The following is a 56718-nucleotide window of genomic DNA, read 5'->3' on the forward strand; positions in this document are numbered from 1 at the left end:
ACAGTAAACACACACATATACACACATATACACACATATACACACATGTGCACACACTCACATGCTTACACATAAGTTTCAACCAATAAAGATAATGCAATTAATCAGTAGCAAATAAAAAAAAACAACAGCTACAGTTGTATATTAACTGAAATAGAACTTAATGTATGAAAGAATAAATAATTACGTATAAGACTGAGAAATTTCCCCCCAAACTGGATTTACTACATCTCCTTCAGTGCTCTTTATTTTAAAAGAATTTCAGCTGAAAGTGTTACTTCCTCTAACTTACCAGCCTATCACCCTTTGTCAAACATGTGGCTTAATGCACATAAACCATTACAATTTGCACATTATTGTCCAGTTCTTATATTTATTTTGCTTTATAAAATATTCTGAAAACTTTTGAAGGGATTTCTTTAACCCAACTCCCCTCTTCAAAGCAGAGTGTTGACTTGAACATATCCCCCCTATAGATACGAGCTCTTTGGAACCAGAAAACAAGTATTTTTATCTTTGTATTCTCAGCACCTACCACCATGTAGATCACATAGAAGACAGCTGTATTGATGTTGGCTGCTACAATAAGATTTGGATGGGCTTGTTTAAAATTATCAGCACAGAAATAGAAAAGAAAACTGATCACAAGCAAGTCAAAGAATCAATGAGCAGTGTGTTAATTAATTATGTTTGAGGCTACACTTAGATTTTCCCCCTAGGATTTCTATATGAACTGTAGAAATATAAAATCATCACAGGAAGCTTTCTATGAAGAAAAAAGTTAAATTATTTAAATTGCTAATTCTCATTTGTGTTTTGTTTTGCTTTATTTGAACTGTTTTTAAAATAAATTTATTTTAATTGGAAGCTAATTACTTTACAATATTGTGGTGGTTTTTCCCATACATCTAAATGAATCAGTCATGGGAGCACATGTGTTCCACCATCCAAAACTCTCCTCCCACCTGCCTCTCTGCCCCATCCCTCTGGGTTGTTGCAGAGCACCAGCTTTGAGTGCCCTGCTTCATGCATCAAACTTGCACTGGTCATCTATTTTACATATGGTAATATACATGTTTCAATGTTAGTCTCTCATATTGTCTCACCCTCGCCTTCTCCCACAGAGTCCAAAAGTCTGTACTTTACATCTGTGTCTTTTTTACTGTCTTGCATGTCGGGTCATTGTTACCATTTTTCTAAATTCCATATGTATGCATTAATATACTGTACTGGTGTTTCTCTTTCTGGCTGCCTTCACTCTGTATGATAGGCTCCAGTTTCATCCATCTCATTAGAACTGACTCAAATGTGTTCTTTTTTGTACCTGAGTAATATTCCATCGTGTATATGCACCACAACTTCCTTATCCATTCATCTGCCAATGGACATCTAGGTTGCTTCCATGTCCTAGCTATTGTAAACAGTGCTGTGATGAACATTGGGGTACACATGTCTCTTTCAGTTCTGGTTTCCTCAGTGTGTACGCCCTGCAGTGGGATTGCTGGGTCGTATGGCAGTTCCAGAGAAGACTCTTGAGAGTCACTTGGACTGCAAGGAGATCCAACCAGTCCATCCAAAAGGAGACCAATCCTGGGTATTCACTGGAAGGACTGATGCTGAGGCTGAAACTCCAATACTTTGGCCACCTCACACGAAGAGTTGACTCATTGGAAAAGCCCCTGATGCTGGGAGGGATTGGGGCAGGAGGAGAAGGGGATGACAGAGGATGAGGTGGCTGGATGGCATCACCAACTTGATACACATGAGTTTGAGTGAACTCTGGGAATTGGTGATGGACAGGGAGGCCTGTCCATCGCGTGCTGCATTCATGGGGTCGCAAAGAGTCAGACACGACTGAGTGACTGAACTGAACTGAACTGATAGCAGTTCTATTTCCAGTTTTTTAAGGAATCTCCATACTGGTCTCCACAGTGGCTGTACTAGTTTGCATTCCCTCTACCAACAGTGTAGAGGGTTCCCTTTTCTCCACACCCTCTCCAGCATTTATTATTTGTAGACTTTTTGATGGCAGCCATTCTAACCAGTGTGAGATGGTACATCATTGTGGTTTTGATTTGCATTTCTCTGATAATGAGTGATGTTGAGCAATTTTTTAATGTGTATATTAGCCATCTGTATGTCTTCTTTGGAGAAATGTCTATTTAGTTCTTTGGTCCATTTTTTGATTGGGTCATTTATTTTTTCTGGAATTGAGCTACATGAGCTGTTTGCATACTTTTAAGATTAGTTGTTTGTCAGTTGCTTCATTTGCTATTATTTTCTTCCATTCTGAAGGCTGCCTTTTTACCTTGCTTATAGTTTCCTTTGTTGTGCAAAAACTTTTAAGTTTAATTAGGTCCCATTTGTTTATTTTTGTTTTTATTTCCATTACTCTGGGAAGTGGGTCATCATGGTCTTCCTGTGATTTATGTCAGATAGTTTCTGCCTATATTTTCCTCTAGGAGTTTTATAGTTTCTGGTCTTACATTTAGATCTTTAATCCATTTTGAGTTTATTTTTGTGTATGGTGTTAGAAAGTATTCTAGTTTCATTCTTTTACAAGTGGTTGACCAGTTTTCCCAGCACCACTTTTTAACTATGATCTTTTTTTCAAGATAAGCAGTAGACAGACTTGATATGTTGTCAAGTAACTGTAGTGTTGGTTATACTTTAGGCTTGATGCCCCCTATATCAATATCCTCTCAGTCTTCCCAAAGTAAATCTGTGTCCCAGATGAAACTGAGTATGGAAAGAGAAGCTAGTATTAGTACCTCCCCAGTGCCAAGTTAGAAAAGACAGATATAGGTAGGTAAAGAGGGATGCAAGTTCTGAAAATTCAAGAAATTATTCAAATAAAATTAAACAGTGACACTACATGGACATAACTAGCTCCTATGGATTTTCACTTCTTATTAGTTTCCACAGAGTCAAGGATAAAGACCTCAAAGCCTGCAGATTTAGGTTAAAATGATAGCTTTGGAAATGATAGCTAAAATGATAAATGATGTGACCTTGGGAAAGAAAATCTCTCATAGTATTAGTTCTTACATACCAGTGTTGATATGAGCACACAGTGATATATTTAAAATTATATTAAGTCATATAGTACTTTAAGCTTAGCATGAAATTTACTTGCTTCTCAAGAAAATTCTTAATGGAGTTTGAGGACCTGAACGCTTGGATCACTTAGCAGTCCAAACTACCTTTATTTTGTGATGTTACCATTTAAAAGATAGTTTCCAGGTCTTATGGATTGTAATTACTTCTCTCTGGGAGTGACACACATGACTTTCTTTTCAGTCCATTTGGCCAGCACTTCTTCCATAATTTCACTTCACTATAAGAGAAAAGAAGTAAAAATCACAGGGGCATGTGGATATTTAGTGAAGAGTTAACATCTCTAACACTGCTACTTGCTTTTTAAATTTTTGTTATTTTATTTACTTATTTGGCTGCATCCAGTCCTACTTGCAGCAAGTGGAATCTTCATTGCATCATGCGAACTTTCATTGCAGCTCACAGACTACTTGTAGCACATGGGTTTAGTTGCCTCATGGCTTATGGGAATCTTACTTCCTTAGCCAGGGATGGAACCTGTGTCGCCTGCATTGCAAGGCAGATTTTTAACCACTAGACCACCCAAGGAAGTCCTGCTACTTGTTTTTGTATGACCTACTTATTTGCTTATCTGCCATCTGAGATGAATTAAAGACTGGGACAAGTAAGGTATTAATGTGTACTCCTGGAGGCAAGCCAGGACAAAGTGAAACCAGAGCAGTCCTCCATGAGTACACATTAATACGAAGGTGAAAGAGGAGAGTGAAAAGCTGGCTTAAAACTCAACATTCAAAAAACTAAAAACACTGCATCTGGTCCTATCACTTCATGGCAAATAGATGGGAAAACAATGGAAACAACGAGAAACTTTATTTTCTTGGGCTCCAGAATCACTGCAGATGATGACTGCAACCATGAAATCAAAAGACGCTTTCTCCTTGGAAGAAAATCTATGACAAACCTAGACAGAATATTAAAGAGCAGAGACATTACTTTGCCAACAAAGGTCCATCTAGTCAAAGATATGGTTTTTCCAGTAGTCATGTATGGATGTGAAAGTTGGGCTATAAAGAAAGCTGAGGGCCGAAGAACTGATGCTTTTGAACTGTGGTGTTGGAGAAAACTCTTGAGAGCCCCTTGGACTGCAAGGAGATCCAACCAGTCCATCCAAAAGGAAACCAGTCCTGGGTATTCATTGGAAGGACTGATGCTGAGGCTGAAACTCCAATACTTTGGCCACCTCATGGGGCAGGAGGAGAAAGCGATAACAGAGGATGATATGGTTGGATGGCAGCACCAACTCAATGGACTTAAGTTTGAGCAAGCTCTGGGAGATGGTGAAGGACAGGGAAGCCTGGCCTGCTGCAGTCCATGGGGTCACAAAGAGATGGACACGACTGAGTGACTGAACAACAACAATGATGTTAAGATTTGTTTTAGTACATTGCCTGGGATACAGAGTAAATTCTCAAAAACTGTTAGCTATCTCCTTGATTTTATAATCAAGGAAAAAAAAAAAAACAAAGCCAGAACACAGACCTTTGTAAGAAGAACCTTCTCTGTGTTCTAATTTTGCTTGTTCAGTCATGTCCGACTCTTTGCAACCCCATGGACTATAGCCTGCCAGGCTCTTCTATCCATGGAATTTTCCAAGCCAGAATATTGGAGTGGGTAGCTGTTCCCTTCTCCATGGGATCTTCCCAAACAGGGATTGAACCCAGGTCTCTCATATTGCAGACTGATTCTTTACTGTCTGAACCACCAGCAAAGCCCCTAATTTTGCTAAAAGATCTCAAATCCAGGGGATTGCATGCTGAATGAATAAATGTAAACAGAAAACTGCAAAACTTGTATGAAGATTTAAAGTGCTGAAAATATTTTTCCTTTTTCCTTTCCTTTTTAAAAAAAATCTGAATTGTGCCCTATGCTGAAGTTGTTTGAATATAAGGTTTTATGTTGCATTGGAAAAAATTGTATAACTTTAACCTATTTAGCATTTTTCACTAATAATTTTATTTGTATCAAGACAGTAAAAGTAATATAAGATACAAGTGACCATATCTATCATACTTGGTAAAAGCTCTCAATAGTTTAAACATATTTTTTCTCCCCCACTCTGAGATTTGTTATTTGAAGCATACACTGAGTTTCTTATATTTCCTGTGGCCTTTTCTCTAATGGTTAAAGTACTCCCCAACAAGTAATTGAGCAACAAATGTTTGTTTACTGACTGCCTAGCAATATTATAAGGCTGTTGTACTTGGCAGAACCTGCAGATAATATGAGTATGGATTTCACAGAGTTCTTTGTACTTTTTCTGAGTTAATTATTTCCCAGCAGCTTGCAGAATGACAATTGGACCAATGGAATTTGTGTCTAAGAAGTAAGATAACACTTTTTGATAAATCCAAAAACTGTTATGAAATTTCAACATTCAAATATTTCAGAAGTGTATTTGCTTTGCTGCCAAGTAGAATGTGCAGTTGGAAAACATGATGGGAAGAAAGACAATTTTGCTTCTGATCGTGGGGGTCCTTGGGGCATATTATGTTTACACACCTCTCCCGGGTAATATTGAGGAGTTGTGGAAATTAATGTGGGTAACAACGTGTTTGAAAACTATGACACATTTGGTAAGTATAAACTTTTATTGACTCTGAATGTTTAGAAGTTTAATCAGGAGAAAATAATTATCTTTATTATTTTTTTAAATAATTTCTGCTGTTTTGGAAATTTTACTCAAAGTTTGCTTGCTGGTTTTAAGACCTTTTTAATATTTTATCTATTGCTTAATGCAGAGCCCGAACAGAATGAATATGGAGGGAGTAGTCAAGGAGTTTCCATTTTAAATACTAGAAGACAAAATAGACTGGCTAAGAAAGACAAAAAGTCTTATTGTGAGTTTCATGGCATGAGTGCTGCCAGAATGAAGTGTTTTGAACTTCAGAAATGGTAGAATTGAGCAACACTGATTAGTTACAGAATTCGATACAGTAACCTTGTATTCAGATGTGCAAATCCTTTCTTACTGAAATACCTGTGAACAAGTCAGCTGATATAAACCCAGGGGAAACAAGGAACATGGTTTCCAGTTGAAGGGTTTAGTTGCTGAGTGATAGGATCCCGCATGGCTGGCTCACTACCTCCTGTTCATGGGTGGTCCTCAAAGACTTGAGGTTCTTTTCTAATGAGTCTAATTACTTGGAAATAAAGCCATATAATTCGCTCCTTTGACTTTGTTGTGAATTGCCTCCCTGCAGCAAAAACAAAACAAAAATAATTCATAGACAGTCTGGGTATTAAACCCTTGGCTCAACATCTCTTGCATATATTTTTTTAGTTTCAGCACTTTTCTGGAGTTTAATGTAGCTCTGAATAAGTGTGATGCTTGTCTTATTTTTATTTTCTTATTAGTGATTTGGCCATTTTTAGTAATTTTATAGTACACGTTATTGGGTTTGGATCAGTTTTGGTGGAATATAGCTTCAAGTCATTTTTTAAAGTTATTCTTGGTTGATTTTGATTTACTGTTTTGATTTCTTTTATTATTTGGATTAATTATGTGTGTGTGTGAATACATTTATGTACACATGTAGTCCTTGTTTGCCTTTGGAAAAAATGTCATTTTCTCTATAGCACTTAATCTTCTCCAATTTTTTTTTTGTTTACTTAAGGAAGTAAAATCATATCTCATGTACAAAAAATAAGTTTTTAAAAGTCACAGTAACAATTATTGCTTACCTAGGAATAGCTGTGTGTGTGTACTCAGTCACCTCCGACTCTGCGATTTCATGGACTGTAGCCCACCAGGATACTCTGTCCATGGAATTCTACAGGCAAGAATACTGAAGTGGGCTGCCATTTCCTATTTGAGAGGATCTTTTTGACCCAGGAGTCAAATCTGTGTCTCTTGCATCTCCTGCATTGCAAGCTAATTCTTTACCACTCTGCCGGGAAGCCTTAACCAGTTTAACTGCATTGATATATATAACTAGTGCAATTTTAAAGAAATACATAAAATTGAATGTAATAAAATATAGGTTGATGGTTACTGGAGAGGAAGAAGGGTGTGCAAGAGCATGGTGAATTCCCTGACCCTTAAACATATTTATTACATTTCACATTTCTGCCTTATATAGTTGTATATAAGGAATGGCACCCCACTCCAGTACTTTTGCCTGGAGAATCCCATGGGCAGAGGAACCTGGTAGGCTGCAGTCCATGGGGTCGCAAAGAGTCAGACACAACTGAGTGACTTCACTTTCACTTTTCACTTTCATGCATTGGAGAAGGAAATGGCAACCCACTCCAGTGTTCTTGCCTGGAGAATCCCAGGGATGGGGGAACCTGGTGGGCTGCCATCTATGGGTTCGCACAGAGTCGGACACGACTGAAGCGGCTTAGCAGCAGCATATGTGTTATATTTAATTATAAAATTATAAAGTATAATGTTTTAAACAGAAATAGATTCACAGATGAAGAAAACAGACTTATGGTTACCAGGGAGAAGAAAGGGGAGGAATAAATTGGGAGATTGAGATTGGTATAGAATACTACATATGAGATAGATAACTAATGAGGACCTACTATACAGCTCAGGGCATCCTACTTAATACTCTGAAAATGGCCTATATGGGAAAAGAGTCTAAAAAAGAGTGGAGATTATATATATTTATAACTGATTCACTTTGCTGTACAGCAGAAACAAAAACAATATTGTAAATCAACCATACTTCATTAAAATTTTTAAATAAAATATAGGTTTATTATTTTTTTAAATCTACAGGTCACGATTTTGGCTATCTGTAAAGTTTTCATTAATTGGTCAAGTATAAAATATTTTTGTATGTCTTCTCAGTTCAGTTCAGTTCAGTCACTCAGTCATGTCCGACTCCTTGTGACCCCATGAATTGCAGCATGCCAGGCCTCCCTGTCCATCACCAACTCCTGGAGTTCACTTGAACTCATGTCCATCGAGTCGGTGATGCCATCCAGCCATCTCATCTTCTGTCGTCCCCTTCTCCTCCTGTCCCCAATCCCAGCATCAGAGTCTTTTCCAATTGGTCAACTCTTCGCATGAGGTGGCCAAAGTATTGGAGTTTCAGCTTTAGCATCAGTCCTTCCAATGAACACCCAGGACTGATCTCCTTTAGAATGGACTAGTTGGATCTCCTTGCTGCTGCTGCTGCTGCTAGGTTGCTTCAGTCATGTCTGACTCTGTGCAACCCCATAGATGGCAGCCCACCAGGCTCCCCCATCCCTGGGATTCTCCAGGCAAAAACACTGGAATGGGTTGCCATTGGATCTCCTTAACTCACTCTAAATCAGTCACCTGTGAGCTACCTATTTAATAATTGTGCGTGTTTAGTCACTCAGTCACGTCTAACTCTTTGTGATCCCATTGACTGTAACCCGCCAGGCTCTCTCCATGGGATTTTCCAGGCAAGAATACTGGAGCAGGTTGCCATTTCCAACACCAAAGGATATTCATGACCGAGGGATGGAACCCATGTTCTCTTGTGTCTCTTGCATTGGCAGGCAGATTCTTTACTACTGCACCACCAGGGAAGCCATTTAATAATTATCACTCCTTTAACAATCTAACAGCATTCTTCATACTAGGTACCAAGATAAACGGAATGTGGTAATTTTACATGAAATAAAACACTGAACTGGTTATTTAAATTCAGAAATTATTTTTACATAAAATAATCTAGTAATGAACTTTTAAATATTTTATTCTACTAACTAGTTCTAATTCCTTTGATCTAAATAAAATAAAATAAACATTGTTGCCATTTGCTTTTGCAGGCCTGTGTGTGTGTGTGTGTGTGTGTACACTCACATATGCCTGTGTGTGTGTAAAATGTCATATTTATATCAAAGGAAAGAATGTCAGGGTCCTGTGATGTCTTCAACTCTATATCAAGTTTTCAGAAACGAACTTCATCTAGCCATTATACTTTGAGCATCACCAGAGTACATATGGTTTCAATAATTACTGTTTATGACCTACACCAGTGGAGCTCAAATATTTCCTTGCATCAGAATCACCCGAAAGATGACAAAACACACATTGCTGGTTCCTCCCAACTTAATTTAGTGAGTCTGGGCTAGGATTAAGAATTTTCATTTCTAACAAATCCCTGGGTCATTTGAGTACTAGGCATCTAGGGACCACAGTTAGAGAAGCTAATCTATGAGACATTCTGGGCCATTTCAATGTGGGAACCATATAAATGTACATAGAAACATCTCCTAAAATGCAATGCTTAATATTGTGTGTGTGCTTGCTGAATCACTTCGGTTGTGTCTGCCTCTGTGCAGCCTTATAAACTACAGCCTGCCAGGCTCCTCTCTTAATGGGATTCTCCAGGCAAGAATTCTGGAGTGGATTGCCATGCCCTCCTACAGGGGATCTTCCCACCCCAGGGATCAAACCTGGGTCTCCTGCCCTGCAGTTAGGTTCTTTACCATCTAAGCCATCAGGTAAGCCCCATGCTCAGTATTCAGTTCAGTTCATTTCAGCCGCTCAGTCATGTCTGACTCTTTGTGACCACATGAATCACAGCACGCCAGGCCTCCCTGTCCATCACCAACTCCCGGAGTTCATTCAGATTCAAGTCCATCGAGTCGGTGATGCAATCCAGCCATCTCATCCTCAGTTGTTCCCTTTTCCTCCTGCCCCCAATCCCTCCCAGCATCAGAGTCTTTTCCAATGAGTCAACTCTTTGCACAAGGTGGCCAAAGTATTGGAGTTTCAGCTTTAGCATCATTCCTTCCAAAGAAATCCCAGGGCTGATCTCCTTCAGAATGGACTGGTTGGATGTCCTTGCAGTCCAAGGGACTCTCAAGAGTCTTCTCCAACACCACACTTCAAAAGCATCAATTCTTCGGTGTTCAGCCTTCTTCACAGTCCAACTCTCACATCCATACATGACCACAGGAAAAAACATAGCCTTGACTAGATGGACCTTTGTTGGCAAAGTAATGTCTCTGCTTTTGAATATGCTATCTACATTGGTCATACCTTTCCTTCCAAGGAGTAAGCGTCTTTTAATTTCATGGCTGCAGTCACCATCTGCAGTGATTTGGGAGCCCCCAAAAATAAAGTCTGACACTGTTTCCCCATGTATTTCCCATGAAGTGATGGGACCAGATGCCATGATCTTCATTTTCTGAATGTTGAGCTTTAAGCCAACTTTTGCATTCTCCTCTTTCACTTTCATCAGGAGGCTCTTTAGTTTCTCTTCATTTTCTGCCATAAGGGTGGTGTCATCTGCTCAGTATTACTGGTTCCCAAATATTTTGGGTTATACATCCTATTGATGGAAAAATTTTAGTACACCCCAAATATATGCATATTAATTTATAGATACATTTGTCTTAATGCACTAATCTGAATATTTGAAACACTTAAACATTAAAATCAATTAGACTTTTACCTAGGATTTAGTTGTTTAGTGTCAGCATTGAATTAGAATTCCTAATGACATGATCTTCTCCTTAAATGTTACTGCCTGTTGATATCAGTTCAGTTCAGTCACTCAGTCTTGTCCGACTCTTTGTGACCCCATGGACTGCAGCCCACCAGGCTTCCCTGTCCATCACTAACTCCCAGAGCTTACTCAAACTCATGTCCATCGAGTCAGTGATTCCATCCAACCATCTCATCCTCTGTCATCCCCTTCTCTTCCTGCCTTCCTCTCCTCCCAGCATCAGGGTCTTTTCCAATGAGTCAGTTCTTTGCATCAGGTGGCCAAAGTATTGGAGTTTCAGTTTCAGCATCAGTCCTTCCAATGAATATTCAGGACTGATTTCATTTAGGATGGACTGGTTGGAGCTCCTTGCAGTCCAAGGGACTCTCTGTTAATGTAATAACATGTATATAAAAATTTTATTTAAAATATATCAATTTCCTCTGGTTGCCATTCTTAGCAGTAAGAGTATATATTTTGCTTTTTAATCACAGATTAGATGGCCTTTTTACCCATCCATAAGGAAAGTAGTGGGCTTCCCTGTTGGCTCAGATGGTACCACCTGCGATGCAGGAGACCTGGGTTCTATCACTGTTTATGTTCATAGTATTTAAGTAATACACCTAGTCTTAGATATAATTGAAAATTGGAATGTTCTTTGAGATATATTTCTTGTTTCCGATTATCTTTTTGAGATTCTGAATTTAACTCATACCAGTTATTGTTTTTAAATTTAAAATATATTTTTAAATGAAATTACTATTTAATCAACTTTAAATTATTTTCAGCTCATAGATGACCCAGATGTCAAGATCAAACTCAAGACCCAGTCTTTAATTTATCCTGCCCTTCAGTCTCTTGATCTGGATTTACCATCATATCGGGAAAACTCAAATTTTCTTGGTCTGACCAAATCATTCGTGGTCAGATTGTGGAGTGGATACTTTACCACGGACAGATCACTTGAAAAAGCCATGTTCTTCAATCAACATGTACCAGTGGAATCAAGCAATCTGTTCAAATTTGTTAATTGGAGTTCTTTGCTCCCTGAGAAGTTTAAGAAAGGGCATTTTTATAACAGTCCAACTTATGGTAATTCTAAGCTGGCAAAAGTATCCAGGGTTTCTAGATGTGAGGGCGGCTCCCTTGTTGGCTGATGACAACAAATTGCGTAATCTGCCCCTGACCTATGTCATCACCTGTCAGTATGATATATTAAGAGATGATGGAATCATGTACGTCACTAGACTCCAGAATGCGGGAGTTAGGGTGACCCATAACCACACTGAGGATGGATTCCATGGAGCACTTATTTATTGTGGGTTTAAAATCAGATATAGAATAGAAAATCAGTATATGAGTTGGTTAAGTGAAAATTTATAGTAAAATATCTGAACAGTGGTTCATAAAAATATATAAACCTTAGAGTAGGAAACAAATTAGTGAGAAAAGGTTGTGTTTGCATTGATATTTGATTATCTGTGACCTTTCCAAGGTTCTCATAACCATTGTATTTTGTTTGTCTTTTTAACTCAGCAGATTCTTCTCTACCCCTTATTCTAAATGTTGTTTACTCATCTCTGTACCTTAACTAATATTTATATTCTATATTTTTTCTTGCTGCTGTTAGTCATTTCTTATAACTCTAATTTATAGCCCTAGTTTTTTGTCTAATAGTATTACTATTGAGAAGAAAGCTTAAAGGAATACATCTGGTTTGTGAAATGCTAGAGCTTCAGTTGGCATGGATTTGGAGTCCTGAAATGCCGCCTTATAGGCAATCATATTTTCTTGCCAATTATTTTTTCAGTGTTAGCCTCAATACAACATCATGTGTTTATCACTGCAAAATTCACTTCTTAATGCAAACTTCTTCCTGTGCTCAGATACCAGAATCAGTGCCAATGATCTCATAGGCATTTTAGGAAAAAGCAGCTCTATTCTTTTGACAAATAAGGGGCATTTAAGTGGGAGGCAGTAACTCTACATGTAGCAATGATGAGTGAAGCCCAGGACATAGAGGAAATCACAAAACCAAACTAAAAATTTTGAGCTCTAAAGTTCTTGTGTCTATATGAAGTTAGTAGAGTGACAAACAAAATTGCTATGTTATTGGACTGTCTTAGTCAACTTGGGCTGCTGTAACAATAGAGTTGGTGGCTTACAAAACAATAGAAATTTATTGCTTACAGTTTGGGAGGTTCAGAGTGTCAATATGGTCAGATTCTGGTGAGAGCCCTCTTCTGCATTGCACACTGTGATTTCCGTGACAGAGAACAAAGAGAGGAAGCAGGCTTTTCTATGACTCTTATAAGGGCACTCATTTCATTCATGAGGACTCCACTCTCATGAACTCATCTAATCCTAATTACTTTTCAAAGTCTTCACTTCACTTCCTAATACAATCACAGAGAAGGCAGGGTTTCAACATAAGAAACTTGGGGGACACATTCAGTCTATAGCATAGACTATAGCGAATAAACAGTAATGACCATATATTATGTAATGTTTGATAATTTTGGAGAAATACTGAGGGAGGCAGCTCAGGACTAGTATGGCATCTCCTCCCAACCATCAGAAGTCAAGGCTTCTTTCCATTCCTCCTCAGCTATTATCAGGCAGAAAGAGGTGCGGGTTAGGGGAATGGGAGAATCAGAAACTTTCATTTCTGTTTTTATCAAGAAAAACAATAGCATTTCTACAAGTCCTACCCAACATATGTCTCATTTTATGTTTCATTTTACAGAACTGTATTTCACGTGGACACACATAACTGTCAAGGTTGCTTAAGGAATAATATCTTTTTTAACCTGGGCACAATGTCCTGAACAAAATTAGTATTTGTTTTTTTACGTAAATCCATGAGAGAGAATTGAGTAAACAACTGGTAGTTAGGTCACAAATTCTGTAGGAATAAATGGTTTAAATTACTTTTGGAAAATGCACAGAAATATTGTTGTAATGTATTACATGAGACAGAAATATAAATGAACCATACTTATGGTTCCAAATGGAGCACCATTGGGATACTTGTGTACTGTAATATTTGTGTCTCAGTTGAAGAGGACTTTTTTACTTGTATCTGTATGTCCCACTCTTTTACCTCCTTCAAACCACCTACCCATAAATCAAAACAATGTATGTTAATTACCAGGTAGGGATATAGTCTTAATTTGGAATATAAAGATATATTTAAATATGGACATAACATATGACACAAAGTACTTTTTTAAAGCTATATAAATAATAATGATGCAACAAATTGATGTCAGTTGCATGTGTCTCAGATTTCCAGCCTAAAGTTATAGCAGACGGAGGGATCAATAACTAACAAAGCAACAGCAACAAAAGAATGATCTATTCTCAGCTTAAGTTTCTATTACAAAAGTCCATCTAGATCCCCACTTTTGGTTTTTACCAAGTACAATAGGATGAATAAGAGAATTGGTGTCCTGATGATGTCTTGGGCTTCGCTGATAGCTCAGTTGGTAAAGAACCTTCCTGCAATGCAGGAGACCCTGGTTCAATTCCTGGGTTGGGAAGATCACAGGGGAAGGGGTAACTGGCTATCATTAATTGATCTTTACCCCTCTCTACATCTGTCCTCACTCTCAATCACTTTCATTTTTCACCCCTTAATCTCTGTAACGTATTCCCTGTCCCTGATTCTCCCCTTTCCACAACCCCTTCTCAATTCCTATAATCTTTCCACTGAGTTCTCTGGAACTCTTGGATCATCATGAACGGATATCCATAAGATTTTATCTGTGCCTTCTATTAACTGTCATCTGAGATGTAGTACTTAATTGAGGACCAGGCTTATATTTTCCCTCCCACATTGATCAAACCATAAGTATCTTCCTTGTTCACTGATGCTACCAAACAATTCTCTCTCCCTACAGCCTCTCATATCATGGTAGTAGACTCTATCATCAGTTACATTTCCATTATGTAGTCACCTGCCAACTTCTGCATCACTGACTCTAATGTCTCAAAGATTTCACCTTTAAAGTCACTGTTACTATCTCCACTATTACAATTGGGGATTTCAAAATCTATATAGATGATACAACTAACATTGTGAACTGTAAATTGTTTGACTTTCCTTCTCCCTGATAATGTTGGCTTTTACTCTGCATAAACCTTTTGCTCTTATGATCATGCCTTAGACTTTGTTACTAACCAAAACTGCACCCTATAATCTCAGTATCAAATAGGCTATTAACTGACTGTAACCTGCTGTCATACCAGGTCACTCTCACTAATACTCCTAATTACCATGTACTTGAATTATATCAGCATTTTAAATTTCTTCATTCTGCACGTATTTTTCCTTCCTTATTCAGATTTAGTTCTTCAGTCAATCATTATGATCACTTTCTTGTATACACCCTGAGCTTCTATCTCTTGCTCTCTATTACATTTTCTCATCTGTCTTTTTTCTTGATCTCTTAGTGGAGTGTTTCCGCATTTGTGTGTTTTATTTATTTCTTTTTTTAACCCATGCTTTCTTCTCTGGTGATATCAGCTAGTCTCATGGCTTTCAATAATCTGTAAACTGAAATCCCAATTCACATCTCTGGTCTGAATCTTCTTAACTCCAGATTAGGTATACATATACATCTATATACGTACTTTACAATCCCAGTTGGATTTAAATAAATACCTCAAACTTAAAGTTATGGTCTTCTGTCAAATAATTGCTGATCTTCATCTTTCTCATTTCTGCAGATAGCAACTCCTTTTTTCCAGTTATTCAAGGCAAAAACAAACAAAAGCAGAGTAAAACCAAAACAGGTAAACAAAAATTCCCTATTATTTGTCTCTTTTTTTTCTGTCACAGATATCATTATTAAATCCTCTTAGCCAAAATATATCCTGTATCCAACCCTTTTTTTATTCTTATTTCCATTGCTAACATTCTGATCTAAATCACTATCAATTTTTGCTGGAAATAGTCCAATAGGATTATAATTTCTCTCTCCTTTTTCATTTTGAATCCTTAGAATCAATTTGCAAGATGTCAAACAGAATGATCTTTTTTAAAATGAAAGATCATGTTACTCCTCTTCTCATGGTCCCCCAAGAAGTTTTGCCTTCACTAGGGCAGTAGCCAAGATGTCTGAAGAAAACTTTTAGGCACATATGCCTCAAACTGCTAAATGAAATGTGTAATTACTCTTTCTAAATTATGAATGGGAGAAGGCAATGGCAACCCATTCCAGTGGGTTGAGGGGAAAAGTAGAGGAAAGTTCAGGGACAAAAGTGTTTATAAAGCACAAACCCAGAGATTCCTACTTGAGATTTCTCTGACATTGTAACTGACATAGTAAGTAGCACATATCTTAGGTTATCAGGCTGCCTTCTGTGGCAGGAGCTATTTGTCCCATAGCCCAGGTACAGGAAAGCAATTTTCTTTTACAAGGTAGGTTTTGAATCTATAATCTGACTTGAAAGCATAGATTTTATTTTTCTTCTTCTATGGCAAAGAGATCAGGAGATGACTGCCAATTAAAAGAGTTTCTCACAGGTGCCACGAGGAGGAGGCATGTCACACCATGAGGGTACCACACGTGGAAGCACCAGAGTTGATCAGGATGCAGAGAGAGCAGAGGGAAATATGGACCAGAGCTTTATTGTGGTTTCCATGGGAAAGAATATAGGCAAGGCAGGATAAGCAAGGTTAGGATTGGCTAATTTGAATAATTTCAGGGCACAGTTGGGTATAGGGGCTGTCTCTGGCTGGTACTTGGCCCTGTAGTGATTAGGTGATTAGATGATTAGGCCCTGGGGTGATTAAGATAAAGAGACTTCAAGGGAATGGATTCTGAACTGATTGGTTTGTATATGAAAAATGTGTTCACAGGCAAGTTGGTGGCTTATCTCTCTGTATTAGCTGACTCTGAGAGGGGTAGTCCCTCCATGACAAGAAAGACCTCAGATGTTGAAACACCAAAATACAGAGAAAAGGAAAAAAAAATGCTTATTACAAGTCCCAAAGGATGTCACTGGATAACAACATTTCAGTTCTACCACAGACTCAGTATGCAATTGACCAAGTAGTGGACACCTCCAAAATCATCCTTGCAATGGCTACAAAAAGTTTTTTCCCCCCTTTTTTGGTTTGTTTGTTTACTTAGCTAGTTCAAGAGTTGAGTTTTTTTTTAATTTATTTTAGTTGGAGGATAATTACTTTACAATATTGTGATAGTTTTTCCCATACATCAAAATGAATCAGCCACAGGTATACATGTGTCCCATCCATCCTGAATCCCCCTCCCATCTCCTTCCCCACCCTATCCCTCTGGGTTGTCCCAGAGCACTGGCTTTGGGTGCCCTGCTTCGTGCATCGAACTGGCACTGGTCATCTAGTTTACATATGGTGATGTACCTGTTTCAATGTTATTCTCTTAAATCATCCCACCCTCACCTTCTCCCACTGAGTCCAAAAGTCTGTTCTTTATGTCTTGTCTCCTTTTCTACCCTGCATGTAGGATCATTGGTACTCTCTTTCTAAATTCCATATATAGGCATTAATATATAGTATTTATTTTTCTCTTTCTGACTTACTTCACTGTATATAGTAGGCTCCAGGTTTATCTACCTCATTAGAACTGACTCAAATGTGTTCCTTTTTATAGCTGAGTAATATTGAATTGTGTGTAAATAACCACAACTTTCTTATCCATTCATCTGCCGATGAACATCTATGTTGCTTCCATGTCCCAGCTATTGTAAATAGTGCTGCAATGAACATTGGGGTACATGTGACTCTTTCAATTCTGGCTTCTGCAGGGTATATGTCCAGCAGTGGGATTGCTGGGCCTCTATGTATCCTAATTGATAAGAAAAATACACCAGATAGAAATGAATGAACGTTCTGTGCTTAGTCGCTCAGTCGTATCCTACTGTTTGCGACTGCATTGACTGTAGCCCACCAGGCTCCTCTGTCCATGGGGATTCTCCAGGCAATAATACTGGAGTGGGTTACTGTGCCCTCCTCCAGGGGAATATTCTTGACCCAGGAATTAAGACAATGTCTCCTGTGTCTCCTGCATTGCAGGTGGATTCTTTACCGCTAAGCCACTGAGAAATTCCAACAGCAAAATAAATTGAATCTAAAATGTATTTTCAATATATATTACCATACCAGAAATTTAAAAATAATTCTGACTGATCAGAAAAAAAGCAGTGTTACTGGGATGATCTAAAAAGGAAACATTTCCGTATTCATTTTATGAGATAGTTACATCAAAACTAGAAGGATAGTAGGAAAGGAGAACCTACAGATTGAATTTACTTATGCATAACAAATGAAAAAACATATAAGCAAAGAGAATACATTAGCAGAGTATAAGAACAATATATCATAACTAAGAAGTGTTTATATTAATATTAGGAATAAAGGAATTATTCAGTATCTTTGTTAGTAGTAATGAGAAAAATCATATGCTTGTCTCTAAATATCTCAAAGAGAAATAAAAGTTCACATTCACTTTTTGACCTTTAAACAATATTCATGTAATAGTAATAGATTTATATGGCTAAACAAGTTATTATAATCCAAAATTAACTTCATGATAATATCAAAATTAAATAGAACTTATGAATATCATTACCTTTACTATATTTCTTTTTCTGTGTATATCCTATCCATCTCAATTAGATAAGAAAATAAAATTTAAAAATAAAAAAACTGGAAAAGACATAAATTATTATTGTTTCATATGACTTAGGTAATTTAAAATAACCAAATAAAAAGCTATTAAAATAGATATGCATACAGGTGTTTAGAAAATTAAAATTTAGAAAAGTTTATAAAATTAATGGAAAATTTTATACTTCATATAAACAAGAAAAGTTAGAAAATATTTACCAACATTATCCTTTCTTTTTCAGATTATTCCCTGAGCTATAAACCCTCTCTGTTTCATTTCCTCTTCCTCCCCAGTTCTCAACCAAAATGAGCAGTGTGCATATTTTATTAAGTCTCTTCATTTGAGTAAGTTCTATGATCTACTTAAAAAAGTGGAAGCAGTGACAGATTTTATTTTCTTGGGTTCCAAAATCACTGAGAACTGTCTCTGCAGCCATGAAATTAAAAGATGCTTGCTCCTTGGGAGGAAATCTATGACAAACCTAAACAGTGTATTAGAAAGCAGAGACGTCACTTTGCCGACAAAGGTCCATATAGTCGAAGCTATGGTTTCTCCAGTAGTCATTACCGATGGTAAGAGTTGAACCATAAAGAAGGCTGAGTGCTGAATAATTAATTCTTTTGAATCATGGGGCTGGAGAAGACTCTTTAGAGTCCCTTGGACTACAAGGAGATCAAACCAGTTAATCCTAAAGGAAATCAATCCTGAATATTCATTAGCAGGACTGATGCTGCAGCTGAAGCTTCAATACTTTGGCCATCTGATGCAAAGAGCCAACTCATTGGGAAAGACCCTCATGCTGGGAAAGACAGAAGACAAAAGGAGGAGAAGGCAGCAGATGATAAGATGGTTAGATAGCATCACTATTTCAATGGACGTGAAATTGGGCAATTGCTGGGAAGTAGTAAAGGACAGGGAAACCTGATGTGCTTCAGTACATGGGGTTGCAAAGAATCAGACACAATTTAGCGACTGAACATCAGCAATAAACATCTACTATGACTCTTACAGAAGTTTCAACTTTAGGATATTCTTTCTCTTTTGAGGAAGTAGGTAATTTTTACTTCAGTCTCAGTCCCTTCATTTTATTCTCTCTTTTGTGTAGTTTTTTCATACATACTCTCACATTTCCCATTCTCTGTAAAGTATTGACAAGAGCTTTTGAAATAATTCTGCTGTAATATAGAGCTTACTTTTCTATTCACAGGTGATTTGGAGTTTGAGATTGTGTAGTATTATTTGTTATACTCAATGAATTGTATGGTTTCCTGATGTTTGAAATTTACATGGTCACCATTATTCTTGACTACTTGGAAGATTAACAGTTGAAGATTAAAACCTAAAAGATGGCTTTAACAACATATCAAACTCAACTGAAGTGAATATTAGAACAATAGATAGGTATAAAGAAGTAGAGTACATCAAAGAGAGAGAAAGATATGGAAGATTTCAGAGAGAATTAAATGCACTAAGGCTAAAGCGAATAAATATTGGGGACCAATTTGCATTTTTGCCATTATGTGTGAGATATGGTTATGGCATATTTATTTTCCCGTAGCTGTTCATAATTTTTCTCTATATATCTACTGTCACTGCTATTTTTATTATCAATTTGTAGCAATGTTATGTATTGTAAAGAAATTAATCTTCCATTGCTGAGTTGTCATTTTCTTTTGAGATGGTCATTTTATATTTTGACAAAATGTGAGTGCATTCTGCAAAATTTGAAAACTCTTAAGTATTCTTAAAAAATTTGCATGTATGATTCTATATTTGCAATCATAATTTTATGAAGGCTTGTTAGAAAAATATCTTAGTATTTTTATATTAATAATTGCATGTTAATAAAATTAATTTAAACTGTTTTTACTTTTAATTAATGTTTATACTAGAAAAAGTTTAATTACATAAATGGCATTTGTGGTTCATATAGTTCTAATAAGAAGGATATAGATTCTTCTTAACTCATTTTTATTACGGATACAGTTTATTAGAAAGTTTATTTTTACACATTTTCTCTTTAAATTGAGTTATAAATATATGTACATTTAAGTGCAGAGTGTGGGTATTTCAAGTAAGTTATCTTTGGCTCTGAAGAAACATTTGGGAGTATATTTTAAATGTTTGCTTACATATTTAGATATATTCCATATACATTTTACTATCCTATTTATAATTGAATATTTCATTATATGTGTAATTACAACTTATTATTAGAGAAGATACTAAAAAGAAAGCAAACAGTGAAAAGAGTTTTAAATTCTTTGCAAAAGAGGCGTTGTAATTCCTTGGCAGTTAAAGAAAGTTTTATTTATTGAACAAACATGTACTGTATTGCTGCTCTGCACCAGCCTCTGGGTTTGAGATTGGGCATGTGGCCACAAACAAGCTCTCAGAGTTAAGTCTCTGTTGAGGGAAAAAAGACTTAGAAAAGAAAGAAAAGATTTTTCATTGTTAATTTATAGAAATGCAAGCGATTTCTGTGTATTAATTTTATATCTTGTGACTTTACTAAATTCATCGATTGGCTCTAGTAATTTCGGATTTTCTAGGTATACTATCATGTCAGAAGGAGAAATTAAGACAACAATCCCATCCGCTACTGCAACAAAAAGAATAAAATATCTAGGAATAAACCTACCTAAGGAGACAAAAGACCTCTGTGCAGAAAATTATAAGACACTGATGAAAGACATCAAAGATGACACAAACAGAAGAAGAGATATATTATGTTCTTGGATCAGAAGACTCGATATTGTCAAAATGAATATACTCCCCAAAGCAATCTGCAGATTCAATGTAATCCCTATCAAGTTACCAATGACATTTTTCACAGAACTAGAACAAAAAGTTTTTACAATTTGTTTGGAAACACTGAAGACCCCAAACAGCAAAAAACAATCTTGAGAAAGAAAAACAGAGCCAGAGGAATCAACCTGCCTGACTTCAAACTATACCACTGAAAGAGTTCACTGCTAGGCAGGTCTCCTAGGGAGGCCAGAGGTCTCCAGGCCACAGGAGGGAGAAAGCTGCAAGCGGCAGACCTTTTTTTTTTTCCTCTGTATTCCTTCGCTTCCACTTTAGTCAGGATTTAGGAGGCTCCTTTAATCCTGTATTACTATGATGACAATAGGTTCTACCTGAAAGTGACTTTTTTCCAACCTTGAGCTACTAACTGCCCCGCAAAACAACACATCTTACTCATGAAAAAAAAATATTTTTTAAGCTATGTTAATGAAACTATGTGTCTTGTTTGGAGTTCTGCTTTCTTTCAAGACTTATACAATATATCTCACCCAGAGATGTTTTGTCCACGCCCCTTGTGCAGATATGTATGTTGTAGGAGAGAAGCCTGATGCAACTCTCTCAGTCTTGAGGCGTTTCTTTTTTCTATTCTCAACAGCTTTCAGAAAAGTATATAATTCCCTGCTTAAAACTAGCAAGACGAGTAATCTTTCAACCCCCTTCTGATGTCTATGTCAGAAGCTTTTTCTGTCACTATTACTTTAATAAAATTTCTACAACACAATGCTCTGGGTGATTTAGACTGTCTTTGGTCCTGGAGTTAAAGCTTTTCCTTTAGAGACCACAAATTCAGTGGAACACCATACGCTTTTATCTATCATCTTGGGGGCTCGTCCAGGATTCCAAGACAAGGTGTAAGCTATCATCTTGGGGGCTAAGTTATAAAGTCTATCACTACAAAGCTATAGTCATCAAGATAGTATTTTTCTGGCACAAAAACATATATAGATCAATGGAACATGATAGAAATCCCAGAGATCAATACATGCACCTATGGGCACCTTATCTTTGATGAAGGAGGCAAGAAATATACAATGGAGAAAAAACAGCCTCTTCAATAAATGGTCCTGGGGGAACTGGATATCTGTGTGTAAAAGAATAAAATTAGAACACTTCCTAACACTTTACATGAAAATAAACTCTAAATGAATTAAAGATCTAAATGTAAGACCAGAAACTATAAAACTCTTAGAGGAAAACAGGCAGAACATGTTGATATAAATCACAGCAAGATCCTCTTTGACCCACCTCCTAGAGTAATGGAAATAAAAACAAAACAAATGGGACCTAATTTAACTTAAATCTTTTGCACAGCAAAGGAAACTATAAACAAGATGAAAAGGTAACCATCAGAATGGGAGAAATTAATTGCAAATGAAGCAACTGACAAAGAATTAAACTCCAAAATAAACATGCAGATCAATATCAGAAAAACAACCCAATCAAAAAATGGGCAGAAAACCTAAACAAACATTTTGCCAAAGAAGATAAACAAATGGCCAATAAACACATGAAAAGATTTTCAACATTGCTCATTACTAGAGAATGCAAGTCAAATGAGGTATTACCTCATACCAGTCAGAATGACCATCAAAAAATCTATAAACAATAAATGCTGGAGAAGATGTGGAGAAAAGGAAACTATATTGCACAGCTGGTGGGGATATAAATTGATATAGCCACTATGGAGAACAGTATGGAGATTCCTTAAAAAGCTAGGAATAAAGCTACCATGTGATCCAACAATTCCACTATTGGGCATACATCCTGAGAAAACCATAATGTTTCAAAAAGAAACATACACCCCAATGTTCATTGCAGCACTATTTACAGTAGCTAGGACATGGAAGCAACCTAAATGTCCATTGACAGATGAATGGATAAAGAAGTTATAGTACATATATACAGTGGAATACTACTCAGCCATAAAAAGATATGAATTTGAGTCAGTTGTAGTGAGGTGGATGAACCTAGAGCCCATTATACAGAGTGAAGTAAGTCAGAGAGAAAACCAAATATTGTATATTAATGCATATATATGGAATCTAGAAAAATGGAGCTGATGAACCTATTTGGTAGCACAGTGGTAAAGAATCTTCCTGCCAGTTCAGGAGATGTAAGAGATGTGGGTTTGATCCCTGGGTCAGGAAGATCCCCTAGGGTAGGAAATGGCAACCTGCTCCAGTATTCTTGCCTGGAAAATCCCATGGACAGAGGAGCATGACGGGCTACAGTCCATGGGGTTAGCACAGCACAAAGAAAGGAACCTATTTCCAGAGAAGGACTGGAGATGTGTAGAAAATGGACTTGTGGATACAGTGGGGGAAGGAGAGGATGGCATAAGTTGAGAGAGTAGCACTGACATATATATACATTACCATGTGTAAAATAGATAGCTTGTGGGAAGCTGCTATATAACACATAAGTCACAGCAAGATCCTCTTTGACCCACCTCCTAGAATATGGACAGAGGAGCATGATGGGCTACAGTCCATTGAAAAATAATTAAAGTACTTTGATAGAGTTGAATTTGTAAAGGTATGGATGCACAGATTAGAGTTCAGCCTGTTTTGATGCTCTTTTCAGAGAAGCATAGATACTACCTCATATTGTAAACCCACTGCACTCATCACGTTTCCTAAGCCGCAAAACTGAGAGAATTGCAAAGAACAGTGATAGCACTCACTATTTCGTCTTCATGCAAGCATTCCAGGTCTTGGCACTCAGAGGTTGCAGCCTGACATAAATTAAAATCCTGACTGTGGGAAAGATGTCTCCCAAGATTTTTTATGCTCCTTTATCTACAGGCATGTGGGCCAGTCCACGGAGGAAGTAGTTGATTTGTCCACTTCCTAACTCACAGTTCTCTCCTGCTTCCCATCATACAACCCATGGCCCTGCCAGGTTGAGACACTACTTTGCAATATTGCCTTATTTCAAGTGACTTATGTGTATGTGTCATAATTTATGTCATGTTCGCTTGTGTCTTTCTGAAGCAGTAAATATTGCTTTAGCTAAATCCCTTTGGTCCATCAACAACTAATGAGAGCCTATTTGATAAACAGATTGCTTGAGGTCAAGGCATTGTTCCTAGATGGAGTGAGAAGATCAAGGGGAGTAAATGCAACCACTTTCTTCGTGGTGTTCTCTCTCCATGAGATTTTTTACAATATCCACAATATTTCAGAGCAGATTACTGAATCCTTGTAAAAAAAGATTGGTATTAATAAAAACAAAAATAAACCTGAGATCAATTTGGTGAGAATCACATACAGTTTCCTCAAATCACAACCATTATCTAAGCATGTGAAAAACTCCTTAATTTGCTATTGGAAACCTATTTAAATTGTAGCACTTAATTAGGTCACAGAAAAACAAGAGCCTGGAGTTAGTTAAATTCCAAAAGCTTTTCCACAAACATTTTGGAAACTTGCTCATGGCTAAAAATTTGGAAATCATGCGCATCTCCTGCCTTGCTGAATATAAGTGAAAATGAATATCAGAAAAAAGTCAAGAATTTAGTTCATTGACAATCTCTTCTGTGAGTATTTTTACAGTGTTGTGTATGATGCTCTGCTGTGCCATTATTTTAATCTCCTTTTTCTGTTTTATAATGTACTGATAGATCAGTGTAAGGGAAGCATGTCCTTTTCCTAGCGCTTAACATTGCTTCCTAGCATACTTGCCTTGGGCACAGTGCTTGTCTATACTCAGTGTTTTCTCCCAGATAAGGAGGAAGATTTTCCCCATCAGCTCACTTTTGAGAGCCTGACATGCTTGACTCTTACAGAGTGTGCATTATCTGGAAGAGAGAGAGTGATCCAGGTGGAGAGTAGGGAGAAAAACCAACATATTCGTGTAAAACCTATACTCCTTTAATTCATAGAATTCTGATTAGAATTCTTTTTCTCTACTTTTCAGGGGATTAATAATTCTTCAACAGTCAAGAAGAAGATTTTAACTCTCATAGTTGATTATGCCTTTATTCTACTATACTTTCTGCTCTGGTTATTCTTGGCCTTTTCTATGTTGCCACCCACTTTGCTAGAGCTGTGGTTTTTTAGGGTTCATGCATTAAATTGCTGTGCTTCATATTTCAATCCAGCAATTTAGGCAGCACCAAGGAGTAAATTGTTTTAAATAGAGGATGAGTGAAGTGATATCTATCTGGGCATGATTTTTTTTTTTTTTTTGGCCATACCTCATGGCTTGGGGGATCCTATTTCCTGATGAGGAGTTGAACCCAGATGCCCTGCAGTGAAAGCACAGCATCCTAACCACTGGACAGCCAGGAAATTCCCTGGGCATGAATTTAGATTGTATTCCTTTCTTACTGTAATTTTTAAATAATATGTATATTGATAATAACAGTAATGATAACACTGCAATTTAATGAAGACCTCCAAGATGCCAAAATTTATGCTTAGATCTCTATACTTTAATTCAAACAACAGCCCTATTATATAACTGACAGGCTTTTATTATAAATGAAATTATTGCATAAAGAATAACCTTACCTTAGACCATACAAGTAGCAATTGTGTCAGTTTCAATGACCTTATTTTTAAGATTATAAACATGATATGCTTATTATATTTTAAAAGTAAATACCTTTATTACGTAGGTTATGATGTAACTTAGCTTTCTCTACTTGATCCATACTCAGAAACTTCAACTTCTTACTCTATAGCATATAATTGTGAAAGGATTCCCTCCCTTAATTAAAACATCCATCACCCACACATTTACCTTTTTTTTTGGTGAGAACATTTAAGTTCTCTCAGCTAACTTCAATTGTATAAGTGTCAACGATAGCATCTTGTTAGCACATTATATCTTTAGACCTTATTGATTTTATATTCATCCTACTGTGAACGTCTCTACCATTTTACCAGCTTCGCCCTATTTCCTCCACCCACGTCAGTCCCTGGAAACCACTTTCCTGTCTTCAATTTGTCTTAAAAAAAAAAAAAAACAGATTCTACATATAAGTGGTAACAGTTGACTCACTGGAAAAGACTCTGATGCTGGGAGGGATTGAGGGCAGGAGGAGAAGGGGACGACAGAGGATGAGATGGCTGGATGGCATCACTGACTCAATGGACATGAGTCTGAGTGAAATCTGGGAGTTGGTGATGGACAGGGAGGCCTGGCATGCTGCAATTCATGGGGTTGCAAAGAGTCGGATGCGACTGAGCAAATGAACTGAACTGAACTGAACTGATGCAGTATCTGTCTTTTTCTCTCTGGCTTATTTTACTCAGCATGATGCATTCCAGATTCATCCATGTTTTGTAGATGATAGGATCTCCTTTTGTAAAGGCTAAATATGTGTATTATTTTACATTTCTTGATCCATTTATTTGTTGACACTTAGGTTGTGTAGAGTCCTCTCTTGTGTTGTTGGAAGAGGGTGTTGGCTATGACCAGTATGTTCTCTTGAGAAAACTCTGTTAGCCTTTGTGCTGCTTAATTTTGTACTCCAAAGCCAAACTTGCCTGTTACTCCAGGTACCTCTTGACTTCCTACTTTTGCATTCCATTCCACTATGATGAAAAGTACATTTTGGGGATGTTAGTTCTAGAAGGTCTTGTAGGTCTTCAAAGAACTGTTCAACTTCAGCTTTTTCGGGATTAGTGGTTGGGGCATAGACTTGGATTACTGTGATACTGATTGGTTTGCCTTGGAAATGAACAGAGATCATTCTGTCATTTTTGAGATTGCACCCAAGTACTGCATTTCAGACTCTTTTGTTGAATACGAGGGATACTCCATTTCTTCTAAGGGATTCTTGCCAACAGTAGTACATATAGTGGTCATCTGAATTAAATTCACACATCCCAGCCCATTTTAGTTCACTGATTCCTAAAATGTCTATGTTCACTCTTTCCATCTCCTGTTTGACCACTTGCAATTTACTTTGATTCATGGACCTAACATTCCCCTTTCCTATGCAATATTGTTTTTTTACAGCATTGGACTTTACTTCTGTCATCAGTCGCATCGACAACTGGGCATTGTTTTCACTTTGGCTCCATCTCTTCATTCTTTCTGGAGTTACTTCTCCACTCTTCTCCAGTAATGTACTGGGCACCTACTGACCTGGGGAGTTTATCTTTCAGTGTTGTATTGTTTTCTCTTTTCATTCTGTTTCTTCTTCTCAAAGCAAGCATACTGAAGTGCTTTGCCATTATCTTCTCCAGTAGACCACATTTTGTCAAAACTCTCCACTATGACCCACCCATCATGGTTGGCCCTACACACATGGTTCATAGCTTCATTGAGTTAGACAGGGATGTTGTCTATGTGATGAATTTGGTTAGTTTTCTATGATTCAGATCATGAACTCCTTATTGCAAAATTCAACTTAAATTAAAGAAAGTAGGGAATACCACTAGACAATTCAGGTATGACCTAAAACAAATCTCTTAGGATTATACAGTGGAAGTAACAAATAGATCCAAGGGATTAGATTTGATAGACAAAGTTCCAGAAGAACTATGGCTGGAGGTTCATGACATGGTGCAGAAGGCAGTGATAAAAACCATCCTAAGAAAAAGAAGTGCAAAAAGGCAAAATGATTGTCTGAGGAGGCCTTACAAATAGCTGAGATAAGAAAGGGAGCTAAAGGCAAAGGAGAAAGGAAAGATATACCCATCTGAATGCAGAGTTCCAAAGAATAGCAAGGAGAGACAAGAAAGCCTTCTAAGTGATCAATGCAAAGAAATAGAGGGAAACATTAAACTGGGAAACACTAGAGATCTCTTCAAGAACAGTAGAGATAACAAGGGAACATTTCATGCAAAGATGGGCACAATAAAGGACAGAAATATTACGGACCTAACAGAAGCAGAAGATACTAAGAAGAGGTGGCAAGAATACACAGAAAAACTATACAAAAAAGATCTTCATGATCCAGATTACCAGGATGGTGTGATTACTCACCTAGAGCCTGACATCCTGGAATGCAAAGTCAAATGGGCCTTTGGAAGCATAGCTATGAACAAAGCTAGTGGAAGTGGGGGAATTCCAGTTGAGCTATTTCAAATCCTAAAAGATAATGCTGTGAAAGTGCTGCAACAAAATTGCCAGCAAATTTGGAAAACTCCACAGTGGCCACAGGACTGGAAAATGTCAGTTTTAATTCCAATTCCTAAGAAAGACAATGCCAAAGAATGTAAAAACTACCCCTCCATTGCAGTCATCTCACACACTGGCAAAGTAATGCTCAAAATTCTCCAAGTGTGGCTTCAACAGTATATGAACTGAGATCTTCCAGATGTTCAAGCTGGATTTAGAAAAGGAAGAGGAACCAGAGATCAAATTGCTGCTATCTGCTGGATCATAGAAAAGCAAGAGAGTTCCAGAAAAATATCTACTTCTGCTTTATTGACTATGCCAAAGCCTTTGACTATTTGGACAACAAACTGTGGAAAATTCTTCAAGAGATGGGTCTACCAGGCCAGCTTACTTGCCTCCTGAGAAATCTGTATGCAGGTCGAGAAGCAACAGTTAGAACCTGACATGGAACAACAGACTGGTCCAAATTGGGAAAGGAGTATATAAAGGCTGTATATTGTCACCCTGCTTATTTAACTTATATGCAGAGTACATCATGCAAAATGCCAGGCTGGATGAAGTACAAGCTGGAATCAAGATTGCCGGAGGAAATACCAATAACCTCAGATATGCAGAATACATCATCTTATGGCAGAAAGTGAAGAGGAACTGAAGAGCCTCTCGATGAAAGTGAAAGAGGAGAGTGCAAAAGCTGGTTTAAAACTCAACATTCAAAAATCCCTAATATCAAAACCAGACAAAGATGCCACAAAAAAAGAAAACTACAGGCCAATATCACTGAATAACTTAGATACAAAAATCCTCAACAAAATTCTAGCAGACAGAATCCAACAACATATTAAAAAAGATCATACTTCATGACCAAGTGGGCTTCATCCCAGGGATGTAAGGATTCTTCAATATTCACAAATCAATCAATGTGATACACCACATTAACAAATTAAAAGATAAAAGCCAGATGATTATCTCAACAGATGCAGGGAAAGCCTTTGGCAAAATTCAGCATCCATTTATGATTAAAAAACAAAAACAAAAAAACAGAAAGCTGGCATAGAGGGAGTATCTCAATATAATGAAAACCATATATGATAAAATGACAGCAAACATTATCTTCAATGTTGAAAAATTGAAAGCATTTCCCTTAAAATCAGGAACAAAACAAGGGTGCCCACTCTCACCACTACTATTCAACATAGTTTTGGAAGTTTTGGCCACAGCAATCAGAGAAGAAAAAGAAATAAAAGGAATCCAGATTGGAAAAGAAGTAATATGCTCACTGTGTGCAGATGACATGATCCTCTACATAGAAAACCCTAAAGACACCACCAGAAAATTACTAGAGCTAATCAATGAATATAGTAAAGTTTCAGGATATAAAATTAATATACAGATATCCCTTGTGTTCCTATACACTAACAATGAGAAAGAGGAAAGAGAAATTAAGGAGACAATTCCATTCACCATTGTGATGAAAAGAATAAAATATTTAGAAATAAATCTACCTAAAGAAACAAAAGACCTGTACATAGAAAACTATCAAACACTGGCAAAAGAAATCAAAGATGACACAAATAGATGGATAAATATACCATTTTCATGGGCCAGAAGAATCAATATAGTGAAAATGAGCACACTACCCAAAGCAATCTATAGATTCAATGCAATCTTTATCAAGCTACCATCGGTATTTTTCACAGAACTAGAACAAATAATTTCACAATTAGTATGGAAATACAAAAAAACCTCAAATAGTCAAAGCAATCTTGAGAAAGAAGAATGAAACTGGAGGATTCAACCTGCCTGACTTCAGACTGTATTGCAAAGCTACAGTCATCAAGACAGTATGGTACTGGCACAAAGACAGAAATATAGATCAATGGAACAAAATAGAAAGCCCATAGATAAATCCATGCACCTATGGACCCCTTATCTTTGACAAAGGAGGCAAAAATACACAATGGAGAAAAGACAATTTCTTTAACAAGTGGTGCTGGGAAAACTGGTCAACCACCTGTAAAAGCAAAAATAAACTAATGGAACCTAATTAAACTTATATGCTTTTGCATAATGAAGGAAACTATAAACAAGGTGAAAAGACAGCCTTCAGAATGGGAGAAAATAATAGCACATGAAGAAACTGACAAATAATTAATTTCCAAAATATACAAGAAGCTTATGCAGTTCAATACCAGAAAAATAAATGACCCAATTAAAAAAAAAAATGGGCCAAAGAACTAAACAGACATTTCTCCAAAGAAGACATATGGATAGCTAACAAACACAAGAAAAGATGCTCAACATCACTCATTATTGGCGAAACACAAATCAAAACCACAATGAGGTACCATCTCACACCGTTCAGAATCAGTTCAGTTCAGTTCAGTCGCTCAGTTGTGTCCGATTCTTTGCAACCCCATGAACCACAGCATGCCAGGCCTCCCTGTCCATCACCAACTCCTGCAGTCTACCCAAACTCATGTCCATCGAGTCAGTGATGCCATCCAGCAATCTCATCCTCTGCCGTCCCCTTCTCCTCCTGCCCTCAACCTTTCCCATCATCAGGGTCTTTTCAAATGAGTCAGCTCTTCACACCAGGTGGCCAAAGTATTGGCATTTCAGCTTCAGAATCAGTCCTTCCAATGAACACCCAGGACTGTTCTCCTTTAGGATAGACTGGTTGGATCTCCTTGCAGTCCAAGGGACTCTCAAGAGTCTTCTTAACTGGTCAGAATGGCTACCATCAAAAAGTCTACAAACAATAAATGCTAGAGAGAGTGTGGAGAAAAGGGAACCCTCCTACACTGTTGGTGGAAATGAAAACTAGTATAGCCATTGAGGAGACCAGTATGGAAATTCCTTTAAAAACTTGAAATAGAACTGCCATACAAACCAGCAATCCCACTGCTGTCAATCCCATTGAGGAAACCAGAACTGAAAGAGACACATGTACCCCAGTGTTCATCGCAGCACTGTTTACAATAGCTAGGACATAGAAGCAACCTAGATGTTCATTGGCAGACAAATTAATAAGAAAGCTGTGGTACATATACACGATGGAATATTACTCAGCTATTAAAAAGAACACATTTGAATCAGTTCTAATGAGATGGATGAAACTGGAGCCTGTTATACAGAGTGAAGTAAGTCAGAAAGAGAAACACCAATACAGTATATTAATGCATACATATGGAATTTATAAAGATGGTAACGATGACCCTATATGCGAGACAGCAAAAGAGACACAGATATAAAGAACAGACTTTTGGACTCTTTGGGAAAAGGCGAGGGTGGGATGATTTGAGAGAATAGCATTGAAACATGTATATTACCATATATGAAACAGATCACCAGTCCAAGTTCAATGCATGAAACAGGGCACTCAAAGCCAGTGCTCTGGGACAAGCCTGAGGGATAGGATGGGGAGGGAGGTGGGAAGGGGGTTCATGATGGGGGACACATGTACACCCATGGCACATTCATGTCAATGAATGGCAAAAATCACTACAATGTTGTAAAGTAATGCCCCCAATTAAAATAAATAAATTAATTTTAAAAAGAACAAGAAACTAAAATCATGGTATCAGGTCCCATCACTTCATGGCAAATTGATGGGGAAACAATGGAAACAGTGACAGACTTTATTTTCAGAGGCTCCAAAATCACTGCAGATGGTGACTGCAGCCATGAAATTAAAAGACACTTGCTCCTTAGAAGAAAAGCTATGATAAACATAGACAGCATATTAAAAAGCAGAGACATTACTTTACCGACAAAGGTAGTCAAAGCTATGGTTTTTTCAGTAGTCATGTATGGATGTGAGTGTTGGACCATAAAGAAAATTGACGTTGAAGAATTGATGCTTTAAACTTTCATGTTGAAGACTCTTGAGAGTCCCTTGGACTGCAAGGAGTTCAAACCTAAAGGAAATCAGTGCTGAATATTTACTGGAAGGACTGATGCTAAAGCTGAAACTCCAATACTTTTGCCACCTGATTGGAAGAACTGACTCATTGGAAAAGACCCTGATGCTGGGAAAGATTGAAGGCAGGAGAAGAAGTGAACAACAGAGGATGAGATGGTTTGTTGGCATCACTAACTCAATGGACATGAGTTTGAGTTGGTGATGGAAAAGGAAGCCTGGCGTGCTGCAGTCCATGGGGTCACAAAGAGTCAGAGACGACTGAGCCACTGAACTGAACTGAGGTTGTGTAACAAAAAAAGCAGCCCAAGTTAGCTTTATCCTGTTTCTACCAAAATACTCTGTTGTTTCCTAAAGACAACAGAACTACAAGTCATGCAGCCAAAACATGCACAATAGAGAAATTTTTTACCTCAAGGCAACGGCACCACACTCCAGTACTCTTGCCTGGAAAATCCCATGGACAGAGGAGCCTGGTAGGCTGCAGTCCATGGCGTCGTGAAGAGTCGGACACGACCGAGTGACTTCACTTTCACTTTTCACTTTCATACATTGGAGAAGGAAATGGCAACCCACTCCAGTATTCTTGCCTGGAGAATCCCAGGGGAGCCTGGTGGGCTGCCGTCTATGGGGTCGCACAGAGTCGGACACAACTGAAGCGACTTAGCAGCAGCAGCAGCAACAACAACTGTAACTAAAATTCCCTGACTCCCCCCCACCTCCACACACACACACACACACACACACACCCACACCCACCCAAATCAAAGAATTGGGATGTGACTGGAACCTGAATGTTAGAATCCTTTCAGATGCATAGAGTCCATTTTCCAAAAAGATTCAGTGCTGAAGCCCCTTTACCATCCTTACCATAAATGGTCACATTCTAAAACCTAATCAAAACCTGCCCCATAAGCATTTGTGCATATAAGCTTGTTCCCTCTGGCCTTTTAAATTTTGCCCTGAACCCTGAATTGTGCAGACAGATTTGAAGCCCACCTATGTCCTTGCCCTTCAACCTGACAATAGAGCTTTTTCTTTTCTCAGAAGCCATTACCATAGTATTGGTTTCTATGCAGGTTGGGCAGCAAATCCTTTCTTGGTAACAGTCATGTCCATACTTGCCTACTGTAAATAATGCTGCAATAAATATGGTTATACAGATATCCTAACATTGGTCTTGGCAATGATTTTTTGGATTTGACACCTAAATAAGTGCAGCAATAATAATAATAACAATAAAAGTGAGACTACATCAAACTAAAAAGTTTCTGCACAACAAAGGAAACCATCAACAAAATGAAAAGGCAACCTGTGAAATGGGAGAAAATATTTGCAGATGACTCTCCAATAAAGAGTTAATATCCAAAATACACAAATAACTCATGCAACTCAATTAAAAAAAAAAGCTTTCTTTTGAAAGGAAAGTATTTGATTAGGCATTTTTCAAAGGGAGCATAAAAATTGTTAATGGAAATAATCAACAATCTACAATAGGAATAGAAAAGAGTTTTACTTGAGCCAAACTGAGAATATAGCTTGGAAAAGCTATATCTCAACTCTGTATTTCGAGAAGCACTTGAATTATGCTCCACCACAGTATAAAATGGGAGAGACTTGTATAGGAAATACCACAAAGTTACAAAATTCTTTGTCAAGAATTAGGATTGGAGGCTGTCAAGAAGTAAGGGTGCTTGTTAAGCAAGAATTGAATTGAGTCTGAAATGGTTGCATAATTACAAGTGGAGACCTTGAGATCATAGGGTTGAAGCTGGCAGCTGCTAATGAAAGCGAGTAGAATCTTTTCGGGCCATCTCAGCTATCCAACTCCATGTGTTCCCTCTCTCTTAAAGTATAAGCCTTTGCTTCAGACCTCACCTGAGTGTCAAACATCTCCCTCAAAATTAATAATTAGGAAACTGTGACCATATAGCAAGAAAGAATAGTCATTGGGCCAAGGAACTAGAAACACCTTTTGTTGTTTTGTTTTTATGTGCATTTGTTGTTTATGTGCATTTGCTTGACAATGTTGTGTTAGTTTCTGCTGTACAGCTAAATGATACAGACTCTAGGTTTGTCATAGGAAAGATTAGAGACCTCTTCAAGAAAATTAGAGATACTAACAGAACATTTCATGCAAAGTTGGGCTCGATAAAGGACAGAAATGGTGTGGACCTAACAGAAGCAGAAGATATTAGGAAGAGGTGGCAAGAATACACAGAAGAACTGTACAAAAAAGAGCTTCACAACCCAGATAATCATGATGGTGTGATCACTCACCTAGAGCCAGACATCCTGGAATGTGAAGTCAAGTGGGCCTTAGAAAGCATCACTATGAACAAAGCTAGTGGAGGTGATGGAATTCCAGTTGAGCTATTCCAAATTCTGAAAGATGATGCTGTGAAAGTGCTGCACTCAATATGCCAGCCAATTTGGAAAACTCAGCAGTGGCCACAGGACTGGAAAAGGTCAGTTTTGATTCCAATCCCAAAGAAAGGCAATGCCAAAGAATTGCACTCATCATCAAACTACCGCACAATTGCACTCATCTCACATGCTAATAAAGTAATGCTCAAAATTCTCCAAGCCAGGCTTCAGCAATACATGGACCATGAACTTCCAGATGTTCAAGCAGGCTTTAGAAAAAGCAAAGGGACCAGAGATCAAATTGCCAACATCTGCTGGATCATCAAAAAAGCAAGAGAGTTCCAGAAAAACATCTATTTCTGCTTTATTGACTATGCCAAAGCCTTTGACTGTGTGGATCACTAGAAACTGTGGAAAATTCTGAAAGAGATGGGAATACCAGACCACCTGACCTGCCTCTTGAGAAATCTGTATGCAGGTCAGGAAGCAACAGTTAGAACTGGACATGGAACAATAGACTGGTTCCCAATAGGAAAAGGAGTACGTCAAGGCTGTGTATTGTCACCCTACTTATTTAACTTCTATGCAGAGTACATCATGAGAAACGCTGGGCTGAATGAAGCACAAGCTGGAATCAAGTTTGCCGGGAGAAATATCAATAACCTCAGATATGCAGATGACACCACCCTTATGGCAGAAAGTGAACAATAACTAAAGAGCCTCTTGATGAAAGTGAAAGAGAAGAGTGAAAAACTTGGCTTAAAGCTCAACATTCAGAAAACTAAGATCATGGCATCTGTTCCCATCACTTCATGGCAAATAGATGGGAAAACAGTTGTAACAGTGGGAGACTTTACTTTTCTGGGCTCCAAAATCACTGCAGATGGTGACTGCAGCCATGAAATTAAAAGACGCTTCCTCCTTGGAAGGAAAGGTATGACCAACCTAGACAGCATATTAAAAAGGATGTCCTTTTATAACTTAAGTCTTTCTTTTGGCTCTGAGAATAATGTTTGCTTAGTTCTCCTGGTCATTGACTGTATTTAATACAAAATTATATATTTCATATTAATACTCCTATTGGATGACTGTATAAGTAAAGAATTACTGTCACTTATGGGAAATCATCATATGGTAATAAGGCATCTGGGTTTGTATATCTTCTGGTGGTATCACGACAGATTTTCTGAAAGATTGCAACTAAAACTTTTGGTGTCATATTGAATATTAATGTGCACTCTTGGATCAAAAACACCTTTTGCATTTAGAATAGATGTGTGTGTCTGTTTTATTTTAGGCCCTGTGTGCTGAAATACTGGGGATAAACCAATTTATGGATTCATGGCATTCTTTTCAGGCTTTCAAAGCATTTCACCAATATCAGATGAAAATGTAACTGTGAAAGATACAACATTTAACAACATTCCTGTCCATATATATGTATGCTAATGGAAACCAAAATCATTAAGAAGGGGATTGTTTTTTATCCATGGTGGTAGTTGCTGTTTGGGTAGTAGTGATAAGGGTGATATTTTGGAAGATTCACTTCATATAATATAAATTATTACTCTCATACTATGATCTATAAGTTAAATATCATGTTTCTGCTTCTGAGACTCATTTCATTCAAACAACATGAATTAATGGAGTTTTTGAAATCTCATTCTAAATAAATGTTTATTAACATTTGGATTTTAAAACATTTCTGTTACAAAAATTATGAGAGTTTCTGATCCTACCACTCACTAATAGAACTTATGAATTTTCCAGAATGAAGATGAAGCTCCTTAGAAAATAAAATCATTTCTTTGTCTTTTGAGCTTACTAACATATTGCTGCAAATATCTTATTTATCTTTCAAGACTCAAATGATTATACTTCAAGTATGCTTTCCCAATGGCACCATATAGAGGTCAAAAAATGTTCAGTTTTTTAAGTTAAATGTTAAAGTATAGTCTGCTTTCTTGAAATCATCTCCTGCTTAAGAGCATACAACTAAATAATGAGTTATGTTTTCTTTCTTATTTTTCCCTCAGCAACATTTCTATCCCTTTCCCAGATCAAAATGTATTCAGAAAAGTAGTTTTGTTTTTATGTTAAAAAGACTTTTAGGAAATTTTTTTTAAGGAAAGATATCACAATGGATAGGACTGTGGATTAAAAGTGAAAGTGAAGTTGCTCAGTCGTGTCTGACTCTTAGCGACCCCATGGACTACAGGCCACCAGGCCCTCCGTCCATGGGATTTTCCAGGCAAGAGTACTGGAGTGGGGTACCATTGAGCAAAATTCTATTCCAGGCCCAAGGTCCAAGGTACTGAGAGTGTGGTTTGCAAAGGAAAGACATGCCACTGTGCCCTGCTGGGTCTATACCCTGTGGTGGAGCAGTTACCAAAGAAATCCAAACAGTCCTTCTAATGTTGGAACCCTGAGCAGTGCCCCAGTTCCCTAGGTCTGAAGGGAGCTTGATTGCCAGTGTTATAGGTTGCGTGACTTAGGGAGTGTTGGCATGAAACTATTAGTATTTTCAAATGGTGCAAGAAGAGATGACAGCCACACTGTAGGACTAAAAATGGTCAGAGATACAAGAGAAACCTAGAAACAAGAGAATACCAGGAAAGAGGATGGAGTTGGCAATACCTAATGCTAAAGGCGTCCTGAAAAGTTAAAGAATACCTCATGGACAATTTTATTGATTGCATGAGGGCAGAAATTATATAATGATGCTATGATAAATGAATAGTGAAAGAGATCTGAGGGCAAAGCTCTGCCAGCACACAAAAGGAGGAACAAGTCTTCCTAGGAGAGGGAAGAAGACTTCAGTGGAGAGGTTGTAAGTTAGTTGTAGGTATGTGGAGTTGATTGTATAAAAAGTAATTAAGGAAGTGCTGAAGGCAATGGCACCGCACTCCAGAGCTCTTGCCTGGAGAATCCCATGGACGGAGGAGCCCGATAGGCTTCGGTCCATGGGGTCGATAGGAGTCGGACACGACTGAGCGACTTCGTTTTCACTTTTCACTTTCATGCATTGGAGAAGGAAATGGCAACCCACTCCAGTGATCTTGCCTGGAGAATCCCAGGGGTGGGGAGCCTGGTGGGCTGCCCTCGATGGGGTCGCACAGAGTCGGACACGACTGAAGCGACTTAGCAGCAACTAAAAGATTACAATGAATAGGCAGTATTATTAACTGCTGTTGATATAGTGTGTTTCTAAAGTAAAAATTTTTTACCATGGCTAATTTGTCTTTCAAGTGGGCCCAAATGCTGAAAGCTTTGTTCCTCAAACTATTTTGCTAGATTTGTACTTTATATGAGTGCTAATTCCCGAGACACACACACACATTCTCATGGAAAATATTTATACAAATTTGTAGTCTCTAGTCTACTAAAATCCTTTCTAAATTCTACCCAGAACCCTTGGGAGGTTTAATGAGAGATTTCTCCCCTATATCTCAACACTGCTGCCCACTCACACTATTTTATTTTCTTTTGTAATTTTGTTGTTGACCTGTATCTGTGCCTGTATACCTCATTGATGTGAGCACCTTAAAGTCAAAGAACATATCTCTACATATTTGCATTCCCAGCCTCTAACTACATGTCAGTTGCATTAAAGGCAGGTAAACAAAGCTAATTTGGACTAGGCAATTGAAAATTTTCTCAAATGGAAAAGAAAGCTGATTAGGGGCAAATGAAAGGATCACCAAAGAGAATGATTCACATTCTATTGAGATGTGAATATGTGCATTGATCAACATGAAACTAGGGTTAGTTTTTTTTTCTTTTTCCTTTTGTTAGTATTTCACAATAAAGGGAAGAAATTTACAATATTGCCAGTAAACTTTATTCTTAACAGTACCATTTTTCAGTTGTTATTAGTAATCCATTATATTTTCTTTTATTTCAGATTATTATACCTATGACCTTCTGTCAAGATGGACAGCAGACAGATTGATACAGTTGTCACATCAACCAAGTCAGAGCTGTGTTCATTTGATTTTAGGCCCCGTGCCTAACATATCAACATACAGTCAGCTATATAGAGTGTCTTTTATGGCAAAAATTAATCCATGCCCCTGATGAGACTGACTATAAATAGAGAAACCTAATGTCAGAGGCCGTCCAGTCCAGCATTGGAGAGAAAAGACATACACATATTTCAAAAAGGAACAAACACCAGAAAGTTAAAAAGTTGTTCAAGGCTGCAGAATCACAGGAACTTAACTACTGGCTCTGGTTTTTTCCCCTATAATTAGTAGGGTACTAAGGAGGTGGACTTTGGGGCCAGAGGACTGGGATTGAATGTAGAGTCTGCAAATTGGTAACTGTGTGATATTTTAAAGGATGAGAACTCTAAATATTACTAATTTGCAAAATTCATCATTTATATGGGGATTAAATGTTGTAATACCTGTTACAGTGCTTGGAATGGTGGCTAGAAGATAGTAATCCATTGAATAAAGCAACTATTACCATGTTAACTATGAAAGGTAAGACACAACCTATCTTAAAGTCCTTTTTAGAGCACTCTTTAGAAAGAGTAAGAAAAAGGTTTAAATTTTCTGTAGAATATACTCTCTGTGAGAAGCTACTTAAAGCTTAGAAAATAAAGAACTAATGGACTAATGCAATTAAGATTATGTAAAATTTGAATAATTTTATAAAGTTGGAAAAATAACTGTGGAGAAACAAGTAATAATAATGACTGATTTTTTAAGAAATAGTATGGGAATTACCAAAACTAGTCATTCTGTAAATATTTGTTGCTAGCAAAAGATGGAGAAGGAAATGGCAACCCACTCCAGTACTCTTGCCTGGAAAATCCCACAGACAGAGGAGCCTGGTAGGCTGCAGTCCATGAGGTCATGAAGAGTCAGACACGACTGAGCAACTTCACTTTCACTTTTCACTTTCATTCACTGGAGAAGGAAATGGCAACCCACTCCAGTATTCTTGCCTGGAGAATCCCAGGGACAGGGGAGCCTGGTGGGCTGCCATCTATGGGGTCGCACAGAGTTGGACACAACTGAAGTGACTTAGCAGCAGCAGCAGCAGCAAAAGATAGCAGCTAGAAAGTTTTCCCTCAAAATTGAACCAAATTGATCAAACTCTAAATTTTTATTATAAAAATGATATTCAGAGATTGCCAGTCACATTTTATGATTAGGAAAAATACATTTTTCAACAAATATGCTGTTGATAAAAACAAAATTTTACTTTTGATTGTGGATCAGAAGTGCCTGCCTTAGTTTAGTATATGACTAAGAATCAATGGTTATAGTACAGGGAACTCTACTCAATATTCTATATATTCTTTTGTAATAACCTATATGGCAAAATTATCTGAAAAAGAATGGACATATGTACAACTGAACCACTTTACTATACACTTGAAACTAATACGTAAATCAACTATGTGCGTGCTAAGTCACTTTAGTCATGTCTGAGTCTTTGTGACCCCAAGGACTGTAGCCAGGCTCCTCTGTCCATGTGATTCTCCAGGCAAGAATACTTGAGTGGGTTGCCTTGCCCTTCTCTGGGGGATCTTCCTGACCCAGGGATCAAACCTGTGTGTCTTATGTCTCCTGCATTGGCAGACAGGTCCTTTACTACTAGCACCACCTGGAGCACCCCAATAGAAAATAAAAATTAAATTAAAAAATTTTAATGGTAAATAAATCAGTGATTGTTTTTCTGTCTACAGCTACAGACTAGCCCCAAAGTGCCATTTTCCAGTTCAGTTTGAAGATGTGTACATTGCATTGAAATGTTTTTTACACCCCCAAATTCTTGAAAGATGTGTAAATCCTGGAAGAATTGGTATCTCTGGAGACAGTACTAGAGGGAATTTAGCTGCAAGAGTGACCCAGCAGGTAAGATGCCCAGCATTTTCACTTAATAGGTGTTCTTTTATCTTTTATTAAAATTTTTGATTCTTACTTCTAAATTATAAATACAATGTCAGTATTTTTTCCTTTACTTATTTTGAGGAACACTGAGGTGAACAATTTTATACTTTAATACTTTTGCAAAATGCTGATATAATTTCCTGTATAGTATATAAGCATTTTTAAGAAAGAAAATCAATAAATTACAGCAATAACTATAATTAGGAAATCAAAGTATTTTATTTAATCTGAGTATATTCATAATATATATTCAGAATATTATATATTATAATATACTATAATATGTGTATGTATCTTACTAGAAGCAAATATAGGTCATCACTGAGAGAAGGCAACCTGATCCTAGGTCTCAATTTATTCCAAAAATTAATTTTTCATTTCAATAATCAATAGAAAGCTGAAGGTAAGCAGGTATATAGACAAAGATGAAAGTAAGAACTAGTTACAGGGGGAAAAAATCACCCAGATTCAGATATCATTATCCTTAGAAAAAATGTCTTAGTAGAATCTGTTTAGTAGAAATAAAAATATATTTTAAAACTTAGAAATATGCTCATGGAAGAAGCTGTAAATTATGGATTATTCAAAAAATAAAGAAATAAAAAATATGTGCAAAAAAAAATAAAAAATGTGCAAAAAAAAAAAAGAAATAAAACTTAAATATACAAAAATATTAACCTTCAAAGTTAAGCATTTAATATAGACTTTAAGATTACTTGTAGAGCGGTTTTAGATTCATGGCAAAATTGAGAAGAAGACAAAAATTTCCAAACTACCCTCTGCCACACATACATAGCCACCTTCCTTATCAACATCCCCACCCAGAGTGATTCATTTGTTTCAGTTGACGAACTTATATTTACACATTATCATCATCCAAAGTTCATCGTTCACTCTTGGTTTTACAATGTAGATATTTGTTATTATATTGACTGCAATACAATATAGAAATTGGAAGACAGACCAGAAAAATTGTAATACTGAACAGCTAGATTAAAAGAAAATACAAAATGAAAATAGACATGTAAGCATATGGAGGAAAAGACTAATATGAATATATCTTTCTAATCTGAGGACAAAATGAGGACATACATTTACAAATAAAATTAAAGAGAATTCACTACCCAGCCTACTGTTGCTTTGGATTTTAAAGAGGATGATTTCAGGCAGAAGAACATTAACCCCAGATGGAGGACCAAAAAGACAGGAAGGGGCTCTCCCAGTGTGGTCCAATGTTAGCTAACACTTGCTGTGCTCTTTCTCACGGGGAAACAGTGGACTACAAGAGACAGCTGTATCTGCCTCTATTCCCAACAAGCTCATGTTCGGGTTCCCACACCAAAAAAAAAGCCAGGAAATTTTTATTAATCCTTTTTTTTTTTAAAGTTAATATAAAGCTATGGCAAAAATGAACCTGAACTTTACTAACACAGCTGGAACAATCTGCAGTGGCGGCGTCATCTGTGGGAAAAGAGATTTAATGTAGTTGATTTTCTGTGGTTGTTGGTGGGTCACTAGTCTCACGGTTATGGAAGCTGCACATTTTTTGGAGGAAAACCAAGAAACTGCTGGAAGTTTGCTTCTCCATGCAGCAGTCCAACACAAACCAAGCATCTGGGGATCTTCTTACCATACCAAAATCAGAGTGGGTCATATTTTTGAAGACTGCAATATTCAATCATGTAACAGAAACTGACAAGCAGGAAGCTTATGTACTCAGTGAGAGTAGTATGTTTGTCGCTAACAGACCGTTCCATTTTGAAGACATATGGTACCATCCTCTGGCTGAAAGCACTGATTCCCTTGTTGAAATTTGCTAGGGATTACAGTGGATGTAGCTTAATTTAAAGCTTCTTTTATTCTCATAAGAATTTCATGAAGTTGTCTCACCAAGGGGACACCCCACAGGAATTTCCAGGCAAAAATAGACTTTTTAAATGCAGTTTTCCCAAATGGAACAGCATATTGTATGGGACACATGAATTCTGACTGTTGGTACTTTGTACACTTTGGATTTCCCAGAGAGTTGGGTCATCAATCAGCCAGATCAAACCCTGGAAGTTCTGATGAGTGAGCTTGACCCAGCAGTCAATTTAAAGAAGGAAATCATATGGTTATGTTAATAAGTGTGAACTGTTTACAGATAATACTCAGCATCTATAAATACAAAACAAATAGGAAATGGTGAATGGAAGAGAATTTCCTAACTTTGAAAAAAAGTATGTAAACAAAAACACTTAGAAGAAACATCATTCTTATTGGGTAGTTATTAAGTTTTCTCTTGAAAATTGGATGCACACTACCACTACCAAATTGTATCTGAAGTCCTGGTCAGTACTCTGAATGATGAGTGAGCGATACTATTTTTCAGTGTGATAATCAGTTTGCCTTCTCTTAAATAGGCCAGCACTTCAGGCATGTCCAAGACAAAGTTGGTAGTGTTTGGAAAAACAACCTTATGAAAGTCTGAAAATTTTAATTTATCCAAACATTACTGTGCAACAAAAAAGAAAAAAACATGGGTTACTAGATACATGTCTTATGACGGGTAGAATAATCATTTTGTCGCAATGTGCTCAGAAGCACATTGCAGGAAAATTAGCCTAGAAGAAAATGATAAAATTTTACTGTTCTTGGAAAGATAAGGACTAGACCTAGAAAAGATAGAGCAGTGCTGAAAAAAATTAAAAATTAAAAGTTTCACACTGTTTATAATCTTCCAAGATCAAACATCTCTTCAGTATGAGAGCTATCTCCTTCCCATCACAATGTTTGATGACATACCTAGATACTTAAAAGAGTCTTAAAAATGAAAAAGAGGATCAAACACCTGCAGGTTACATAAGTATGCAATTCATATTATAATAAAAGATACTTTAACAAGGTTTATGAAGAGAGTACTGATTATTTTTGTTTTGAAAATTTAAATTTATATTTAGTTTATGGGCATCTACTACTAAAATTTACTTGATATTAATATTTTTATTCTTTTACCAACTGTGTAAATATGTTATATATTTAAGGATTTTTAAATTTAAGAGTGCCTTTTTTGCATTGTGTTTTTTTTCCATTAAAATGACTTATACAATCAACATATCCTAATATTTTTCAGCTCTTAGACGATCCAAATGTCAAGATCAAACTCAAGGTTTGATCTTTAATATATCTTGTTCTTCAGAATTTTCATTTCAATTTACCATCATATTGAGAAAACGCACCTTAACCAGTTCTGTCGAAATCATTCATGGTCAGATTCTGGAGTGAATATATTACTACAGATAGATCAGTTAAGAAAGCAATGCTTTCCAAACAACTCATTCCTCTGGAAGCAAGCAATCTGTTCAAATTTAATTGGAGTTCTTGGCTCTCTGAGACGTTTAAGAAAGGTCACATTTATAAGACTCCAATTCATGGTAGTTCAGAGCTGGCTAAAAAATATCCAGGGATTCTAGATGTGACACTTCACCTTCACTAGCTGATAACCACCAGTTGTGTGGTCTACCTCTGACTTACTTATGTCACCACTTGTCAATATAATGTCTTAAGAGATTATGGCCTCATGTATGTTACTCAACTTCAGAACTCTGGAGTTCAAGTGGTCCATAACCACATAGAGGGTGCATTCCATGGAATACTTTCTTTTCTTTTTACTAAGGTTGGTTACACTGCATCAATCAGTATATTAATTGGCTACATGAAAACCTGTAGTAAAAATCTGATCAATATAAAAAATGTAAACCCTAGCGTTGTAGGAAAAGCCTGCAAAGAATTCACATTAAGAATGTGTGTTTTATAGATCAGTCTTCCTAAATCCACATGCATGTAATTGTTGTTATTGTCAATGAATGTTTTTATACATTAGTCTCAGAGTGGATTCACTCACTTTTGTTTCTCAGAATATATTATTTTCTTTTTCTGTTATCTTTTATTTTTTAGGCCGTGCCACATGGCATGGGGGATTTAGTTCCCTTAGTCCCAACCAGGGATCGAACACGCATCCCCTGCATTAAAATTGTGGAGTGTTATCCACTGGACTGCCAGGGAAATGAAGTGAAGTTGCTCAGTCATGTCCAACTCTTTGCAACCCCATGGACTGTAGCCTACAAGGCTCCTCTGTCCGTGGAATTTTCCAGGCAAGAGTACTGGAGTGGGTTGCCATTTCCTTCTCCAGTCTGTTATTTTTATCATTTTTAAAAGGCTAGGTTTCTTACATTCCTTTCATTTTCCTTGCTTGATAAATGTTATTTCAGCTAGAAGAAATATGTGCTAGTTTATTACAAAGGATTTACTCAGCATGATTTCAGGTCCTTGGAGAAGATCCATTTATTGCTAGCATGAATGAAGTTGTTGCTGCTGTTGCTATTTAGTCACTAAGTCATGTCTGACTCTTGTGACCCCATGGATGGTAGCCTGCCAGACTCCTCTGACCATGGGGTTTCCAAGGAAAAAATTCTGGAGTGGGTTGCCATTTCCTTCTCCAGGGGATCATCCTGACCCAGGAATCGAACCTCCATCTCCTACATTGTCAAGCAGATTCTTCACCCTGAGCAACCAGGGAAGCCCAAACACTGTCATTGGATTTCCCTTCGCTGGTGGTCAAGTGGTTAAGAATCTGCCTGCCAATGCAGGGAACACGAGTTCGTCCCTGGTCCTGGATGATTCCACATGCTGCCAAGAAACTAAGCTTGTACACTAAAACTATTGAGCCCAAAACAGCAAAGTTAGCTGAGGATGTTTATATAAAACAAGCAAAATCATTGCTAAATAAATGAATGGATATGAATCTGACAAGAACAGTGGCCCAGAAGCATAATTTATGTATTATTTTTATGTATATTCTCTAAAATTTTTACCTCAGCTCAGTCACTCAGTCGTGTCCAACTCTTTGTGACCCCCATGGACTGCCACATGCCAGGCTTCCCTGTCCATCACCAACTGCCAGAGCTTACTCAAACTTATGTCCATGGAACTGGTGATGCCATCCAACCATCTTATCCTCTGTCATCCCCTTCTTCTCCCACCTTCACTCTTTCCAAGCATCAGGGTCTTTTCCAATGAGTCAGTTCTTTGCATCAGGCGGCCAAAGTATTGGAGCTTCAGCATTGGTCCTTCCAGTGAATATTCAGGACTGATTTCCTTTACGTTTCACTGACTGGATCTCCTTGCAGTCCAAGGAACTCAAGGGTCTTCCCCAACACCACAGTTCAAAAGCATCAATTCCTCGGCACTCAGCTTTCTTTATACTCCAAATCTCATATCCATTACTACTAGAAAAACCATAGCTTTGACTAGATGGACCTTTCTTGGCAAGTATGTCTCTGCTTTTTCACATACTGTCTAGGTTGGTCATAACTTTTCTTCCAAGGAGCAAGTATCCTTTAATTTCATGGCTGCAGTTACCATCTGCAGTGATTTTGGGGTCCAAAAAAGTCTGTCACTGTTTCCATTGTTTCCCCAACTATTTGCCATGAAGTGATGGGAAAAGATTCCATGATCTTAGTTTTCTGAATGTTGGCTTTTAAGCCAACTTTTTCACTCTCTTTCACTTTCATCAAGAGGCTCTTTAGTTATTGTTCACTTTCTGCCATGAGGATAATGTCATCTGAATATCTGAGGTTATTGATATTTTTCCCGGCAATCTTGATTCCAGCTTGTGCTTCATCCGGCCTGGCATTGCACATGATGTACTCTCATGTAAGTTAGATAAGCAAGGTGACTATATACAGCCTTGACATACTCCTTCCCTAATTTGAAACCAGTCTGTTGTTCCATGTCCATGTTCATGTTGCTTCTTGACCTACATACAGATTTCTCAGGAGGCAGATAAGATGGTCTGGTATTCCCACCTCTTGAAGGATTTTCCACAGTTTTTTGTGGTCCACACAGTCAAAGGCTTTGGTGTACTCAATAAAGCAGAAGTACATGTTTTTCTGGAACTCTCTTGCTTTCTCTATGATCCAACGAATGTTTGCAATTTGATCTCTGGTTCCTCTGCCTTTTCTAAATCCAGCTTGAACATCTGGAAGTTCCTGGTTCATGTACTCTCGAAGCCTGGCTTGGAGGATTTTGAGCATTACTGTTCTAGCATGTGAGATGAGTGTAATTGTGTGGTAGTTTGAACATTATACCAGAAGCAGAAGATATTAAGAACAGGTGTCAAGAATACACAGAAGAACTATACAAAAAAGATACTGACCCAGATAATCACAATGATATGATCACTCACCTAGGCCAGACATCCTGGATTGTGAAGACAAGTGGGTCTTAAGAAGCATCTCTACGAGCAAAGCTAGAGAAGGTGATGGAATTCCGGTTGATCTATTTAAAATCCTGAAAGATGATGCCGTGACAATGCTGTACTCAATATGCCAGCAAATTTGGAACACTCAGCACTGGCCACAGGACTGGGAAAGGTCAGTTTTCATTCCAGTCCCAAAGAAAGGCAATGCCAAAAAATGCTCAAACTACCACACAATTGCACTCATCTCACATGCTAGTAAAGTAATGCTCAAAATTCTCCAAGCCAGGCTTCAACAGTACATGAACCGTGAAATTCTAGATGTTCAAAAACTGGTTTTAGAAAAAGAGGAACTAGAGATCAAATTGCAAACATTCATTGGATCATTGAAAAATCAAGAGAGTTCCAGAAAAACATCTATTTCTGCTTTATTGACTACTCCAAAGCCTTTGACTGTGTGGATCACAACAAATTGTGGAAAATTCTGAAAGAGATGGGAATACCAGATCATCTGACCCGCCTCTTGAAAAATCTGTATGCAGCTCATGAAGCGACAGTTAGAACTGGACATGGAACAACACACTGGTTCCAAATAGGAAAAGGAGTATTTCAAGGCTGTATATTGTCACCCTGCTTATTTAACTTCTATGCGGAGTACATCATGAGAAACACTGGGCTGGAGGAAGCACAAGCTGGAATCTAGATTGCCAGGAGAAATATCAATAACCTCGGATATGCAGATGACACCACCCATATGGCATAAAGCGAAGAATAACTAAAGAGCCTCTTGATGAAAGTGAAAAAGGAGAGTGAAAAGTTGACTTAAAGCTCAACATTCAGAAAACTAAGATCATGGCATCCAGTCCCATCACTTCATGGCAAATAGATGGGAAACAGTGGAAAGAGAAAGAGACTTTATTTTGGGGGGCTCCAAAATCACTGCAGATGGTAACTGCAGCCATGAAATTAAAAGACACTTGCTCCTTGGAAGATAAGTTATGACCAATCTAGATGGCATATTAAAAAGCAGAGACATTGCTTTACCAACAAAGATCTGTCTAGTCAAGGCTATAGCTTTTTCAGCAGTCTGTGAGAGCTGGACTATAAAGAAAGCTGACCACCAAAGAATTGATACTTTTGAACTGTGGTGTTGGAGAAGACCTTTGAGAGTCCCTTGGACTGCGAGGAGATCAAACCAGTCCATTCTAAAGGAAATCAGTGCTGAATATTCATTGGAAGAACTGATGCGGAAGCTGAAACTCCAATACTTTGGCCACCTGATGCGAAGAACTGACTCATTTGAAAAGACCCTGATGCTGGGAAAGACTGAAGGCAGGAGAGAAGGGGACAACAGAGGATGAGATGGTTGGATGGCATCTCTGACTCAATGGGCATGAGTTTGAGTAAACTCTGGGCGTTGGTGATGGACATGGAGGCCTGACATGCTGTAATCCATGGGGTCGCAAAGAGTCGTACACGACTGAGTGACTGAACTGAACTGAAGTGATTTCATATTCCCTGGTTCCCTGGTGGCTCAGATGGTAAAGAGTCAGCCTGCAGTGCAGGAGAATGGGGTTCATTCCCTGTGTTGGAAAGATCCTCTGGAGAAGGAAATAGCAACACACTCCAGTATTCTTGCCTGGAAAATCCCGTGGACAGAGGAGCCTGACAGGCTACCATCCATGGGGTCATAAAGTGTCAGACACGACTGAGGGACTTCACTTTCTTCTTTTCTTCTTATTTTGTATTTAAGGCTGTTACAAATTGCAATAATTTATTTGTAATTTTCATTTTCTTATTATTGATATCAGGAATATAGAAGCACAATTGCTTTTATATATATATAGATCTTATATCTCAATACCTTGTTTTAATTTGCTTAGTAGTTCTAAAACTTCTCAATGAAATATTTATGACTTTCTATGTAGATAATCCTGCCATCTGTGAATAATTATCCTTAAAAATCTACTTACTTTTTATACATCTTTCTTGTCTTATTGCACTGCCGAAGACCTCCAGTATAACGTTAGGGAAAGAAAGAGTGGCGAGAAAGGATATTTTTTTTTGTTTTTTCCAGTGTTCAGATTTTAATTATTTGATATCAAGTCTACTATTTAAGTGTTTGATATTAGGTCTGTACTTTGGAGTTGCTTTTTACCAGTGTGTATATTCTCTTCTCCTTCAAGTTTCACTGGGACAAGAAAATAATTGCTGAATTTTGTCTAATATGGATGCTACATAAATTGATATGATTGTAAGCTTTTTTCCCCCTTTATTCAGTTTATCTGGTTGTTTAATCTGCAAGGTTAATTTTTGTACTCCAGAGATGAAGTCCATAATGGCATACAATACTTTATTACTTTCTTTTACTTTTTATTACTTTTTCTTTCTTTCTTTGTTAAGAACAGATTTTTATTCCAATTAGAGACTCTTAATTGTGCTCCATAAGCATCAGGGTACATGAAAGTCAGTAAATGACTTTGTAAATAAAACTCCTCATTTTTATCAACTGCCATCATGACTCCTCTGCTCTCTGCTGAAGAAGAGAAAGCATCAATGCAAAGTTCTGTCAGGTGGGGTAGAAATGCACAACAAAGAACACAGCACAAAGTCCTTTCATGTGTGAATTCCCCCCCAGCCCACAAGACCAACACTGTATCATCCCGCTCAATCTATTACCAAGCCTATTATATTGATAAAGGTCTTTGAGAACCTTTGTTAGCAGGGCAGGAATAGAGAATGCACACGTGGACACAGAGGAAGGGAGGGAAGGGTGAGACAAAGTGGGAGAATAGCACTGACATACACTTGTGGGAACCTCCTGTATAGCACAGGGAACTTAGCTTGGTCACTACTTAGCTTGTAGTGTCCTAGAGGGGTCAGATGAGGGTGGGTGGTAGGGAAATTCAAGAGGGAGAGGACATATGTATACATATAGATGATTCACTTAGTTTTACAACAGAAATTAACACAATGTTGTAAAGCAATTATACTCCAATTTTCAAAAGGTAATGATTTGGAAAATGTGAACATGTAGCAACTAAGAATAGCTATTGGGCCAGAAACTAGTAACACTTTAGAAAATAGATCAGCCATACAGCAGGGATATAGAACATGATAACATGCCTCCCAGAACATGATAACCCTGTCTGAAACACATTTCTAAGTTGCTTTTTTAAAAATATGTGTGTATTTATTTGATTGCACCAGGGTTAAGAAACAGCACATAAGCTCTAGTTCCCTGACTATACTGAACCTAGGTGCCCAGCGTTGGGAGCACAGAGTCTTAGACCATGGACCCCGGGAAAGTTCCTCCTAAATTGTTTTTACAGACACCAGACTCCAACACTAGGAAACTGTTAACCACAAGTACATAAACCTCAGACTGGTTGGTACCATAAGGTTGATGATGTTGATCCAAGTATCTCCCTTAGCCAGCAACCAATCAGAAAAAAGATCCAAAGTCTTATCAGGCACCCTGCAACCCACCACTAATGTTGCCTTTAAAAACCCTTCCCTGAAAGTCATTGGGGATTTCACGTATTCTGAGCACTGACTGCTCATTCTCCTTGCTTCAGTTCAGTTCAGTCACTCAGTCATGTCCCACTCTTTGTGACCCCATGGACTGTAGCACACCAGGCTTCTCTGTCCATCACCAACTTCTGGGACTTATTCAAACTCATGTCCATTGTGTCAGTGATGAAATCCAACCATCTCATCCTCTGTCATCCCTTTTTCCTCCCACCTTCAATCTTTCCCAGCATCAGGGTCCTTTCAAATGAGTCAGTTCTTCGCATCAGGTGACCAGAGTATTGGAGCTTCAACTTCAACATCAGTCCGCCCAATGAACATTCAGGGCTGATTTCATTTAGGATGGTTTGATCTCCTTGCAGTCCAAGGGACTCTCAAGAGTCTTCTCCAACAACACAGTTCAAAAGCATCAATTCTTCTTTACTCAGCTTTCTTTATAGTCCAACTCTCATATCCTTACATGACTACTGGAAAAATCACAACCTTGACTAGGTGGATCTTTGTTGGTCAAGTAATGTCTCTGCTTTTTAATGTGCTATCTAGATTGGTCATAACTTTTCTTCCAAGGAGCAAGCGTCTTTTAAGGCAAACCATTCAATATCACACTAATCCAAGTCTATGCCCCAGCCAGTAATGCTGAAGAAGCAGAAATTGAATGGTTATATGAAGACCTATAAGACCTTTTAGAACTAACACCCCCCCCCCAAAAAAAAGATGTCCTTTTCATTACAGGGGACTGAAATGCAAAAGTAGGAAGTCAAGAAACACCTGGACTAACAACCAAATCTGGCCTTGGAGTACAGAATGAAGCTGGGCAAAGGCCAACAGAATTTTTCCAAGAGAACTCACTGGTCAAAGCAAACACCCTCTTCCAACAACAAAAGAGAAGGCTCTACACATGGACTTCATCAGATGATCAACACTGAAACCAGATTGATTATATTCTTTGCAACCAAAGATGGAGAAGCTCTATAGAGTCAGTGAAAACAAGACTGGGAGCTGACTGTGGCTCAGATCATGAACTCCTTATTGTAAAATTCAGGCTTAAATTGAAGAAAGTAGGGAAAACCACTAGACCATTCAGGTATGACCTAAATTAAATCCCTTACCATTATACAGTAGAAGTGACAAATAGATTCAAGGGACTAGATCTGATAGAGTGCCTGATGAACTATGGATTGGAGGTTTGTGACATTGTACAGGAGACAGGGATCAAGACCATCTCCAAGAAAAGGAAGTGCAAAAAAACAAAATGGCTCTCTGAGGAGGCCTTACAAATAGCTTTGAAAAGAAGAGAAGTGAAAAATAAAGGAAAAAAGGAACAATATACCCATTTGAATGCAGAGTTCCCAAGAATAGCAAGGAGAGATAAGAAAGTCTTCCTCAGTGATCAGTGCAAAGAAATAGAGGAAAACAATAGAAAGAGAAAGAGTAGAGATCTCCTTGCTTGGCACCATGCAATAAATGCTGTACTTTCCTTTACCACAATCCGGGGTCAGTTGATTGACTTTGCTATGTGTTGGGTAAGCAGACCCCAATCTATGTTCACTAACACTAGAAGATGATGTTCTGAGGATGACCGATGTTGTCCTTTAATTTTATGTAGTTCAGAAAGTTCAACTTTTCAATGATGCAGGAACATGTCCAAAACCACATGTATGATGGCCACCCGGCCCCATTTCGGATGCCTGAACCACAGTTTTATATCTTGTCAAAACAAAGAACAGACATCAAACATGACTCTTACATTCCTTCAAGGTTTCAAAAGAGACAGAATAGCATGTACATAGTAAGACAGCACAACATTTGTAAAGAAAACCTCATGTTCAGTAGTACTAGCATTAGCGAAATAGGAAGGGGAGCATTTATCTCTACCTTCAAATTTGGACATCCTAAACAATCTGGTGACTGCATTCTTTTTTTAAATTGGTTAAAACAGATGGATGTTTGACAGGCCATAAGACAGATTGTTCTATTTGGCAGAAAGTTCAAGCCAAACCATGTATAATCCAGGGTGACTTCCGCATATCACAGTATATGAAAATTTCTTCCATCAAAATGATCACCAAGTACATGAAAAGGTACTCAATATGACTAATCGTCAGGGAAATAACAATTCAATTAGTGAGATATCACCGCACACCAGTTTGGAGGGTGATTTTTTAAAAAACCAAGAGAGAAAGGTGAAGATGTTGAGAAAAGGGAAACCCGATCCCATGTTAGAAGGAATGTAAACTGGTTCCTCCACCAAGAAAAATGTTATGCATTTTATTCAAGAATTTATTTCTAATTAGTAGCATGTTAATGCAGAAGTTTAGTTTTCATGTATCTGTTTTAATCTGAGAAAGGTTTGCCTTCGATAGGCAAGATATTTCTCACAAATTTTATTACTTATACTATTACTAAATTCACCTGAATGTCTTTAAAATTAAAGTATGTATTTTAAGGGAGAAACTGTTAAACAAAGCAAGAAGAAAGAGACAGTGACAGATAGAGAAGTGTAATAGTTGATCTTTAAACATTTCACCCTGAGTCTTAACCTGCTCTTTCATCCTGTCCAATGCCTTCTCCCTGTTGTCAAGTAATAAAACAACTATAAGAAAATTTGTTTCTTTTTGTTTTAACACTGAGTTAAGCGCCAGGCGGAGAACACATACCAGGTAAGAAATTCAGTTAGTCATTTTCAGAGGAGGAAAAGCAGATGTTTTTAAGAACTAAAGAGTGAAAGGGCATACTCCACAATGATTATGGGCATTAAGAACTGAAATGCAGCTGTTTATGTGGTACTGATGACTCTGGCGTGCTGCGATTCATGGGGTCGCAAGAGTCGGACACGACTGTGCGACTGATCTGATCTGATGACCCCATAGGTCAGTATACAAGGCCCCTTGATCAATTGTCAGGAAAGAATTTCTAGTTAAATTCAGGTCAGTCAGTCAGTCAGTTCAGTCGCTCTGTCATGTCTGACTCTTTGTGACCCCATGAATTGCAGCATGCCAGGCCTCCTTGTCAATCACCAACTCCCGGAGTTCACTCAAACTCACATCCATGGAGTTGGTGATGCCATCCAGCCATCTGATCCCCTGTGCTCCCCTTCTCCTCCTGCCCCCAATCCCTCCCATCATCAGAGTCTTTTCCAATGAGTCAATTCTTCACATCAGGTGGCCAAAATATTGGAGTTACAGCTTTAGCATCAGTCCTTCCAATGAACACACAGGACTGATCTCCTTTAGAATGGACTGGTTGGATCTCCTTGCAGTGCAAGGGACTCTCAAGAGCCTTCTCCAACACCACAGTTCAAAAGCATCAATTCTTCAGTGTTCAGCTTTCTTCACAGTTGAACTCTCACATCCATACATGACCACTGGAAAAACCACAGCCTTGACTAGACAGACTTTTGTTGGCAAAGTAATGTCTCTGCTTTTGAATATGCTATCTATGTTGGTTATAATTTTCCTTCCAAGGAGTAAGCATCTTTTAATTTCATAGCTGCAATCACCGTCTAAAGTGATTTTGGAGCCGAAAAAAATAAAGTCTACAACCGTTTCCACTGTTTCCCCATCTATTTCCCATGAAGTGATGGGACTGGATGCCATGATCTTAGTTTTATGAATGTTGAGCTTAAAGCCAACTTTTTCACTCTCCTCTTTCACTTTCATCAAGAGGCTTTTTAGTTCCTCTTCACTTTCTGCCATAAGGGTGGTGTCATCTGCATATCTGAGGTTATTGATATTTCTCCCACCAATCTTGATTTCAGCTTGTGCTTCTTCCAGCCCAGCGTTTCTCATGATGTACTCTGCATATAAGTTAAATAAACAGGGTGACAATATACAGCCTTGGCGAACTCCTTTTCCTATTTGAAACCAGTCTGTTGTTCCATGTCCAGATCTAACTGTTGCTTCCTGACCTGCATATAGGTTTCTCAAAAGACAGGTCAGGTGGTCTGGTATTCCCATCTCTTTCAGAATTTTCCACAGTTTATTGTGATCTACACAGTCAAAGGCTTTGGCATAGTCAATAAAGCGGAAATAGATGTTTTTCTGAAACTCTCTTGCTTTTTTGATGATCCAGCGGATGTTGGCAATTTGGTCTCTGGTTCCTCTGCCTTTTCTAAAACCAACTTGAACATCTGGAAGTTCACGGTTCATGGATTACTGAAGACTGGCTTGGAGAATTTTGAGCATTACTAAACTACCGTGTGAGATGTGTGCAATTGTGCAGTAGTTTGAGCATTCTTTGGCATTGCCTTTCTTTGGAATTGGAATGAAAACTGACCTTTTCCAGTCCTGTGGCCACTGCTGAGTTTTCCAAATTTGCTGGCATATTGAGTGCAGCACATTCACGGCATCATCTTTCAGGATTTGGAAGAGCTCAACTGGAATTCCATCACCTCCACTAGCTTTGTTTGTAGTGATGCTTTTTAAGGCCCACTTGACTTCACATTCCAGGATGTCTGGCTCTAGGTGAGTGATCACACCATCGTGATTATCTGGGTCGTGAAGCTCTTTTTTGTACAGTTCTTCTGTGTATTCTTGCCACCTCTTCTTAATATCTTCTGCTTCTGTTAGGTCCATACCATTTCTGTCCTTTATTGAGCCCATCTTTGCATGAAATGTTCCGTTTGTATCTCTAATTTTCTTGAAGAGATCTCTAGTCTTTCCCATTCTGTTATTTTCCTCTATTTCTTTGCATTGATCGCTGAAGAAGGCTTTCTTATCTCTTCTTGCTATTCTTTGGAACTCTGCATTCAAATGGGTGTATCGTTCCTTTTCTCCTTTGCTTTTCGCTTTTCTTCTTTTCACACTATTTGTAAGGCCTCCCCAGACAGCCATTTTGCTTTTTTGCATTTCTTTTCCATGGGGATGGTCTTGATCCCTGTCTCCTGTACAATGTCATGAACCTCATTCCACAGTTCATCAGGCACCCTATCTATCAGATCTAGTCCCTTAAATCTATTTCTCACTTCCACTGTATAATCATAAGGGGTTTGATTTAGGTCATACCTGAATGATCTAGTGGTTTTTCCTACTTTCTTCATTTTAAGTCTGAATTTGGCAATAAGGAGTTCATGATCTGAGTCACAGTCAGCTCCCGGTCTTGTTTTCGCTGACTCTATAGCACTTCTCCATCTTTGGCTGCAAAGAATATAATCAATCTGATATTGGTGTTCACCATCTGGTGATGTCCATGTGTAGAGTCTTCTCTTGTGTTGTTGGAAGAGGGTGTTTGCTATGACCAGTGCATTTTCTTGGTGAAACTCTATTAGCCTTTGCCCTGCTTCATTTCATATTCCAAGGCCAAATTTTCCTGTTACTTCAGGTGTTTCTTGACTTCCTACTTTTCCATTCCAGTCCCCTTTAAAGAAAAAGACATCTTTTTGCGGGGGGGTGTTAGTTCTAAAAGGTCTTGTAGGTCTTCATAGAACAGTTCAGCTTCTTCAGCGTTACTGGTTGGGGCATAGACTTGGATTACTGTGATATTGAATGGTTTGCCTTGGAAATGAACAGAGATCATTCTGTCATTTTTGAGATTGCATCCAAGTACTGCATTTTGGGCTCTTTTGTTGACCATGATGGCTACACCATTTCTTCTAAGGGATTCCTGCCCACAGTAGTAGATACAATGGTCATCTGAGTTAAATTCACCCATTCCAGTCCATTTTAGTTTTCTGATTCCTAGAATGTTGACATTCACTTTTGCCATCTCCTGTTTGACCACTTCCAATTTGCCTTGATTCATGGACCTAACATTCCAGGTTCCTATGCAATATTGCTCTTTACAGCACCGGACCTTGCTTCTATCACCAGTCACATCCACAACTGGGTTTTTTTTTCTTTCTTTGGCTCCATCTCTTCATTCTTTCTGGAGTTATTTCTCCACTGATCTCCAATAGCGTATTGGGCACCTACCAACCTGGGCAGTTCCTCTTTCAGTATCCTGTCATTTTGCCTTTTCATACTGTTCATGGGGTTCTCAAGGCAAGAATACTGAAGTGGTTTGCCATTCCCTTCTCCAGTGGACCACATTCTGTCAGGGTTACTTAAATTCATGGTTCTTTAAGAAAATTAGCCTCAGAAGTGTTAAACAGAGCATTAAGTTTTGATTCTCTCCTGTGAAAGTAGTTCTGAAATTAAAAAATTTTCCTTTTATACTATCCACCTTCTATGCAGAAATTCCCTTAACAACACATAACAATGTAGTTATCCAAGTTCTTTTTCTTCCTTTCTAGAAAGTGGAACAGTAACAGAATCACACATTTTACATAAATCATCAGAATTAGCTTGGGTGCACATGTATGACATCTTCATTTCCAATATTATTTAGTGGAGTTATGTAACAATTGAGGTTATATATTATCAATCAAGGTTATATATTAACCAAATAGAATTTGAAATAGCAAGTTACATATTAAGCTGAGAAATGCACTTTTAAAATTGGACTTACAAAGTCTACATCAGTGCCTTTCATTTCATAAAGTTCATTATCTTTCCTGGGTTACCCAACAGTGGACCTAAGTCTTGGCTTAGGCTTAGGTGCTGGAAAGTTTTCCATTATTCACTCCAAAAGTACTCCAGTCACTACATAGCCATTAAGATGATCAATTTGTATATGATTTACTTTTAATAAAGCTATAATAAAGATATCGGTAAAGTTATATCAAACTTTTTTATGGATCTCT

The 56718-nt window shown here is 37.8% G+C and overlaps 2 pseudogenes; both read left to right on the forward strand.

The window, feature by feature from the left end:
* Positions 1–5326: 5326 nt before the first annotated feature.
* Positions 5327–44256, forward strand: LOC147379329 (arylacetamide deacetylase-like; annotated as a pseudogene).
* On the forward strand, positions 41799–42403 carry LOC147379330 (S-adenosylmethionine decarboxylase proenzyme pseudogene; annotated as a pseudogene).
* Positions 44257–56718: the final 12462 nt, after the last annotated feature.

Source organism: Bos grunniens, chromosome 1, assembly GCF_055505025.1.
Source record: "Bos grunniens cultivar Pamir isolate PY7600 chromosome 1, Bosgru_T2T1.0, whole genome shotgun sequence".
Taxonomy (NCBI): Eukaryota; Metazoa; Chordata; class Mammalia; order Artiodactyla; family Bovidae; genus Bos; species Bos grunniens.